This window comes from Xyrauchen texanus, chromosome 19 (genome assembly GCF_025860055.1).
Source record: "Xyrauchen texanus isolate HMW12.3.18 chromosome 19, RBS_HiC_50CHRs, whole genome shotgun sequence".
Classification (NCBI taxonomy): Eukaryota; Metazoa; Chordata; class Actinopteri; order Cypriniformes; family Catostomidae; genus Xyrauchen; species Xyrauchen texanus.
Genome location: NC_068294.1, coordinates 41,550,315 through 41,622,403, shown reverse-complemented (window position 1 = coordinate 41,622,403; position 72,089 = coordinate 41,550,315). Strand labels below are relative to the sequence as shown.

The window sequence follows — 72,089 nt, the reverse complement described above, 5'->3', positions numbered from 1 at the left end:
TATGTGTGTGTGTGTGTATGTGTGAGAGAGAGAGAGAGAGAGAGTATGTGTGTGTATATGTGTGTGTGTGTGTGTGTGTGTGAGAGAGAGAGAGAGAGAGTGTATGTGTGTTAGTTTGTGTGTATATGTGTGTATGTGTGTGTGTGTTGGTTTGTGTGTATGTGTGTGTGTGTGTGTGTGTGAGAGTGAGAGAGAGTGTGTGTGTGTGTGTGTGTGTGTGTGTGTGTGTGTGTGTGTGTGTAGAGAGAGAGAGAGGGTGTGTGTGTGTGAGTGAGAGAGAGAGGGAGTGTGAGTGAGAGAGAGAGTGTGTGTGTGAGAGAGAGAGAGTGTGTGTGTGTGTGTGGGTGTGTGTTGCTTTGTTTGTCTGTGTGTGTGTGTGTGTGTGAGAGAGAGAGAGAGAGAGAGAGAGTGTGTGTGTGAGAGAGAGAGAGAGAGTGTGTGTGTGTGTGTGAGTGAGAGAGAGTGTGTGTGTGTGTGTGTGAGAGAGAGAGAGAGTGCGTGTGTGTGTGTGTGTGTGTGTGTGTGTGTGAGAGAGAGAGAGAGAGAGAGAGAGAGAGAGAGAGAGAGAGAGATTGTAACTCAATAACAATCAGTTAAATTGAAGCTGAACTTTGTTCAGCACCATCTGTGTTTTAGGTTCCCCTGAATAAAAGAGAGGCTTTTCTTTTATTATATTTTGTTTTTGTTTTCTTTGTAAAGAGCGGACAAAGTTTAGCAGGTCTGTATTCAGACAACAGATGTGATCAAGTCATGCAACTATATTCAATGAACTCTACAGAGGTCATTAGTTCAAAATGTTGTTCCTGATTATTTTTTATTCACTGTTGAAATAAATAAATAAACAATGAAGAAAACTGCCACACTTCGTAATCCATAATTTTGTAAATGGGGGTCAAAATATTTTTTTTTTAACAAAATTACAGGTAAAACAAATGACCCCAGAAAGGTGTCAGCATCATTATTTTATTTTTACACAGAGATAGGAAGGTCTATTTCTAAAATCAGTTGACTTCAGCACCCCTTCTTGCATTATATGCCAATGGTGTCCAAACATGGGGAAAAAACATCTTTGTTGCAGAGTTGGAGTGCATTTAATTCCTTATGTATTAAAGATATATTATTAATCCTCTTAGATTGTAATTTGTAATTTACCCAACACTGTTCTCATTAATAGTGTATTTTGGAGTCTCGAAAATGGAGATTTTATAATGAATGTTTTTATGTGAATAAATAAAGGAACATTTCTAGTTCTCTTACGAGAGGTTCTCTCGTATTGCGTAAGCTAGCTTACGCTACGGGAAAGATTAATCTTTTCTGAGATATTGAAGCCATAAAATTATCCTTAATTTTGTATCCATTGTCAACGCAGTGCAGCAGCTGCATACCTTGAGCGGGCTAGCTAGCGAGCTCATTGGTTTCTCTGCGGCAACTGCTGCAGCCTATAGACGAACTTGAGTGAACTTGCGTCCAATGACGAGCCCGCGCGTCACTGTATCAAAGCCCGCCAGAATGGGCGTGGCTAGAGTGCATATAAGCATAAGTTCGTAGGCTGGAACCCTGATTTTCATCTATTCAGCGAAGCTCTTCGCATCTCTGAACTGCAGAAGCCGCATCGCCGTTCGAGGGGCATCTAGCAAGCTTGGACAGCGCTCGAAGAAGCCGGCCGTCTTCGCCACCTTCAGCCATCCTGCGAAGCTACGCCATCCGGCGACGTATCCTTTTAGAGCAAGCTAGTTCCTCAGCGAACTTCACAAAAAGAGCAACGAGCGTCTTTTTAAGATGCCTCGCACCACCTGCGCCTCATGCCGCGCCCCTCTCAGCGCCGGAGACCGCCACCTCATCTGCGCTCTCTGCCTGGGACTGGAACATGCAGAGCTCGCCCTCGCTGTCGGCGGATGCGACCTCTGCGAGGAGCTTCGATGTCGACCCTGCAGGCTCGACTCGAAGCACTCAAAACCGAAGCCGCCGCGCGCTTACGTTTCGCCACGCAGAAAGAAGCGCCGCTCCCAAAGGCTGCCGGAACCGGTGTTAGAAGCGACTACCTCACCGGAGCCTCTCCCTCGAGCCTCGCTTTCACCCTCCCGCCCCGGAGCGCGCAGTTGCCGCCGGCGGCCGCACTGTTGCCATCTCGGATGACGAGGCGGAGGATAAGGGCTGCTGTTCCATCATGGCTTCCGACAGCGAGGAGTGGTCAGGCTCCCAAGCCTCCTCCTCGGCCCAGGAATCCAGCAGGACCCGCGCCGGAGTCGAGGAAGAACTAACGCGCCTCCTCACACAGGCCGTCGACCGCCTCGGGCTCGAGTGGTCACCGCCCTCTGAGCAGGCTCCCAACAGACTCGACGGCTGCTTTCTTCAGAGCCGTTGCCGCGCGGCGCCCGTGGCCCGAGCTCTCTAAATCGTGGAATGCGCCTCTCTCGGCCAGGAACCGATCCCATGTCTCCACCTCTCTTGCTTCAGTGGACGGCGCCACCGAGAGGGGCTAGTCTTCCATCCCCCCGGTCGAGGATTCGGTAGCAGCACACCTTTGCCCGCCCTCCGCGAGATGGCGGTCTAAGCCAGTGCTCCCGTCTAAGGCCTGCAGAACTACATCCGCCTGTGTTGGCCGCGCCTATGCCACCTCCGGCCAAGCCGCATCTGCTCTGCATTCCATGGCCATTTTACAGATCCTCCAAGCAGACCTTCTTTGAGAGTGGGATGAGAAAGGCAGGCACCCAGAGGCTGTTTCAGATCTAAGGAGCGCGACGGATCTCGCCCTTCGCGCCACCAAAGCTGCAGCTCAAGCCCTAGGGAAGTGCATGGCCGTGCTGACTGTGACCGAGAGACACCTATGGCTAACGCTAGCCGACATGGGAGAAGCTGAACGCTCCACGTTCCTCAACACGCCGCTCTCTCCGTCCGGTCTCTTCGGTTCCGCGGTGAGTGGCATTGTTGACCGTTTCTCGGAAGTCCAGAAAGCCACCCAAGCCATGAATCTCTTCCTGCCTCGTCGCGCTAGCTCCTCTGCAGGCCGCCCACGTGACCAGCCTCCTGCACGAGCCTCTTCACAGCGCCCAGTTCAGCAAAGCCAGACTTCTCAGCGTCGACAGAACGGCCGCCCTAGAACGCGCTCAGACAGCCGCCGCAGACCGCCGCCCCCCCCACGGGCCTCGGCCTAAGATTGCGCTGAAACCTGAGCAACCGAAGTCCTTCTAGCTTTGTTAAGGAAACGACGGCTCAGTCCCGCCATGGCCGGACCACCGTCAAAGCTTCGCCCCCTGTCAGTCCCCTTCTCTCAGGCTACTGCAGTGGTGGATTCAGCAGCCAACAAGCCGGTGATACTGTCCGCTTGCCTGCACTCAAATGCCGTTTTCACAGCGACCCAAAGAAATCTTGTGAAAAGCAAACATGCCTTATGTGTAGAAAATGTGCCCACAATCCAGTGTTCACCCCTACACACAAGCATTACACTTCCCGTGTCCCTATCAGAGCCCACTCACATAAAGCGGGCACAGCCAGCTTGAGTGTTAGTGTCAATAAACGCGCCCACAAATCCGTGCGCGCACCCCTTCTCTGCCCGCTCTGTCACACGGCCAGCAAACACCTCTCTGTATGTAAGTCCCATGCCCGTGACTATGCTCGCGCATCACTTCACAGATGTGACTCTTTCCCCCTTCACCTCAATCGGGAAGTCACTCACAGAACATCCTGTCCCTGCTGTCTGCGAGCAGTCATGCATAAGCACAGTAAGCGCACTCACACATTCTGTTCAGCTCGCTGTGTGCGGCAATCAGGGCGACTTGGCCATTCACCCTCTAGCGTTACGCTTCAAAGCGTGGAAAGCTATCCCAGGGATATCCAAATGGGTGTTAAGCACAATAAAACAGGGCTATTTGCTACAGTTCGATCACCGCCCTCCCTGCTTCAGAGCGCGGCTCGAAACTACTGTGAACATGGAAGCAACCTGCATGCTTCGTTCAGAAATAGCAAACCTTCTGTGCAAAAGGGCCATAGAGAGAGTGCCACCTTCTCTGAGCGAGTCGGGTTTTACAGCCGTTATTTTCTTGTCCCCAAGAAAGACGGCGGCCTCAGACCAATATTAGATCTCAGGGTTTTGAACAAGGTGCTCGCAAAAAGACCGTTCAAAATGCTTACAATCAGGAAACTCCTCGCGCATGTGCGCCAGGAGGACTGGTTTATTTCTCTCGATCTGAAAGATGCCTACTTTCAGATTCAGATAAATCCCGTCACAGGCCATTCTTGAGATTCGCCTTCGACGGCCAGGTTTATCAATACACCGTCCTTTCGTTCGGCCTGTCTTTAGCACCCCGTACTTTCACGAAGTGCATGGATGCGGCGCTCACACCCCTGCGGAGTCAGGGCTTGCGAATTCTGAACTATTTGGATGATTGGCTGATTTTGGCACAGTCACATACGGAGATTCTGTCTCACAGGACAGTTCTCCTCAGTCATCTGAACAGTTTGGGTCTTGCAGTCAATTGGACCAAGAGCTCACTACAGCCCAGTCAGGCAATTTCCTTCCTTGGAATAGAACTAGACTCCATAGCGATGGCGGCTCGCTTATCTACACAGCGCGCGCGCCGTGTTCAGCGACTAGCCGCGTCCTTTCAGATGAAATTTCAGAGAATGCTAGGTTACATGGCCTCAGCCGCAGCAGTACTTCAGCTGGGTTTACTGTGCATGCGCCCGCTTCAGCATTGGCTAAACACCCGTGCGTCTCGCCGGGCTTGGGCCACGGGCCGCCAGCCGATCAGAGTGACTCAGACCTGTATCTCAGCTCTGCAGCCCTGGGCAGTGGCCGAATGGTATCAGCGGGGAGTGACGATGGGAGCTGTATCTCGCTGAAAAGTCATCTCGACAAACGCGTCCAACACGGGTTGGGGCGCGGTCTGTGAGGGCTCTCCGGTTTTTGGCCTATGGTCAGTTCAGGAAAAGCTCCTTCACATAAATTGTCTGGAAATGATAGCTGTCGAGCGCTCGTGCGCTTCCTCCCGGTCATTCAGGGTCACCACGTCCTGGTCCGTTCGGACAACAGATCTGTGGTATCCTATCTAAACCGTCAGGGCGTTGTCAGATCCAGGAACCTCTTCCATCTGACAAAACGCATACTGAGTTGGTCCCAGTGCCACCTGCGCTCGCTGAAGGTGACACACGTGCCAGGCCACCTGAACGACGGCCCGGACAGACTGTCCAGAGACAATATTTCCCCAGGGGAATGGTCCCTGCACGCTCAAACAGTCCAGAAGTTATGGAGCATATTCGGCAGAGCAGAGATAGACCTCTTTGCGTCAGAAGAGAACTCTCACTGCCCAGTATTTTTCTCGAAAAGCGAGGACGTGCTGGCCCAGGACTGGCCCAACCGCCCGCTTTACGCCTTCCCTCCCGTCTCGCTATTGCCACAGGTAATGCAGAGGATCAGGAAGCAGCGTCACTCGGTGCTCCTCATAGCCCGCGCTGGGAGAATCAGACATGGTTCCCGGAGCTTACGCAGCTGTCACTGACAGCCCCGTGGCCCATTCCAGTGAGAGCAGATCTCCTCTCTCAAGCTCGCGGCACGATCTGGCATCCCCACCCAGAGCGCTGGGCGCTGCACGCGTGGGTGATCAACGACTACCCGTCGCTTTGCCAGAAGGAGTAATAAACACTATCATACACGCAAGAGCCCCTTCCACGAGAAGACTCTATGCGTCCAAATGGTCTGTGTTTTCAAAATGGTAAACCGACAGAGACCTGGACCTACGGACATGTGGGGTGTCGTCACTGCTCGTGTTTTTACAAGAGCTGCTGGATAAGAGCAGATCCCCATCCACGCTCAAAGTGTACGTGGCGGCCGTCGCAGCGTTCGCTGAACCTCTGCACGGCCAGTCACTGGGAAAAAACGAGCTGGTCATCCGCTTCCTCAGGGGAGCTAGAAGGATGAACCCCCCTCGCCCCCCATCGGTTCCTATCTGGGATCTTTCCATAGTTCTCGAAGCTATGAAAGCCCCCCCTTTCGAACTGCTTCAATCCGTGGATTTGAAATACCTTTCACTCAAAACCGTTTTTCTAACTGCCCTGTCATCAGTTAAACGTGTGGGAGACCTTCACGCTACTTCAAAACTACTAGCGGTTTAATACGCTACAGCTCCCCTGGTGAGCTGCACTGATGGGACACATTCCACACAGACCGGCACCGCCGCTCTGTCGTTCCCTTCCCACTATGTGCTTATGTATTACACAATCAATGACCCGCATTCTTGCCGGCCAAATATTTTTTCCCCACACACAAGGGCTCCCCCGGGTCCCCCCCACCCCCCCCCGGGGCTCATGCAGTGGATGCTTGGCACGCACGGCGTTGACAATGGGTTCCCGTAGCGTAAGCTAGCTTACGCAATACGAGAGAACCTCTCGTAAGAGAACGAATCGGTTACCTAACGTAACCTCGGTTCTCTCTAGAAGAGGAACGAGTATTGCGTAGCCGGCCGTGCTTTCGCGCCACGAGCGATTTTCGCTTCATTCAATGAAAATCAGGGTTCCAGCCTACGAACTTACGCTTATATGCACTCTAGCCACGCCCATTCTGGCGGGCTTTGATACAGTGACGGCGCGGGCGCCTGTCATTGGACGCAAGTTCACTCAAGTTCGTCTATAGGCTGCAGCAGTTGCTGCAGAGCAACCAATGAGCTCGCTAGCTAGTCCGCTCAAGGTATGCAGCTGCTGCACTGCGTTGACAATGGATACAAAATTAAGGATAATGATTTGGCTTCAATATCTCAGAAAAGATGAATCTTTCCCGTAGCGTAAGCTAGCTTACGCAATACTCGTTCCCTCTTCTAGAGAGAACCGAGGTTACGTTAGGTAACCGATTCGTTTCAACATTATTTGTACTTCAGACCTTTGTGTTGATGGACAAGACTCGCTTCATACCATGTGATTTGGTTTTCGACCATTGAAAATAGGTAACATTTTACAAATTACAGATGGAGCCACAATGAGAGAGCCCTTTATCTCTGGGATATCTCCATAACAGACCTTTAAAATGAAAAAGAAAAGTTTGTTCAGAATCTAAAAGCATATCAAGATATCTTTATAGGCACTCTAAAATTTCCCCAACAGTTTTGTCATTGTTCCATGTTTGGACTCACACCATTGGCATATAATACCAAGCGTTGCATGTATGTCTGTGTTTGTTTATGTTTATGTTTATGTTGATTTAAGTTGACTGGCCAGCCGGTTCTCGCTTCCTTGCCCGTTCTTGAACTCTTACAGTGGTGCCGAAACCCGGGAGGGAGGAGGGATGCGCTGTCGCAGAGTCCTCGCCGCTGGCATCCACCAGGGGAGCAGCCACCGCTGTCTGCCTGGGGACGGATGGGTTGCTGCCAGCCGGCGAGAGCCTGAGGAACCGCGGTCATCTGCCGAGAATTGGAGGAGTGGTTCTGTCTGCTAGGGGCCGAAGGACTCGCTGCCGTCCGCCGGGGCAGGAGTGAGCTGGCATCCACCAGAGGGCAGAGGTGCGGTTGAGGACTGGGCGACAGCGCGTCCGGGAGCCAGAGTGCAAGTTCTCCTCACTCTCTCCTCTCTCTCTCTCTCTCTGTCTCCGCTTGCCCTTTCCCTCTCCACGCCTCCCTTGTCTCTCCCCCAGGTTTGCAGGAGGCGGAGTGGACCACCGGCTGACCGAACGGCCGGAACGTCAGCGTCTCCCCCCCCAAACATTAAAAAAATATTGAAAAAAATACACTTTTTCCCTTTTAGGAGAGCCAACACTTTGCTATGCCATCTGGTACCATAAATAGTCGCCAGTTTCTTAGCCTTTGTCTCCGTCATTACACTGATTATTTGGTTTTCAAGTTATGAAAGCATGAAATTAGTGACATCACCTTTTTCACAGTTTTGAAATGCCGCTGCTATTCCTGGATGAGATAAAAATAACATGGGATCAGCTGTGTTAAATGTGTAGTCTTGAACCCTTTCCAAACCTTCCTGAAGAAACGATTCAGGTCAGTTGCAGCGGTCAGTGTGAGAGTAGTATCGTTAGGGAGCGTTCGTTCTTGCACCGTCTCTAATGTGCTGTTAATTGCCACAATTACAAACCACACATTTACAAAGTGCAACATTTTGAGGATCAAGTATTGAAATTTGCCAGGTTCTGCTCTGTAATCTTCTCAACTGTGGTGTCGCAGATCTTATCTGAAAAAACAGTATTAAATGCAAATAGTAAAATGCACCCAACCATATAATCATGCAAAGTTACGGTAGGACAGCTTACCAAATCTTTTGTTGTTCCTGTCAAAGGTTGTATATTTAATCAAACTCTACAGTATCGTGACGCAAAATGATCTATGGCTTGGTGAACAAAGCTACACGAGGTAAAATAAAATGCGACAGATGCCATATTAGATACGGGCCCAATTGCAACGAGGATAAATGTGGTTTGTATTGACCATATGTGTTTTGTTGTCTGCCGGATTTCTCATGAAATAACCCCTTTCAAAAGTACTCCATTATGAGGACTAAGTATTGAGATTATAGATTACAATACGTCAGACTTTCCAGAGTTTTGATCATGCTGTGAGCTTTGTGCTGATCGTCAGAGGCTCGGGGAAGCTGCTGTTCCTGTTGTTTTTGCTTCTCTCTGTTTTTATTTTAGCATGGCGGATAAACAGGCGCCTCTTACAGTAGGTGGGTGTAAACTTCCCCTTGCAGTACATCCACACCTTTCCCTTCCCTCATCAGCCCACAGACAAAACGAGGCCATGAAAACTCCTGCAACACCTTCCAAACGAAACAATGCACAGGTTCCTGTATGACACCACATTACTTCCTGATATTGCACAATCACCACCACAGTCTGACAGATTGAATATAGTTTGTGTTTATATTTCTGCACTTTTGTTTTTATCTTTACTGTATTTTATTTCTTTCTTTCATCGTACATTTTGACCTTCTATAACATCGCAAATTTAGTTGAGGAGGTCGTCAAATGGGAAAACCTTCATAAAACTTAATGATTAAATATATAAAATACATATTAATAATAATACTACATATTTTTATATTATATTAAAATAAATATATTAAATTTATGAGTTGAATATATTATTTAATTAATTTTAAAAATGTAATTATATATGCAAAATAAAAATAACCTGTGAATATCTTGTAAATCTAGAACACAAAGTTGGTTTCTGCCTCCTGAATCAGCATGACAGAACAAACTGGCCATTCAAGGACCCAGCAGAGATGGGCATTTTTCTCCACCCAGCTCACGGCCAGAAGGAGCGGACTCTCATAGTACCACCTTGGGTATGATTTCCCAGGATGGAGGAGCTGGTCCGGGAACCCCACATGTGGTGCTATTACAAGACCTGTCTCGAACATCTGTTCCTGTCTGGGTGAGACTTTTTTTTTGGCCCTTTTCGAATCTGGTGGACCCTCAACACCTCTCAGCCCTTGCCCTGGTCTGTCCCAGAGCTGGCGTCTGAAGCCTCGTCCGTCCCAGTGCCACCATCTGAAGCCTCGTCCGTCCCAGTGCCACCATCTGAAGCCTCGTCTGTCCCAGTGCCACCATCTGAAGCCTCGTCTGTCCCAGTGCCACCATCTGAAGCCTCGTCTGTCCCAGTGCCACCATCTGAAGCCTCGTCTGTCCCAGAGCCGGTGTCTGAAGCCTCGTCCGTCCCAGAGCCGGTGTCTGAAGCCTCGTCCGTCCCAGAGCCGGTGTCTGAAGCCTCGTCCGTCCCAGAGCCGGTGTCTGAAGCCTCGTCCGTCCCAGAGCCACTAAATGTATTGTTCATTGTAAGTTAATAAATGGAACCTTATTGTAATTTGTTACCAAATTATGTTTTTAAAAATATATTGCACATTATTTTTCATATTGTAATATTTAAAAAGTTATAAAGTTTAAAAAGGATCAACTTAATGATTTTATTTTCCCTCAGCTATTGATTTAAATGAGAGTAATTACTGTAAATCATGCATGAGACCGGTTGCTCTTGTTATGTGTGAGATGATGTTAAATATTTGCACCTGTAATTAAACTGCCTTTGAGAGAGCTCCATTCTTAGATAGGTCTGTTTAGACAACTTTAGCCAAAAATATTTTCAGCACAGCTCTAAATTCCTTTCTGATCCAATCTGAATCCCCCCATTGCTCTCTCTCTCTCTCTCTCGCTCTCTCTCTCTCTCTCTCTCTCTCTCTCTCTCTCTCTCGCTCTCTCTCTCTCTCTCTCTCTCTCTCACTCACTCTGTGTGTGAGTGCGTGCATGGATGTGTGTGTGTGTGAGTGCGTGCATGCGTGTGTGTGTGTGTGTGTGTGTGTGTGTGTGTGTGTGTGTGTGTGTGTGTGTGTGTGTGTGTGTGTGTGTGTGTGTAAAACTAGGCTTGCTCATTCTTTCTGCCTTTTCAGGCCTCAGGTAGAAAAATGTAGCATGGCTTTGACAGCTTTCTCCAGTGGTTATTTTTGGATTCGAGGAGAAACTAGAACTAAATGTAGTAAGAGAGAGAGAGAGAGAGAGAGAGAGAGAGCGAGATCTACTGTGTTCATGTGATCTTGATGTTCATTATTGTCAGGTTTTCCATGAACTAACAACATGATTCAATTCGTGACAAATCAACATGTGTGTGTCAGTGTTGGATAAAGTACTACCGTACTTTAAATTATGTGTGGCATGTAGTCCTAAAAGCCACAGTTTTAAAGTACAGTGGCAAGAAAAAGTATGCAAACCCTTTGGAATTACCTGCATTTATGCATAAATTTAGTTTAAAATCTGCTTTGATCTTTAGTTAAGTTACAATATTGAAAAAACACTTACTAATAACTAACTCGTTTAATAGATTTGACTAATAACACACAAATGATTGAATTGTTTTTGTACATATTGAAGTCATCATTCAAACATTCACAATGTAGGTTGGACAAAGTATGTGAACCCTTAGGCTAATGACGTAACAAAAGCAAATTAGAGGCAGGAGTTGGTAAACCTGGCATCTAATTAATGAAACTAGATTGCAGGTGTGGGTTAGAGCTACTTTGACTTATAAAAAGCACTCAAACATTTTGAGTTTGCTATTCACAAGAAGCATCTGCTGACGTGGACCAAAGAGATCTCAGAAGACCTACGATCAAGAACTAGTACTGTGGCTACTCTCCCTAGAAGTGGCCGCCCAGCCAAGATGACTCAAAGAGCACACCGCAGAATGATCAAGAAGGTAAGAAAGAACCCTAGAGTGACAGATAAAGACTTGAAGGAATCATTTGAACAGTTTAACATATCTGTTCATGAGTCAGAAAATATTAAACAGGCATGGTGTCCATGTCAGGACAGTGCTACATGCCTGAAGTTTGCCAGAGACCACCTTGACACTCCACAACACTACTGGAAAAAACATTTGTGGACTGATGAATCGAAGATTGCATTTTTTGGTAAGAACACGCAGCGCTATGTATGGCATAAAAAGGGCACCGCATACCAACATGAAAACATCATCCCAACGGTGAAGTATGGTTGAGAGAACATGATTTGGGGCTGCTTCGGGGCCTGGGCGGCTTGCCATCATTGAGGGAAAAATTAATTTCCAAGTTTATCAAGATATCTTACAGGATAATGTCAGGATGACTGTGTGCCAGCTGAAGCTCAGTAGAAGTTGGGGAATGTAGACACACAATGACCCTAAACGTAGATGTAAGTCCTTTAAAGAATGGCTCCTTTAAAAAAGTCAGAGCCCAGACCTTATCCCAATAGAGATGGTGTGGAATGACCTCAAGAGAGCCGTTCACGCCAGACATCCCAAGAATATGTCTGAGCTGATATTATAATTGTTTGTGTGTTGTTAGTTTAAGCACATTGTGTTTGTCTATACTTGTGACTGTGATGACGATGAGATCACATTTTATGACCAGTTAATGAAGAAAACCAGCTAATTCCAATGGGTTCACATACTTTTTCTTGCCACTGCAGTTAAACTACAGTCAAACTACAGTACCACTTGAAAATAATCTAGAATGCAGTTTACTAAATATAAGTAGCTAACTACATTAATTTAGGAAACAATATCTTTCAGATAACGATAAGGTAAATATAAGCACATAACAATAATAATTATATTTTCATTATATTTTCAGTGTTTTTTTCATTATATTTTCAGTGTTTTTTTCATTATATTTTCAGTGTTTTTTCATTATTTTTTCAGTGTTTTTTTCATTATATTTTCAGTGTTTTTTCATTATATTTTCAGTGTTTTTTCATCATTTTTTCAGTGATTTTTCATCATTTTTGCAGTTTTTTTCATAATATTTTCAGTGGGGGTTTTTTTCCATTATTTTCGCAGTGTTTTTTCATTATTTTCAGTGTTTTTTAATAATTTTTGCAGTGTTTTTTCATAATTTTTGCAGTGTTTTTTCATAATTTTTGCAGTGTTTTTTCATAATTTTTGCAGTGTTTTTTCATAATTTTTGCAGTGTTTTTTCATAATTTTTGCAGTTTTTCATAATTTTTGCAGTGTTTTTTCATTATTTTCAGTGTTTTTTCATAATTTTTGCAGTGTTTTTCATAATTTTTGCAGTGTTTTTTCATATTTTTTGCAGTGTTTTTCATCATTTTTGCAGTGTTTTTTCATTATTTTCAGTGTTTTTTCATAATTTTTGCAGTTTTTTCATAATTTTTGCAGTGTTTTTCATCATTTTTGCAGTGTTTTTTCATTATTTTCAGTGTTTTTTCATTATTTTCAGTGTTTTTTCATATTTTTTGCAGTGTTTTTTCATCATTTTTGCAGTGTTTTTCATCATTTTTGCAGTGTTTTTTCATTATTTTCAGTGTTTTTTCATCATTTTTGCAGTGTTTTCATCATTTTTGCAGTGTTTTTCATCATTTTTGCAGTGTTTTTTCATCATTTTGTCATTGTTTTTCTCATTATATTTTCAGTGTTTGTTCATAAATTTTGCAGTGTTTTTTCCTGTAAAATTAACAAAATAGCAGCAACAGCCTTTTTCAGTTAGTGTAAAGTTTATTGTTGATTTTGAAGTGTTATGTATTCCAATAACACCAAAAGAATTAAAATAAACAAATAATTAGTGAAACTATGTCCCACTCCTTGGTGCAGTCATTTATTCAAAATATATACTTGAAATTAGTAGCATAGAAATGTATTTTTACAAATAAATAATAATGAGAAGTGCCCTTTTTTCCACTTGAGCCCCTGCAACCAAAAAATATCTGTGCACGTCCCTGGTAGGAAAATTATCTTATTGGAAAAGCTGCAAATTTTTTATTATTGCAAAGCTACAGTCACATGGTGAAAAAAATGTAAGTTAGTTTAATAGTGTCGCACTTTTAGTCAGTTACTCCCAAACACTAGTGTGTGCTTGTGTTTGTCTGTGTGGGAGGAATGGAGAAACATCATCAGTAATTCCTTTATATTTCTTTGTCTGCATGTGCACTCTCTGACAGCTCTATGTCATTGTGTTAAGCTAACTTCCTTTCTCACCATATTCATCTCGACTCTGGGGTTTTTCTCTATTCAACTGACTCACGGCTATCAATGTTAAATGATTTCATGGAAGAGCAGACTCTCTTATGGACAGGTGCGTACCTTAGGCTACAATTCCTCCAAAAACAAGCACTCATTGATAGTCATAGAATAAATCCATTACTCTGATGAAGGGTTTTATATGCATTTAATGTGTTTTATATTTTAATATATTTATGGCTGTGGACGCTTTTATTAAACACAAGACTTTTAAATAGGTTTTGGTCTTTAATTGATTTTATTTATCCTGACACAGAGCACAGATAACAGCATTAGCACATGAATTGGGGTTAAATGTCGTGCTCAGGGGCACAATGATAATAGATCCGGAAATAACATTTAAGTGGTTTAAACATTTCAAATGAATTAGTAAAATGTGTGCATTTGTGTCATTCTCTACTGAGTCATGCTGGTTTTCACTGATATATAAGCCTATATAAAACATACTGATTGATTCATTTAAGATTAACGACACAGCTGTTTACATTTGTATGTTTACATTTTAGCATTTGGCAGATGCTTTTATCCAAAGCGAATTACAGTGTTTTATATGAAGTGCCTGGGTCGGGTGCTTTTCAGATGCAACTCTTTACCATTTTTCATCTTTTTTTCCCCACAGAAATGCATTTTTACTGCAGTACATTGGTGTCACTGGCAGAGGTTCTCCGTGCCACACAGATATCCAAAAAAATGAAAGTAATTGACAATTGAAAAGCCCTTTGAAAGTTTAGGCGTGTATGTAGCCCTATAATGTTTTAAATGCTTAATGTTGCTCTGTGTGTTTGTGTGTTTGTGGCAGGGTGGAGGGCGGGGCCGGGTCGTGATTCTACACACCCGGTCCTTTATCAGGCTAATCAAGCCTCCGAGAGGGATAAAGGCCGACTGCGGAGGATTGTGCGGGAGAGAGAGATAGTTTACGGACATGTCCGTCATGTGTCCGTCACGTGTGTGTGTTTGTTTTTAAGTTAATCATTAAAATATTATTTATATCTTAAAGCCGGTTCTCGCCTCCTCCTTTCCATTGAACTTCTTTACAGTGTTCATTAAATGAAAACAAAATGTGATGCTATTTAAATATATTTAAGCAATATCACACGACTAAGAGTGCGATGTGGCCCTATATCAGCACTACTGTGAATCGGCCGTAGTGTGATATTGCTTATATAAAAAATTATGAAAAACTGAGTACGGACATAAAAACACATTTGTGCATGGAACTACTTTATTACGTAATGGATCAGAATCTGCAGTTGCTGGTTCAAAACAAATGATACGTCCAAACCTCTGTTAGTATTTCAAAAATGTCACTTCAGAAACAGTATCACAGACTTGTGCTGTTTCTAACAAGTTATTGGATAAACAAGGGGTGTGTGTGTGTGTGTGTGTGTGTGTGTGTCTGTGTCTGTGTCTGTGTGTGTGTGTGTGAGAGAGATGGAGCGTGTGTGATCACCTGTTGCCACACCCAAGCAGAGATGCTGTCAGCTTTCTGAAGATCAGCTTTCTCAGTGGAGAAGTCACCATCCATGCGGGGGTATTTCGCTCTATTTCGCGGTAGCCGTTGCGTAAGAGTCGATCACTATAGAAACCACAATGTCCTCCTCCATTTTAAACAGCACCCATTGAGTAGTTAATCTGTCTGTTGTGTCTCTCAGCTGTGATGAGCCATAATGCTGAAGTTGTTTGTTTAAAGCTGTTTAAAGCTATTTCCGAGTTTCAGTAGTGTAGTAAGTGATCACGAAGAGCTGTTGTATGTAAACGGCTGACACGGATTTACTTCACGTCACCTAACTGGCTCATATTACACACAAAATGATCTTTTGCCACCACCTGCTGTCTAACATATGTAATATCAAAAAAAGACATACAGTAGCTCTTAACACATCTGCACTGCTCTTACACTTTAGTTTAGAACAGCAGGAACACAAGCGGACTGATACACACACAGTGAAGCGTCCGAGTGCTGATGCTGTCACACCATCAGTGCTCAAGGAATGTCTCTCGTCCAATCAGATTCGAGGACCGGAACTAACTGTTATATATATATATATATATATATATATATATATATATATATATATATATATATATATATATTAGTCTTCTTGCATCTAGTTAATTTATCTTAAATACAGTAGTTAAGTTCATTCTATATGAACACCAAGTTAAGTTCACGTGAATTTTTGGATATGTTAAGGGAGCTCGGTTAAACTGAGGAAACGAGTTTACTCAATCGATTGAGTAAAGTCAACTTATTAGGGTCTTCAGTGTTGGAATAAGAGCAAAATGGCATCATTCTTCAAATATTGATATACAACCGGCCCCCCGCTCATGTTTTATGAATGTAGCCCAATGTGTCTGGATTGAACATGATGCTCAGTTGGTCAGATGCCCAGCAGAGAATCAGAGCACATTCTGTATGTGAAAGAGCTTGTGCTTCAGAAAGCATGTTTGTCTCTTTCTGGCACAGAGGGAAAAATCATATTGGACTATATTCTGATTATACCAGATATATTATTTTTTTCAACGTTCCTCAATATTGGTATATAGTATTCCTCAAGTAGAATACTAGATAGGTGTTCGCTAGCCAGAGTATTTTCCCTTTTAAGCATCCTCAAAATCCTTTTCAATTCTAGGGATTTTTTTGTTGTAATTTGTGGCCTTTTGCTTTCAAAGAGACCTTAAAACAGCACTTAAACCTTTATTATGAAGATACCGCCATTGTTTGTTATACCACATCTAATCAAACCCCAAGACATCTGTGTGGTTTCATAAATCTACCCGGTCTTGCCCGCAGCCGTAAATTCACTGTGACTTGTTTTATCATGAGGGTTAGAAATCCCACAGCTTGCGGCCAGTTGAGTTAGCAGGTCAGTGTGATGCCTGGTCAAGCTTCCTACACATTTGAACTCCAGACTGGTGTGAACTGACTAACGTATTCTTCGGCTCCAACACTTTCATCTCAACATTCATGCAGGCTGGGAAATTGGCTGGACTCCCTTTTCTCCCAGCATTTATTAATCCATCTAATTCTGTCTTTTGTTACCACTGAAAACATTAAACAATTACCCTTGTATGTATATTTAGCTGGGCGTTCATTCAAAGTCTTACTATTGGAGTGCATCTTCTGCCAGACAACATGACTTGATAGAAAATCACATGGCTGCTAGAATTTGTTTATTTGTGCTGTTTGCTTTTGTTCATTTCAGTCCCGCTCATTGTTTGTCGAAAGTTTAAAACAACATTTAAAAAGCAAAGTCATGTTCTTCCTCCTAAATAAATAAACCACAGTGTTAAGAATCATCAAGCAAACAAAAGCATATACAAAAGAAAATCTGTTTTACTTTGGAAATGTAATAAATATTTAAGAAAGAGGGTGCACCCTCAAATATAAAAACATTATATAATAGATTGTTTTGACAAAAAAACGAAACTTGTTAGACATAATCAAGTTCTAGGGTTGTATTTGTTAACATTAGTTAACTATAGCACATTAGTTAACATGAATTAACAATGAACCATACTTTTACAGCATTTAGTAATCTTTGTTTATGTTGATTTCGAAACAGCTCTAGACTCTGTATATAGCAAACAAAAATGTGTCCGAGGACCGCAGACAATGACGCTTTCTGCCTGTCAATCAATTTGCACATTCTCATCATAGTACTGTAGTTGCAGCGAATTATTGAGGCTTAATGTTATTTTTATGCCATGTTGCTCGTAATAGTTGCCAGTAGAGGGTGCTATTTTGCTGCTGTGGTTTTGAGAACGTTTCTGCTCATGTCGGTCTTATCAAAGCTCATTTGGTATCTCTGGAGTGCAGGGTTTTGGAAAAAGGCGGGCTGGCTAATCCAGCCGCTCAGTCTCGTGGAAGTAGAATGGCAACATTTTCTTACAGCACATTTAACATTAGTTATTGAACAATTGTATTTATATAAACTAACATTAAGATTAACATTAAGATTCTGTAAAGACTACTATATCTGGAGTCGTGAGTTCGAATCCAGGGCATGCTGAGTGACTCCAGTCAGGTTTCCTAGGCAACCAATTGGCTAGGGTGGGTAGAGTCATGTTGGATTAACCTCCTCATTGTCACTTTAATGTGGTTCTGAGGTTCAACTGAGAGATCCACTGAGATCCACTCCCACTGGGCCTAGTCTTCTGTTAGGAAGGCAACACACGCAGATGGATGGTGAACCCTGATGCGGGAACTTTATTGAAACACAGGTGAGTAGAATGATAAATGAACTTTGCTGGTCTCAGAGTAGTTTGGTTTGCTGTAGACAGTCACTGATGAATAAACAACGATAATGAAGAGCTCACGAAGATAGAAGACACTGCTGTGGAAGAGCTGTGAGGTCTGTGTGATCCTAAGGGAGACTAAATAATGACTGTGTGGCTCTGACGGATATTTTAGCTGTTCTTGATTACTAGTGAAGCTTTGTGCAGGTGCAGGTGATTAGAAGCACGGGGAGAATGATCGGGGCAAGGGAGAGCCCGGTTGAGGCGTTGATGAGAACTACTTCTTTAACCACATGATCTCGTTACATTTTGCCCATGATATTCCTCTTCTGAATAATGATTGCTGAGCCTGTTGAGCCGGAGAGAGAATGAGAGCTTCAGTGGTGGAGATCCGGCATGCTACCGTCTGAGTCCCATCCGTCCATCAGTAATGATTTCTCGCATGCTCGCCGGGACCAGACTAGGCACTCTACACTCACTGCAATTATGGGATGTATGGAGCATGACCTAGCAGCCTAATGGTGGAAATGGAGGGAGGGAATGAACAGATTATTGGAGTTAAAATTGTAGAATGCAAGAGGGAAGAAAGTGAGAGAGGGAAAATTGTGTTTTGGTGAGAGTATGTCAGTAAAGGTAAATTAAGTGTTTGTATACACCGCCTAAATACAGTATTTTAGTTTTGTTTACCGCTATACATTTCGAAACATCTTTAAAGCAATATAAATGTATCTGTAAAGCTACAAACATCACAGTGAGACCTTTCTCAGTTTGGACGATTCTGTCAAAGCTCGGCAGTCTTTGGATATTATGTCAAAGTAATGTAATCTCATATATTAAATTTTTAGGGTAATCTAATCCAATTACTATTGGATTACTTTCAACCTAATTCTATTTTATTATATGTCACATGCTTTTTGAGTTATTCTATTCTATTCTATTGTAATTTAAATTATAAAGTGTTTATGTGAACTACAACCCGAATTCCGGAAAAGTTGGGACGTTTTTTTAAATTTGAATAAAATGAAAACTAAAAGACTTTCATATCACATGAGCCAATATGTTATTCACAATAGGACAAATGTTTAAACTGAAAATTTTTACACTTTTATCCACTAAATGAGCTCATTTAAAATTTGATGCCTGCTACAGGTCTCAAAAAAGTTGGCATGGGGGCAACAAATGGCTGAAAAAGCAAGACATTTGGAAAAGATTCAGCTGGGAGAACATCTAGCAACTAATTAAGTTAATTGATATCAGGTCTGTAACATGATTAGCTATAAAAGGGATGTCTTAGAGAGGCAGAGTCTCTCCAATCTGTGAAAGAGTGCGTAAAAAGATTGTGGAATACTTTAAAAACAATGTTCCTCAACGTCAAATTGCAAAGGCTTTGCAAATCTCGTCATCTACAGTGCATAACATCATCAAAAGATTCAGAGAAACTGGAGAAATCACCATGCGTAAGGGACAATGCCGAAGACCTTTATTGGATGACCGCGGTCTTCGGGCCCTCGGACGATCATGCATCACTCATCGGCATGATTGTGTCAATGACATTACTAAATGGGCCCAGGAATACTTCCAGAAACCACTGTCGGTGAACACAATCCGCCGTGCCATCTGCAGATGCCAACTAAAGCTCTATCATGCAAAAAGGAAGCCATATGTGAACATGGTCCAGGAGCGCCATCATGTCTTGTGGGCCAAGGCTCATTTAAAATGGCCTATTTCAAAGTGGAAAAGTGTTCTATGGTCCGAGTCCAAATTTGACATTCTTGTTGGAAATCATGGACGCCGTATCCTCCGGGCAAAAGAGGAGGGAGACCTTCCATCGTGTTATCAGCGTTCCAAAGCAGCATCTCTGATGGTATGGGTGTGCACAAGTGCATAAGGTATGGGCAGCTTGCATGTTTTGGAAGGCACTATGAATGCTGAAAGGTATATAATGGTTTTAGAGCAACATATGCTCCCCTCCAGACGACGTCTATTTCAGGGAAGGCCTTGTGTATTTCAGCAGGACAATGCAAAACCACATACTGCAGTGATTACAACAGCATGGCTTCATTGTAGAAGAGTCCGGGTGCCTGCCTGCAGTCCAGATCTTTCACCTATAGAGAACATTTGGCGCATCATTAAACGAAAAATACGTCAGACGACCACAAACTCTTCAGCAGCTGGAAACCTATATGAGGCAAGAATGGGACCAAATTCCAACACCAAAACTCCAGACACTCATAACCTTGATGCCCAGACGTCTTCAAACTGTTTTGTAAAGAAGAGGAGATGTTACACCATGGTAAACATGCCCCCGTTCCAACTATTTTGAGACCTGTAGCAGGCATCAAATTTGAAATGAGCTCATTTTGTGCATAAAATTGTAACATTTTTCCGTTTAAACATTTGTTCTGATATCTATGTTTTATTGTGAATAACATATTGCTCATGTGATTTGAAAATCTTTTAGTTTTCATTTTATTCAAATTTAAAAAACGTCCCAACTTTTCCGGAATTCAGGTTGTATGTGATCTGTATCAAAAAGACATTTAAAGGGGTCATTTAATGAAACTATATTATTCCCACCCAGCACTTTGAGTCCAAAAGTCATATTTAGGCAGCATAAAAGTTATCCACATGACTTCAGTCGATCAGTTAATGTCTTCTGAAGCAAATCGATAGGTTAATGTAAGAAACAAGTCGATTATTAAAGCATTTTTAACTTTAAATCGGCACTTCCATCCAGTGCATCCTTGGCTTGGGATGTTGCTTTAGCACACCTGGCTGCTTCCTCTTGGTGGCGAGCTTCCTCCACCACCAGGTGCCGGCGTTCAGTGGGAGTAGCATTTTGCCAGGTAGGTTTGTAGCTCAATATGTGTTTGACAGCCAGTTACGTCTTGGGAAATATCAGTGTGAAATTAATGAATCCTGTTCTAGATTAGTTTGTATTTGTGCATTTAATTAATACTACTTCATGAGAAAAGTGTTTGCTGTTATTTTCTTCCAAACTTTATTTTCTCTCGAACGCAGAGATAAAGCAGCCCAGTATTTCTCTGCTTAATCACAAGAGTGGCAGGCGTGTTAATCGATAGGAAACAGTTTTGAAAAAGTGCCTGTGTCATCATTACCCTACTTGAATGTCACTGATAATTGGTTACTTTTTTCACAAGGGCAGTTAGTTCAAATGTGTTCTGAAATATGTATCATAGTGCATACTTGATATATTAGAGGAAGAACAAAGGGAAATATTCCTATTGAAGGAAGTGTACTATTGTAAGTATGTAAGAATGGTCTTGCAGATTGCAGTTGTCATGGCAGAGAGAGTGTATATCTATTCCAAACTATGCCATACATGAGAACACACACACACACACACACACAAACACAAGCGTGCGCGCGCGCACCCACGTCACAATCTTCAGTCGAATGGCTCCCTCTACAGGACAGTTTGAGAGTGTAAATGCAACCTCTTCTATAAATCAATTTCACATTTCCTTTTCTTTTAAAAACGATTTTTGACTTATTAAAAAAGAAAAATAATGATGTGAACTTCTAGAGTCCTTCATTTGATTGCAAAGGTAATTTGAGTTGTTATTTGATTTATTTAAAAACCAATTTCATACAGATAAATCAGGTTTCTGGAAAAGCGTTCTGATAGCAGAATTTGTCGGCATTTCTCAACATAATTTCAAATTTTTATGAAATTATTTTTATAATTTGTTTGTCTGATTGTTTATTTGTATCCCTAACCCATCTCAGAGCTGGTGTGTTTATTTCAATGCTGGAACTCTTTATTAAATCATTTGTTAAATATGGAGAATATTAATGGTAAATTATTTCAGAACTGTTAAAAAGTGGATAGCCTCTGTTGTGCTATATTAATATATAATTAATTTATTGTCTCTTATGACTGCACCTATCTCTAACTATTTTATTTTATTTATGTTTTTTATCCCACTAATTCCCACGTACTTAGTAGGTCCTCATGGTGGCGCGGTTACTCACCTCAATCCGGGTGGTGGAGGACAAGTCTGAGTTGCCTCCGCTTCTGAGACCGTCAATCCGCGCATCTGATCCCGTGACTCCTTGTGCATGACACCGCGGAAACTCACAGCATGTGGAGGCTCATGCTACTCTCCACGATTCACTCACAACTTACCACATGCCCCATTGAGAGCGAGAACCACTAATCATGACCATGAGGAGGTTACCCCATGTGACTCTACTCTCCCTAGCAACCGGGACAATTTGGTTGCTTAGGAGACCTGGCTAGGGTCACTCAGCACACCCTAGATTCAAACTCGTGACTCAAGAGGTGATAATCAGCGTCAATACTCGCTGAGATACCCAGACCCCCTTCTCTAACTATTTTTAAAATATCTGGCGAAAACCCCCAGCTTTCAGTCGTCATTTATATTGTCACTTGTCAGACTTGTATTGTTCATGGAACGATACAATAATTAGTAACGAATTACCCATATGACATGTTTCCAAATGATAGAAAATGACATTATTTACACTACCGGTCAAAGTTTTGAAACACTTGACTGAAATGTTTCTCATTATCTTAAAAATCTTTTGATCTGAAGGCGTATGCTTAAATGATTGAAATAAGTTTTGTAGACAAAAATGTAAAAAAAAAAATTTTTCATTGATGACCAAATAATGGGAACTCCTTCAACACTGTTTAAAAAACTGTTTCTAAAAGCGTGACTACTTTGAAGATGCTCAAATATAACACAGTTTTAATTTATTTTGGATTTTGTTTAGTCACAGCATAATTCCCATATTTCCATGTAAATGTAAATGATTAATAATTTACCATTAGAGGCCAAAAGTTTGGAATAATGGACAGATTTTGCTGTTTCGGAAGGAAATTGGTACTTTAATTCACCAAATTGGCATTCAACTGATCACAAAGTATAGTCAGTATATTCATAGAAAATCACTTGCCATTATATCAAACACAGCTGAAAGATATTTGATATGTTAAATTAAGCTCAACATTGTGTTTGTGTTTGTTTTTCAGTTGCCACAGTGTGCAATAGACTGGCATGTCCTAAGGTCAATATTAGGTCAAAAATGGCAAAAAATAAACTTCTATAGAAACTCATCAGTCAATCATTGTTTTGAGGAATGAAGGCGATACAATGCTTGAAATTGACAATAAACTGAAGATTTCACACAAATGTGAAACTACAGTCACAAAGCACAACTGACTCTAACAAGGACAGAAAGAGATGTGGAAGACCAGATGTGCAACTAAACAAGAGGATAAGTACATCAGAGACTCTAGTTTGAGAAATAGACACCTCACATGTCCTCCGCTGACAGCTTCATTGAATTCTACCTGCTCAACACCAGTTTCATGTACAACAGTAAAGAGAAGACTCAGGAGGCCTTATGGGGAGAATGGCAAAGAAAAAGCCACTTTTGAAACAGAAAAACAAAAAGAAAAGGTTTGTGTGGGCAAAGAAACACAGACATTGGACAACCGATAATTGGAAAAGAGTGTTATGGATCTTAACCCCATTGAGCTTTTGTGGGATCAGCTAGACCGTAAGGTGTGTGAGAAGTGCCTGACAAGACAGTCACATCTATGGCAGGTGCTACAGGAAGTGTGGGGTGAAAGGTCACCTGAGTATCTGGACAAACTGACCGCTAGAATAACAATTTTGTATAAAAATGTGTTTTCAGTATAATTTAAAAAAGCTTTTTTTTTTATTTAATTTTTTTATTGATAATCAATTTTAAAGACATCTTTTGGTTGTGGATATACAATTTGTCATGCAGTATATTTTATATACACTTTTATATAAATTAGAAACATAAAATATCTCTCAAAGTAAAATACCTTCTACTAATTTATATAAGTGATTACAGGTGAAACTCGAAAAATTAGAATATTGTGCAAAAGTTCATTAATTTCAGTAATTCAACTTAAAAGGTGAAACTAATATATTATATAGACTCATTACAAGCAAAGTAAGATATTTCAAGCCTTTATTTGATATAATTTTTATGATTATGGCTTACAGCTTATGAAAACCCCAAATTCAGAATCTCAGAAAATTAGAATATTGTGAAAAGGTTCAGTATTGTAGGCTCAAAGTGTCACACTCTAATCAGCTAATTAATCCAAAACACCTGCAAAGGGTTCCTGAGCCTTTAAATGGTCTCTCAGTCTGGTTCAGTTGAATTCACAATCATGGGGAAGACTGCTGACCTGACAGTTGTGCAGAAAACCATCATTGACACCCTCCACAAGGAGGGAAAGCCTCAAAAGGTAATTGCAAAAGAAGTTGGATGTTCTCAAAGTGCTGTATCAAAGCACATTAATAGAAAGTTAAGTGGAAGGGAAAAGTGTGGAAGAAAAAGGTGCACAAGCAGCAGGGATGACCGTAGCCTGGAGAGGATTGTCAGGAAAAGGCCATTCAAATGTGTGGGGGAGCTTCACAAGGAGTGGACTGAGGCTGGAGTTACTGCATCAAGAGCCACCACACACAGACGGGTCCTGGACATGGGCTTCAAATGTCAAACGTCTTACCTGGGCTAAAGAAAAAAGAACTGGTCTGTTGCTCAGTGGTCCAAAGTCCTCTTTTCTGATGAGAGCAAATTTTGCATCTCATTTGGAAACCAAGGTCCCAGAGTCTGGAGGAAGAATGGAGAGGCACACAATCCAAGATGCTTGAAGTCCAGTGTGAAGTTTCCACAGTCTGTGTTGGTTTGGGGAGCCATGTCATCGGCTGGTGTTGGTCCACTGTGCTTTATGAAGTCCAGAGTCAACGCAGCCATCTACCGGGACATTTTAGAGCACTTCATGCTTCCTTCAGCAGACAAGCTTTATGGAGATGCTGACTTCATTTTCCAGCAGGACTTGGCACCTGCCCACACTGCCAAAAGTACCAAAACCTGGTTCAACGACCATGGTATTACTGTGCTTGATTGGCCAGCAAACTCGCCTGACCTGAACCCCATAGAGAATCTATGGGGCATTGCCAAGAGAAAGATGAGAGACATGAGACCAAACAATGCAGAAGAGCTGAAGGCCGCTATTGAAGCATCTTGGTCTTCCATAACACCTCAGCAGTGCCACCGGCTGATAGCATCCATGCCACGCCGCACTGAGGCAGTAATTAATGCAAAAGGGGCCCAAACCAAGTACTGAGTACATATGCATGATTATACTTTTCAGAGGGCCGACATTTCTGTATTTAAAATCCTTTTTTTATTGATTTCATGTAATATTCTAATTTTCTGAGATTCTGAATTTGGGGTTTTCATAAGCTGTAAGCCATAATCATCAAAATTATATCAAATAAAGGCTTGAAATATCTTACTTTGCTTGTAATGAGTCTATATAATATATCAGTTTCACCTTTTAAGTTGAATTACTGAAATTAATGAACTTTTGCACGATATTCTAATTTTTCGAGTTTCACCTGTACATCACCTGTCCAATAATTGCTTTTCTCCTATTTATTGTAAACATTTAAAAATAAAATGTATAACATACTGTTACAGAGGAGGATTCTACATTTATAGTTAAAAAAAATAATACATTTTTATATATATATATATATATATATATATATATATATATATATATATATATATAAATGAACTTTAGGCAAAATGCACTTAATTCTTATTCTTTTCATTTTTATTTTAGTATTATCAAACGGTATTTTGTAATTTGCATGACACTCATTTGACAGTGCTGTATGATGTAATGACTACGAAACATTTTCGTTTGACCTTCACGATTGCATCACATTGACACAGTGACATCCACGCATATGCCTGTTGTGCAGATAATAACGTAACAATTTAATAATTATATTCCGACCTCGAGTAAAATTACATTCAAACTAAAAGAAACTCATAATAAACATCAAAATAAAACTACATTCAGAAACAGTACGATTTTTATTCAAAGTTGAACTGTAAATTCTGTTCAGGCGCCTTGTGATTACCTATGGGGGTCCTTCTGATCACCATGTGGTGTTGGATAATTCGAGAAAAGCGTCAGTGAGACTTCACCATCGTTGATATCTGTCAACATCACATCGCAGCTCGTTTATCTGACATTCAGCTGCTTTAGGAAAGCCGGACGTTCAACGGTTATTTAAAGAAGAATCATATAAATCAAAATATGTTGTCCGTAGCGAGAACAGCAGTCAGAAATGTGTCGTGCTCTCAGAAGAGCTCCAGCAGTGTGTCTGAACTCATCAAGAAGGTGAGTGACGCTTGATAACTACATACCACTATAAAAGTGTTACGAGATTTACTGCATACTAGATATGTGTTTGATGTTGATATTTCATCTTTACTTAATGCCAAGACGATTGTTGCCATATTAGTGCTTGTTTGGCATTACAGTAATGTGATTTGGTGTGTGTATGTCTGTGACATTTGGCTGCTGTGGGGTTTAATAGGTTATATTATAGTTTTATATTTGTAACGTAGCTCTTGGAACCAAATTTTCCAATTATGTTTTGTTTTCGTTAGTCACTCTGTTCTAGTTTTTCTAGTTGCTTCACTTTGTGAAGGCCTCTTTCCACTGTTCACGTGATTAACCGGCTTTCTACTTTGAGATGGTGTTTTGTAAGAGATTTGTTATGTTACATCTCTGACAGTTTTTCAACAGCAATGGAGGTCATATATTCGTGTGGTTCAGAGTGGGTTTGTATGACCTTCATGAAGTGTCCCTGATACATCCCCTCCCCCTAGTAGTATGATGACTTTACATTCATAGGTGTATTTTGCTTATAAATACGTTATTATTAAGTAATCTGCATTGCATGTTTTAAATGATGTTGCATGTAGGCAGCTCGCTGAAGTCCACGGGATTGCCACCTTCTGTAGTTCATTATGAAATGAAACCACATGGTCAGACCATATGAAATATCTTATCAGCTTGCCCATCTATGTAGCTGACTCCGTTTTATTTTTATATGGTGCTTTTTACAAGTATGGTTATTTTGTGTTATATTGTTTTGTTTAAGTCTTGGTTACAAAAATAGGACATTTTCACCATTGCTGCCTAAGAACAAAGGTAATGTTTAGCAGTAAACCAAAATATTGGTTTTACAGATTAATCGGCGCCGTTAGTTGCTCTTTGAAACTATCGGTTATCAGCAGAAATCAATTAATTGGTACGGTTAGTTGCTCTGTGGAACTATCATTTAGAAATCAGTTATTCAGTGCCGTTAGTTGCTCTTTGGAACTATCAGTTATCAGCAGAAATCAATTAATCGGTACGGTTAGTTGCTCTATGGAACTATCGGTTATCAGCAGAAATCAATTAATTGGTACGGTTAGTTGCTCTGTGGAACTATCATTTCGAAATCAATTATTCAGTGCCGTTAGTTGCTCTTTGGAACTATCAGTTATCAGCAGAAATCAATTAATCGGTACGGTTAGTTGCTTTTTGGAACTATCGGTTATCAGCAGAAATCAATTAATTGGTACGGTTAGTTGCTCTGTGGAACTATCATTTAGAAATCAATTATTCAGTGCCGTTAGTTGCTCTATGGAACTATCGGTTATCAGCAGAAATCAATTAATTGGTACGGTTAGTTGCTCTGTGGAACTATCGGTTATCAGCAGAAATTGGTTAATTGGTGCCGTTAGTGACTCTTTAGAACTATCGGTTATCGGCAAAAATCGGTTGATCGGCGCCGTTAGTTGCTCTTTAGAACTAACGGTTATCAGCAAAAATCAATTAATTGGTACGGTTAGTTGCTCTATGGAACTATCATTTAGAAATCAATTATTCAGTGCCGTTAGTTGCTCTTTGGAACTATCGGTTATCAACAAAAATCTATTAATTGGTACGGTTAGTTGCTCTGTGGAACTATCATTTAGAAATCAATTATTCAGTGCCGTTAGTTGCTCTTTGGAACTATCGGTTATCAGCAGAAATCAGTTAACTGGTACGGTTAGTTGCTCTGTGGAACTATCATTTAGAAATCAATTATTCAGTGCTGTTAGTTGCTCTTTGGAACTATCGGTTATCAGCAAAAATCAGTTGATCGGTGCCGTTGGTTGACTCTTTAGAACTATCGGTTATTAGCAGAACTCAATTAATCGGTGCCTTTAGTTGCTCTTTAGAACTATCGGTTATTAGCAGAACTCAATTAATCGGTGCCTTTAGTTGCTCTTTAGAACTATTGGTTATCAGCAGAACTCAATTAATCGGTGCCGTTAGTTGCTCTTTAGAACTATTGGTTATCAGCAGAACTCAATTAATCGGTGCCATTAGTTGCTCTTTAGAACTATCGGTTATCAGCAAAACTCTATTAATTGGTGCTACCAAGTAAATTGCTCATTATAGGATATGGTAATCATTCAGTACCACAGTGTTTGTCATGTGCCATGGTATTACCATGTGATCCATCACAATACCATTTCATCGATAAACAGCGATTTCTGTTTCCTCAGGCTTGTTGGAATGGATTGACACAAAAAACTCTCCAGACAGCAGCCAGACGTCATTATGCGTGAGTTACTTTCTACTACTGTAAGTTAATGATATAATCATGATTGTGATTTGATGAGTGTGTGAGATGCTCAATGTGTTTATTTCGCAGTTCGGAGGCGATCAAAGGAGCAGTCATTGGAATCGACCTGGGAACCACAAACTCTTGTGTGGCTGTCATGGAAGGCAAACAAGCAAAGGTAAGCTACCACTGGACTATTACATTATACTGTGATTAAAAGGAAATTATGGCCAGTTATTGTGTCCATAACAAAAATAGTTCCAAACGAAGCCCAAGAAAGATGAAGCTTTAAGTGTTGCAGGCCGACTCAAGTAGAGTGATAGAAACTGTGATATCCCCATAAATATCAGCACTCTTGGAAGGCCGCTTGGGCAGTTCAATTAGAGGATCGGAATTTTTACTACTGATAGTGTTGTTTGAGGCATGACATTAATTGCATTGATGTAATATCCAAATATTTACTATGTGACCTTGTAACAGGTCCTGGAAAACGCTGAGGGTATGCGGACGACCCCATCTGTGGTGGCCTTCACAGCTGACGGCGAGAGGCTTGTGGGAATGCCTGCCAAACGTCAAGCTGTGACGAACCCCAACAACACACTCTACGCTACTAAACGTCTGATTGGACGGCGCTACGATGACCAAGAAGTTCAGAAAGATTTGTAAGATACTTGATTGAATACTATGAAGTGAAAATACGTGTTAGACTTTTGATAATGGATGAAATGTTTGTTTAGTACTGACGAACTTTGTCATCTGTAAAATTTGTCATGAAGCGAAGTGTACATTTCTTAAAACCATTTGAAGCACAATAAGCACCTTTTTGATGAATCATGATTTTTACATCTAAACATTTGTAGGGCCGCAACAACTAATCGCTAAAATCGATAATTATCTATGATGGAAATCATCAGCAATGAATTTCATTATCGATTAGTTGGATATTTGTGGTAAGTGCGGAGAGCCTCGTCAGTGACATCACTTCACAGGCAAGTGACAAATGTGTTGCATCATGAAACTTGGAGACAAGTTGAAGCGGGAAAAACATGAACCAAGATGTCCAGCGTACAAGAGTACTTAATAAACCCTTCAAAGAAATCCTAATAAAGCATACAGTTTAATGTGGAGCGGTTGCTGCGTCAGGTGCTTGTGCTGTTTGATGCGTGAGAGTTGTTTCTCTCCAGCTCGTCACTTAAATTGTTACTGCCATTTTATATGTTTTATAATGTAAACATGTTATGAATTCAAATCAGCAGCGTATTTCACAAAAATGTTTGTTCTTACCACAAGTGAGTGTCCGTTAAACTCTTGAGCAAGCAAGCATGCGCATCCGCGTCAAACCGATCGCAATGGAAAAAGGGAGCGCAGTCATTTACATTCAATGTAATCAATTGTGCAGCTTTCATAGTCTCAGCAGTGAAGTGATGTAATACAGTGAGCATGGCCGTAACTACCATTGAGGACACCGAGGTCATGTCCTCTGTATTTTTTTCTTGAAGTGTCGTTTCATTGTGAAGTGAAAATAGCCGACGAGTCAATTATCCGTGCATCAACGGACCATCACGTGACGCATACTTGCAGATACCGCTGTCATGTCAAAACGAAAGTAGTCTGCTGTAGCGGAGTGTTTCCTAAACCAATTAAAGAACGCAACTCAGTGTCTCGCACAGCTCGCATAAACTTCTATACCCACAAATCCATTGTTCAAAATAAACTTGACGCCATGTTAATTTCTGCCTGTGATTTTCATTCAAATGACCAAAAATGAAAAGGCTGCAACAAACTAAATGATCGTTTGGAAAGCCAGCAGAGGAGGAGCAGACAAAGAGATGGAGGGAAGGTGAAAAAGTTAATGGTTATGCAGCAAATAGCCTACAATATGAGATGCAATAGGGCTACCAATGAGATTCAAACCTATATCCTAAACCTATTAGCTATAGCTAATCTGCATTGACAATTAAGCTAAATATTATATAGATAATTACTGTGTTGTGAAGTGATGGATATTATCCTTTTAATAAGCATGGCCCAAACATAGCCTATTGATGAATGATATTGTGGTCAGTTATTGCCAGTATTATAATTATAGGTGGTGGCGTAGTGGTCTAAAGCACATAACTGGTAAACTGGTAATCAGAAGGTCTCTGGTTTGATCCCCACAGCCACCACCATTGTGTCCTTGTGCAAGGCACTTAACTCCAGGTTGCTCTGGGGGGATTGTCCCTGTAATAAGTGCTCTGTAAGTCGCTTTGGATAAAAGCATCTGCCAAATGCATAAATGTAGGAGACAGGAGAGAGAGAAGTCAGGCAGTTGAGGAGGAGAAAGAGTTAGAAGGAGAAAAGAGGGAAATAATAGGTGAAGGGCCCTCCCAAGACAGTGTGTTTATAGATTATTGTACTATATTAAACTAGATGTAATGCTGAATATAATTTATAATGATTAGGGCATAATCGCATATATAAGTATTTTCTTAGCCCCTCAAATAACAATAATTCAGTAAATAATGATTAAATACTTCTAAATAGTTTAAGTCATTATAAATAAAATGTATATTATAAGAAATAATAATATAGGTCATTAAAATGCATTAAGTCGTTGTGGCACACGAGTAAAGCATTAAAGATAGTAACACTTTACAATAAGGTTCCATTTGTTAACAACCTTAGCTAACATGATCTAACAATGAACAATACTTTTACAGCTTTTATTAATCTTAATTTCAACATATACTAATACATTTCTCAAATCAAAAGTTACCAAAAAGACAATGCAAAAAGTGGCTTTAGAATGCAATATATTGGTTATTTCCATATTATTGAACAAGCCTATAATTGGCCTACAGTTCACATAAAGCATTTTGCGATTGAATTTGTCAAACAGTCCAAGATAGATTTATTATGAGGGTTCTTCTAGGGACGTCAATGCACACCTGTGTCAGATGCTTTTGGGGCATCTTGTTTGATTTGCATCATAAACATACCGTTTTTAGGTCGCTGTGTCAAGTTAAACCGCTTGATATCCCTGCGTTCGTATTTGTGCTCCTTCAAGCTGTGTTTGAACACAAGAACATCTTCTCATCTTGTGTTGTCGCTAGTGTTAAGTGAGAGTTTGGTTTGTTCTCTGGATAAGCTGCTCGTTGCCTATAAAGCTGTAGTTTCGCTTACTGCCCCCTGCTGAAAACAGATGGTACTTCAAGCTCTAATTGCTCAGATGGAAGGAATATTCCTTATCACGGTCCATTTTTTTGAAATTTTTTTAATGTTATTTTTAAATGTAATTAATCGCACTGAATTAGCGCGTTAAATCCACAGCCCTAAAAATAATGCTAAAGGTCATGATATTTGAAAGTCCTCCTGATAATGCCTCATGTAATATCTGATTCACTAGTAAATTTATACTATGCTGAAAATAATTTCACTGGATAAACATACATAATACACCCTTTGGATGATTTTATTCTTTAATGATGTATTATTTTTTTAGTTTTAGTTTACAAATAAAGCGACTGTTTTGCACGTCCTGAAATAATAATAATAAACTCAAACGTAACTTTTCATGATTCAGGCTTTGTTCAAAGTTTTGTGAGGGTATAGAATTGTGAATTCAGTAATGTAATCCACACCAAATCCTTACGTTCTTTTTGAATAATGTTAATAAAATACAGGAAATAACATTTCATTTTATCCAATTAATCGTGTAGGCTATATATAATCGAAGATTAATCGATTATCAAACTAATCGTTAGTTGCAGCCCTAAACATTTGCAATCCATTTTTACGTTCACATTTGTGTGTAAGCACATGTAGTTAATGATAACCCAGTTCAGAATTGAGTTAATTAATGAAGGTACGTGTGATTCAAGTGCACTTATGCCTGATTCTATCCAAGTAGGCAACTCACTAGATTTTTAAGTGGAGCCATTGTATGCTTGATGGTATTTAATAGTTAACATCTACAAATTGATGCTTTTTTTTTTTGGTGGGTTTCATGTGTTCATTTTGATTTGTAATAAAAGTGATGAGCTGTGCTGTAATTCACAGGAAGAATGTGCCCTATAAGATCGTGCGTGCCTCTAATGGTGACGCCTGGCTTGAAGCTCAGGGCAAACTGTACTCGCCGAGTCAGGCCGGTGCCTTTGTTCTGATGAAGATGAAGGAGACTGCAGGTGAATCTGACAACTATCTGTGTGAAGAAAAGCATCTTTAAAGCATTTTTAACTTATTCAAACCTCCTTTTCTCTATTTCAGAGAGCTACTTGGGTCATACGGTGAAGAATGCGGTTATTACAGTGCCTGCATACTTCAACGACTCCCAGAGACAGGTAAGCTCAATACAGTCCACTGCAATATTAACCTATCAGGGTTTCCGTTGTCCGGTAATTACCGGACATTGGCCGGTAAAAAAATTAAATGTCCGACAAAATTAAATCTCTCCGGTCAAATTGTCCGATTAAAATTGCCTAATAATCCCGTCCCCCTAACACAATCTGAATTTGAGAATAAGCCTAAAATGTATAAAGCAAAAATACACCGATCTCTTGCTATGTTATAAAGGAACAGGCTCTATCGTTTGAAAGTTATGAAACAACATCGCATGCTGCATTTCAAATAAAGCGCACGCCTAAAACGGCTGCAATATAGACCTAAACAACGAACGATTGAGTGAGACGGTTCAAATATGGCCAGGCCCAGGCAGACTAGCTTTAAAAGCTTTTTCAGAGGCCAGACGATGGTGAATCAGGAACATCTCATTATAGATAGATCAGTGCTTCTAATCCGCGCATTCGTGCAGTTTTTTCTCTATCATCAAAACTGAATAGCCTATGTTCATCAGTGCATGGTTACAGTCTATATCAAGCAGGGACACGTTTGTGTGCATTTTATTTTGTGATTTCACCGAATTAATAGTCTCCGCAACGGCGATAGATTGAAACGCAGCGTCCTAGTGAAGATTGCGCAACTTCGCGCAGTAGCGTCGTCCATGCAACTGATAGCAGCGGACACGAAGCTCAGCTTGATTTCAAAAACAACAGATTTTAGCGCTAGATCTCTTATTTAATAACGGACTAAATGAATGATCTGCTAGTTAACTGGAGATGTTTTATTTATTTGTATTAGGTACATCCGTGCCTCAATGTTTCAAAAAGTGAATGTGTGTGAAACCACAGTAAAAAACAATTGATGTTGATTGGCCATATCGGACGTTCATGTTTTTTTTTCATCTATTTGAAAGTTAAGCTAATAATAATATGTTGCATTCTATACGGCCTGATTATGTCATTTTTAAGTTACATAGACTGCCTCCAGTTTTCCTCAACTTGACTAATTAAGAGGCGATATATTTGACCGGCATATCATCAAAATGTCCGTAAAAACCATTTTTTTCTAGCGGAAACTCTGTAACATATATATATATATATATATATATATATATATATATATATATATATATGAATGAACAGGGTTCCCATGGTCATCGAAAACCTGAAAATATCAGGGATTGAAAAAGTGTGTTTTTCAGGCTTAGAAAAGTCATGCAAATTAATAAAATCTTTAAAAATCATGGAATTTTTTGTGAAATATGCAATATTAACATGTTTATTCACTTTTGTTGTTTTCCAAGTAGTCTGTATGTACATATACTGTGTTAAATGTGTTCTCTTTCAAGTTACTTTTGGTGCAAAAGACAAACTACTAAAGATTTTTTTCTTTTTCTTGCCTAAGACACATCATGGGGAAGTATTTAAAGAATCGTATAAATGCATTAAAAAGTTGGAATTTTTATTTATTTAATCTAATTGAATTTTAATGTGTATCAAATCATTCTGAAAGTGTTACTTTCAACCCAAAGATTCACACCCCTACACACGGTTTAATATCTGCTGTGTTTGTTACAGGCGACGAAGGACGCTGGACAGATTGCGGGTTTAAATGTGCTGCGTGTGATTAATGAACCGACTGCCGCTGCTTTAGCCTATGGACTTGATAAGACTCAGGACAAAATGTAAGTATTATACACTTGCATTAAATAAATTTATTAGATTTCATTTTTAAAGGGGAAGTTCACACAAAAATGAAGTTACGCTTATGTTGTTTCAAACCGGCATGATTTATTTTCTTCTGTGGAATACAAAAGGAGATGTTAGACAAAATGTCTCAGTCACCATTCACTTTAATTTTAAGTGGGGGGGCTTTGTAAATTAATGTTGCCTGATTCTAACATCTCATCTTGCGTTCCACAAAAGAAAGTCAACGTGTTTGGAACAACACGAGAGTCCGTAAATAATGAGGGACATTTGGTGTGATTAGGCAGTTTTTGTAGACCGTCGTGCTTCAAAATGCCATCACCAAATGTCATCTGTATGTTTTAGAAAATACACTCTCTTAGTGATGCATAGATATTCAGATTTTGGCTCAAAAAGAGGCGGAGGTGGTACCATACTGCTCAAAAAGGTTATGTTAAAAACACGTAACTGTTGGCTTTGCGTTAATACACTCATAATGGCCTGACAAATGAATAGTAGTGTTTATTTTGTCAGCTGTTTTTAATTTAGTCTTAGTCCTGTATCAAATGTCCTTTTAGTTTTTATCATAGTTAACCATAGTTTTTTTTTTAATCCTGTTTTATTTGACAGTCTGTGCATGTAATGTAGTTTTAGTCAATGAAAACTAAACATTTTTAGCCATAAGAGTATTATCGATAAGCATTTGGCAATCTAGTTCATCCAAAACCTATATATATATATATATATATATATTGGTCACGAGCTGCAGTCAGCGGGAGTGTGAGACGAGCGTCTCCGTGGGAACGCTCAGCCGGCGGAACCTTAAATCTCTCCCGGTCTCGACTCCCACTCAGATTGGGCCACTTCCACGACTGGTTGAATGACCGCTCAGAGAATGACAGTTTTGGAGTCACGCTCCCATATTATATGAACTTTAAGGATGAAAAAGATATATCGCCAAGCTGTGATCTGTGTTGCTATCAGACACTCGAGCTGCAGCGCTCCTCTCGTCACACGTGTCATCATTATAGTTTTATATGATCTCATGTTACGTTAAATGACATCAAGCTATTCGACAATGGAATTGTTTTATTATTATTGCTGAAATTTGCAGTTACAAATGACAATCCACCGAGTGCAACGCTTGTTAGTGTTTTCCATGAAGACACCCACGTATTTATTTTATTTGTAAATAGTTGTATTTCATGTTAGTAGGGCTACTGCTATTTTTGGGGGGATTTTTCCTGTATAAATATCTAAAACTCCTTTTTAAAACAAGATACATTTGCTTGAGGAGATATAATGCAGAAAATGTTAACATTTGTTTTCAGAGAATGTTTAGTATAATTTTGAAATGTATGTGAATTTTATACTTGAGTATAAACAAGTGAAAAAATACACTTATGTTCAAGATATATTCTCTGAAAGCAGGTCTAAATATGCTACATGTTGCTTCTCAAGCAAATGCATCTTGTTTTAAGGATTTTCAGATATTTTTAATAGGGGCAAAATGAAGAAAACACTTTGACAAGATGTATTTAGCAGTGAATTTTTTTTACTGTATTCAAACATAATAAAAGTATTTTTTTCCTGAAATTCAGTGAAGGTCATTTATAGGTATTTTTCAGTGTTTTTGTTTTGCAATTTTTAGTAAGCACATATTTAATTCAACCCCTTAACTCAAAATCTGAACATTCGGTTAAGAGCTAATGACTAATTGTTGCAGTAATCACCCGAATGGTCAAATAAACCTTTGATTAGTCGATTAGCAAAATAACCGTTCGTTGCAGTCATACATGTTTGCATACTTCAATATTAGATGATGTTTTGGTCCTTGACGCAATGCAGAAGAACAGATATGATCACGGTCTATTTCATGACAGAATTGCGGTGTATGATCTTGGTGGTGGGACGTTTGATATCTCTGTCCTGGAGATCCAGAAGGGGGTGTTTGAGGTAAAGTCCACCAATGGAGACACGTTTCTGGGTGGAGAAGATTTCGATCAGCACCTGCTCAGACATATCGTCAAGGAGTTCAAGAGAGAGGTAAGAGTCCCTTTAGTCTACCCAAATAATGACAATTCTTTAGTTTCTCAGCCTCATGTTGTTCCAAACCCATATGACTTTTTTCCGTGAAACACAAAAGAAAACATTTTTGTAAATTTTCCATGCGGCGGGGCCTGGGTAGCTCAGCGAGTATTGGCGCTGACTACCACCCCGGAGTCATGAGTTCAAATCCAGGGCGTGCTGAGTGACTCCAGCCAGGTCTCCTAAGCAACCAAATTGGCCCGGTTGCTAGGGAGGGTAGAGTTACATGGGGTAACCGCCTCGTGGTTGCTATAATGTGGTTCTCGCTCTCTGTGGGGCATGTGGTGAGTTGTGCATGGATGCCGTGGAGAATGGTGTGAAGCCTCCACACGTGCTACGTTTCCGCGGTAACGTGCTCAACAAGCCACGTGATAAGATGCGCGGATTGACTGTCTCGGACGCGGAGGCAACTGCGCTTTTGTTTTGTTTTTTTGGCGATTGAGGCGAGTCACTATGCCACCACGAGGACTTGAAGAGCATTGGGAATTGGGCTTATCAAATTGGGGAGAGAAAAAAAATTCTATATGGCTTGTTTTCCATGCAATGAAAGTGAAGAGTGACTGTGTGCTGTCTAAGGACTAAAAGACTCTATGAAACCACAGTAAAAGTAGCCATATGTTGTCTTATTCACTCTCAAATCAAACCATTGATGATCTGAGGATGTGGCACCCAAATCAAATATGTGGACTAATTAATCCTATTCTTGTAATCTCAAGTGATGTGTCTGTCATTGCAGTCTGGTGTAGATCTGACCAAAGACAACATGGCACTGCAGAGGGTGAGAGAGGCTGCAGAGAAAGCCAAATGCGAGCTGTCTTCCTCTCTACAGGTAAGAGTGTCTTTTAATCGTCTTCACAGCACTGTTCGATTCTCTGCGTTGTGTTGTGGCCGCATTACCACCTCAAGGTGTGCATATATTTTCAATAATTAAACAGCCCGTCATCCATAATTCCTAACGTGTATTATACACCCACAGACTGATATCAACCTTCCGTACCTGACGATGGATGCATCTGGCCCTAAACACTTGAACATGAAGCTCACTCGCTCTCAGTTCGAAGGCATCGTGGCTGATCTCATCCGCAGGACTGTCGCGCCGTGTCAGAAAGCCATGCAGGATGCTGAGGTCTCCAAGAGCGACATCGGTGAAGTTCTGCTGGTCGGGGGAATGAGTCGAATGCCCAAGGTAAGAGCCAGATGCGTACTGATGATACTAGAGAACAAAAAGTGAAGTTCTACTAGCCCAACGATCTAGAACTGAGACACTTTCTTAAGTAAGCAAGTGTCTTTGTATCTTCTTTTCCCACATTTAGGTCCAGCTGACCGTTCAGGATCTGTTCGGTCGAACTCCCAGCAAGTCTGTGAATCCGGATGAGGCCGTGGCAATCGGAGCGGCTATTCAGGGCGGGGTTCTCGCGGGAGATGTCACCGACGTGCTCTTGCTGGACGTTACGCCGCTGTCTCTCGGTATCGAGACTCTGGGAGGCGTCTTCACCAAACTCATCAACCGAAACACAACCATTCCTACCAAGAAAAGCCAGGTATGGTAATATGAGAGGTTATATAGAATAATTAACAACCAAAGCATTATTTGCTCTGCATCTGGCACAAACAAATGTTTGTTAGGACACTGACAATATCCAAGGAATAAACTTTCCCATGCACTAGTGCTGGGGTTGGGTGATGTATGAAATATTCATGATTTAAACAAACAAGTTTGTTTTTTGCTGGTGATTTTTAAGTCAGCTTGGTTGAAATGATGGTTCTTCTGATTGGAACAGTGATTATCTCAGAGGAAATCTCTAGCAGATGGCATTTTCTTTTATAGTTTGAAGTTTCTTTTATGTTAGTGATGTGGTGGTCTCCTCTCTATTTGTCAGGTGTTCTCCACCGCTGCTGATGGACAGACGCAAGTAGAGATCAAAGTGTGTCAGGGCGAGCGAGAGATGGCTGGAGACAACAAGATCCTGGGACAGTTCACACTGGTATGCGTTGAAATTGGAAAAGAGATTGCATTCTTATAAGAAATCCAAGAGTGTCATGTTTTAACCGCAAACACTATGTAGTGTGTGAGCTGCAGTCCACACTGTAACATCATGTGATTTTAAAGGCATCTGCATGATTACTGAACGCATTTGTGCTGAAATTGATCAGTTGACAATCAATAAGCTTATTCAATTAAATATTGATTTAATCGTGGATGTTCATTCCCTACTTTGTATTGAACAGGTGGGCGTCCCTCCGGCTCCTCGTGGAGTTCCTCAGATTGAAGTCACCTTTGACATTGACGCTAATGGAATTGTGCACGTCTCTGCTAAAGACAAGGGTACCGGACGTGAACAGCAGAGTAAGTGCAAAACTTATAGTGGCAAGTCTTAGTGAAGAACATCTGAGATGGTATAAATGGGAGATAATGGGCACAAACAATTATTTTCAAGGTTAATAAGTTATCCTAAATTTATGCACAATGATGTGGCTAGTTGCATTTAATTATTATCATTTAGCATTGTTATTCCCTGCTGTCTATTTGATCTCTGCCACTGGAGATTTAAAGCGGTGTTCTCCGTATAGATGCTTTAGAACAATATTTACTGTGGAAAGAACAAAATAACTCAATTTGATTAGAACTTAAAATGTATTGGAAAAGTGATGCGCTCTCAACTAAATGCAAAATAAATATTTTCCTTATTGTGTGCGTGCGTTTTGCTGTTTCAGAAGGAAATTGGTACTTTAATTTACCAAAGTGGCATTTAACTGATCACAATGTACAGTCGGGACATTAATAATGTGAAAATAAATGTACCAATTTCTTTTCATAAGAGCAAAATCTGTACATTATTCCAAACTTTTGGCCGTGTGTGTAGTGTATATATCATGCTTACTAGTTTTCTACTACATAATACGTCTGCAACTAACGATTATTTTGATAGTCGATTAATCTAATGATTATTCGACAATTAATCATTAGCTCTTAGATTATTATTCAGCTTGTGTCCTGACTTTTAAGGTTGTATTAAACGTGTTTACTCGCAATAAAGAGGACAAAATCATCTTTTAAAAATACCTCTAAATGACATTCATTGAATTAAAGGGAAAAATACTTCTGCAAGTGCAGTAAAGACAAAATATACTTATATTCAAGATCTTTTTTCTAAAGCAAGTCTAAATATCTCATGCTGCTTCTCAGCTGAATGCATTTTTTTTAAAGGATTTTTTTAATTATTTAAAATTTAGCATTTTTAATATTATATTCAACATTCACAGAATTTTTTTTTCTTCTTCTGCATCATAGCTGCTAAAATAAATGTTGTTTTAAAAGAGTTTTAGATGTTTATATTGGAAAATAAGCCAAAACAAATCCGAAATGTATGTTGTTGCAGTGTATGATGGGACGAAGGCTCTCTCACCTTTCTGTTCACTTCAATCCATCTTTAACTCCCTAGAAAACAAATTCTCTTATTAATAAAGCTGTGTATTGCCAATTTTCTTCGACAATAACAAATTCACAGTGACACTGACACTATAATGATTCAATAAGTCAAGAGTCATCATGTTATAATCTAGCTGCAGGAAGCAGTTGCTCGAAGAACGAGCGTCACCATGACCGAGTGTGCATCAGCCAGTGCGGTTTCAATCTCTTCCCCTTAGATCGGAACATTCACGCAACTCATAGAAGAGGCTCTGACCACACAGATAAATGCCAGTTTCAGAGTTTGTAGTTATTTACATGAAACTGTAAATAACTTTAACCCTCCAAGGTCTAAGGGGTCTTAAGTCCGCCTGGCATTATTTTGATATTTTGGCTTCTGGAATGGTCAATTTTCATAGCAGAGTGAAGAGAGTCATATTTCTGGATTCTATAGATTCTCATCTACAATGTGGATGCATTGTAAATACACTTCTTGAGAAATTTTACATGTTCTGATGTGATATATCACCAAAAAATACAAAAAGCGGATATTCAATTGTGTTGTTTTTATTATATAAAAAATATTAAACATAAATGAATAATGAATTTTACAACAAATATTTATTCCTCAAAGGCTTTAGAACAATTTCAAAAGAAATTGGGTGAAAAAATATAAAGAAACAAAACAACTATTTACATTTCTGTGACTATAGTCACCATAAGTTTTTTTTTTTTGGTTGAAAAACATAAGAAAATATAATAGGGAAAAAAACCGTTCATGTGAATGGAATAAGAGGCTGTATAAATGGAGTAATATCCAAAAACACCACAAGATGGAACTGTTGCACCACTGATTGACGTGCTTTTCATCAGTCATTCTCTGCCACACTTGGCTGAAAGGAATTTCACACCCCTCCCCCCTTTTACTCCAATGACATCTGACCATGTCATTCTTTGCTTTTGGTCTGTGATTGGTACACACACACACACACACACACAGCTCTGTGATTGGTTCACACACACACAGGTCTTTGATTGGTTTACACACACCAACAGCGTTTTATATCATTAGATAAAATAAAGTACAATGTCTTTGTTTTGCGGTAAAATCTATAATAATAATGCTATAGATTCAGCACTAAAATACGGAAGGCTTATCATTCGCGGAAGTCAACACAGTCTATGCAGACGAATGTCAGCTTTTTCATAAAAAACAACAAAAAAAAAGTAAGTTAATACCTTGATCCATTCCGAAGTTATTAATAGATATGTCAGAGGTGCGCACTTTGACGCTCTGGATCGTCAGTCGACTTAGAAGGGTTAATAAAACTATAACGCATTAATTATAACTGCATTAAAGATGTGAATGTGTTTCATTTAAAGCGCTCCGCCTCCACTTAATCCACAACGAGAGTGCTTCTGCATTTACTTATTTAGTATTTTTGTATAATTCCCTCCTATTTTGCGATCTACATCACCTGAAGCTGTTTGGAAAGTTTAGAGCGCATCTGTGATCGGTGTAATTCTTCCTATCATTAGTGTTTAATGTGATCTCATGTTAAGTTAAACGAGATCAAACGACTATTTGACAACAAAAAAATATTGTCGACAATTTGTTTTGTTTTCGATAATGTCGACTAATCGTTTCAGCCCTACTACATACATATACGTATATTAATCATACTTTTTTTATTTTTATTTTTTATTTTTTTTTCTCTCCAGTTGTCATCCAGTCGTCTGGTGGCCTCAGCAAAGACGACATTGAGAACATGATTAAGAACGCTGAGAAGTACGCAGAGGAGGACAGGAGACGGAAGGTAGAGTCTCGTTTCGTGATGTTAAATGACCATTATTGTTTGCATCATGATATGACGCTCTGTTCCAAAATCTAGTGAGCTGACTCTGAAGACACTTCCAAGCATCATCGAGTTGCTATTTGTATGATGATCAAAAATTGCTCCCTGTGTAGTGCATTTGTTATGATGCTGCCTTAAAAGTTAGCGGCCTACATGGGAACAGAGCACACGCTTATTGCAGCACCGTAACCGGTTCATTTTGATTTGTAGGACCGCGTGGAAGCCGTCAACATGGCAGAGGGCATCGTTCACGACACCGAGTCGAAGATGGAGGAGTTTAAGGATCAGCTGCCAGCCGATGAGGTATGAAGTCATGCCAATAATGCTTAAGAGCTGATGCTCTCTGCTGTCTCGGCAAAAGATACTAACGATTTGTTAATGGTTCCTGTAGTGTAATAAACTGAAAGAGGAGATGGAGAAAGTACGAGAGCTGCTTTCACGGAAAGACACAGAAACGGGAGAGAACATCAAACAAGCGGCTACAAACCTACAGCAGGCCTCGCTCAAACTTTTCGAGATGGCCTATAAGAAGGTAAATGTCATGTTTTTGCATGTGCTTGATGAGACTCATATTGGGCGCCATTTTTAGACTCCGTGGACACGGGCCTAAACTGTCCAATTTTCCTTACCTCCGTTTTATCTATCATCCCTTTTTTTAATTTCATATCTATTTTTTTAGATATATATTTTCTCCTTCTCAACTTTAATTTTCTTCTATTTTATCTTTCTTATTTGTTCTCTTTTTCTTTCCTTTTTACCTATTCCTTTTTTCTTTCATCTCCATCAATTATTTTTCATCTATCTATTCTGTTTGATCATTCTCATCTCTTTATCTTTCCTCTTATCTCTCTATTCTCTTTTCCTTTTTTCTTTCATCTATTATTTTTCTTTCTTTTTTCTGATCTATTTCTTCTGTCTTTAATAAATAAGAAATAATAAATCTTTCTCCTTTTTCATCTTTCTATTCTGTCTTATCTCTTTGTCTTTCCTTCCTCTTATCTCTATTTTCTTGCCTCTGTTTTATCTATTCTCTTTTCCTTTTTTCTTTCATCTATTATTTTTCTTTTTTTCTGATCTATCTCTTCTGTCTTTAATAAATAAGAAATCTTTCTTATTTCTCCTTTTTCATCTTTCTATTAATTTTCTTTTATCTCCATTTTTTTTCTTACCTCTATTTTATATTTTTTCCTTTCATCTATCTTTTTATATTATTTCCTATTTATTTATCTGTCTATTCTTTTCTTACCTCTTTTGTCTTTCATCTCTACCTATTATTTTTCTTCTTTTTCATCTATCTATTCTGTTTTATCTGTCTTATCTCTTTATCTTTCCTTACTCTTATCTCTCTATTTTCTTGCCTCTGTTTTATCTATTCCTTTTTTCTTTCATCTATTATTTTTCTTTTTTCTGATCTATTTCTTATTATCTCTTTAATAAATAATATATCTCTCTTGTTTTTCTTTTATCTCTTTTCTTACCTCTGTTTTATATTTTTTTGTTTTCCTTTTTCATCATCTTTGTATTAATTTCCTATTTTTTATCTGTCTATTCTTCTCTTTATATTTCCTTCCTTTTCTTACCTGTTTCATCTATTCTTTTTTCCTTTTTTTCTATTTTATCTGTCTATTCTTATCTCTTTATCTTTCTTACCTTTTTTTTCATCTGTCTATTATTTTTATTTATTTATCTTTTTCTTTCCTTACCTCTATTTTATTTATCCCTTTTTCATCTCTTAACTATCTATGATTTTTCTCTTATTGTATTTTTTCTTTCCTCTATTTAATCTATTTATTTTCCTTCTTTCTTTCCTTCCCCTCTTTCTTTTTCTAACCACTATTTTATCTATTCTCTTTCTTTCCTTTTATCTTTTTTCTTTCTCATCTCCATTTCTTTCATCTGTTACCTATTATTCTTTCTATTCTTTTTCTCTTTCCTCTGTTATATCTACCTATTATTCTTTCTTTAGTTCCACTATTTTCCTTCCTTTCCTTTCCTCATCTAGTTTTTTATTTCTTCTATTGCTTGTAATTTAACTGTTATGCAAATTAGTTTGTATTTTATAGTGTAGAAATTGGTTTTCGAGAATCGTAAATCGGCAAAATGGACCTAATAACTGAACTATTCCCAAATTAATCTGACCTTTAAATTATCTGGAAATCTGTATCTCATAAACAACAAAGAAACATACAAATGAATGCATAGCATGTGACATGCAGGGCTGTGAAACGGTCTACATCTAGTGCTCGTCTCATGAGATGTTGTTTCCACAGATGGCGTCTGAGAGAGAAGGCAGCGGCGGCTCGAGCTCAGGAGGAGAAGCGGGAGAGAAAAAGGAAGGACAGCATTAAAGTCCGTCATGTCCGAGTATGTTGTAGGACTGAATGGCTTGAGAACATAAACGTTGTGTTGCCCTGAGCAGCGTACTCAAGTTATTCTTACATATACTGTGTTTTCGGCAGTAACATCTACATTACGTCTATTATAATGTCTCATCCACCTTCCTCTGACTAGTAGTTCATATTCATTTACTGGGTTGTGAATCTCAAAGCAGCAAAATGTGCCATCTAAGTGTTTTGATTTTCCATCTCTGGTTTAAAGGCCTGACGATGTACATACTCATCGTAGACGTAATGACCCTTTAGTCATTTAGGCGTACATTCCAGCATGTTGACCAAGTGTTTTATTCTGTAAACTATTTTTGTTAATATTGGAAGTAAATGGGACTGTATGTATGGCTAAATGGCTTTAGGATATCTATTTATCTACAATGAGTATGCATAATATCAGGAGTCACATAGAAAAGACACTGTTTTATATGTAAATGACATAATATGCGATCTGCCTACATGGTCTGTTATGCTTGGAAATTGATCATAGGTCAAAAGTGTTTGAGCGTGTAAAGCTGTATGAGTCACACAACGGATGATGTGCAATTGGTAGTTTAGTGTATTGTTTATATTTTGTTTGATTTTGCTGATCATACTGGCATCTTATATTAAGCAGGTTTAGAACGATCAAATCTGCATCACAGTCTTCTGCTTGCTCAACAAAGTAAAATGCTGAATTGGTTTAAATTTCCCTCCAGAACATACCAAGATGTTCAGTGTGAACTCCAGGCACGATTGAATAAAGGTTGCATATTGAAAGAGTGAACGGACTGATTTGTGCTGACGTGCATATTGTGAAATCGTCAAATATACAGTAAAAGATGTATAGGGTGGATTTGTTCATTTAGCTGATAATGCTAATTTTTGCTGTTATGGAGGACTGGTTTATCATCATCTTGACTCTGTCTTACCTAAAGAAAGAATTGCGTAAGACAGCACAGAAGTTACACACAAAAGCCAACTTGTATGTTCTGGTTTATAGAAGGAAAATAACCACAGGTGCTCTGTACAAAGGCTGATGTCTTTTGAAAATGTTTAATGGGAAACGTGGACATCAATGACTTAATGGGTTTGAAGAAAGTGATATTTCAATGCAGTCTTTTATAATAAAATAATCAAAGTGTTTGAACTGCCGTTTCTGTATTTTTCCACATTTGTTTTAGTGCACAGTATTGGGTGCCACCCCCAGTAGACCACATAAACACACTGGATGGAGCGTTAGTAGTATGCATATTTTGTAAAGCATCTTGAAACTGTTTTGCTTAATTATGAAAATGTTTTTCAGTTCCCTTGAATGAAATGGTGTACTCTGTTTTCCATCTCCACCTTGGGAAATGAATCCTCGTTTGTAGACATTGTTATGCGGTGCGTAACTTGACAACTACCTTATTTTTATTATTCTCAGGTTAGGTAATACAAGTCGAATCTGGCCTAAAATATAAGCATATATTATACTTGCAACCTGGACAGAAGACTGTCCAAAATGGAGCCGCATCTCCGACGCCTAGATGCCAAGCTGATATTACCTTTGACTGGCAAACTTTCTTTATGTTGTATTTATCTAGAATGCATTTATTTGACTGCTAGAAAAATAAATTCTAACCAATAAATTGAATTATATCGATTACAAGTCATTTGCCTATTTAAGGTTTTGATTTTTGATGTTTTAAGTTCGAGAGCCAGAACAAACTACGACGGAGTCTTCTCTCCAGGTTATAAGAATAATTTAGGCCAGATTTGTCTGTCTTGACCTAACCTGAGAATAATAAAAATAAAGTAGGTGTCAAGTTGCGCACCGCATAACAACATGCATTTAAGCAATTTTCAAGTTTTAATACAAGTTGGGCTTAATCGACTGCTTTTGCTGCGCAATTATGATCACCACAAAAATTTATCTTGACTTGTTTGTCTTTTTAAAAAAAAAAAATGGAGTGAGGCACTTACAGTGGAAGTCAATTGGGCCAATTTTTGGAGGGTTTAAAGGCAGAAATGTGAAGCTTATAATTGCATTAATTCTTCTGTTATTAATTGTGTATTATTTTGCCTGTAAAGTTGTTTAAATCATCATCATCATTTTAGGGTTTTTGACATTAAGTCGTCATGGAAACGAACTTGTAAAATTGGCTATAACTTTACTCAGAAAAGGTTGGCAAGCGATTTTATCACACTGAAATCATGTTAACACACATGGTTTATTTCTGGCATTATTGGTTGGTTTTTTTGTTTGTTTTTTTTTTTTAATCGTATGGTATCTGTGATTAATTATATACCAAATTACATAAACACTTTATTAGAACAATAAGTGATTCGTTGGCATTTAAAGAAATTAATTGTAGTTTTAAAACATGAATATAAAATCTTGACCACACACATGGGATGAAGACACCAGTCATGTCAGTAACCTTATAAAAGCTGTTTTATTCTGCATGGAGAGGGTCCCCCTCATGGGGGCGGCCATGTTAGAATCACATGACCAGCCTAATTACCACCTTGATGTTGGGCACTTACTTATGGATTCAGTTAATCATGGCTGACTGTAGTTGGTACATTTTTACTGTGGCATCAGTAACTGTAAACTGTACCCAAGCCCACCGATGTCAGTGTAAGTCCAAGATTGCATATTCAGTATGGAGTGAAACTTTAATAAATGTTTGTTTTTGCTTTTTTGTTCTCTGTTTTAGATTTGAATACTGTGACCGTAAGTGTGCATTCTCGAAAGTAGTTTCTATAATTTCAGAATTTAATATGGTTACCGTCCTTCGTTTCCCAATGACAATTTCATAATAAATGCATTGTATCTTTTTACAATGACATTTTGTCATGTTGGTTTTGATGTATTTTAAAATGTAGCATTTGTATTGGCTTTTTCTTGTTATTAACTATTTGTATTGATTCCATTCATAAGATCCCCAATCTTATGACTATCCCCAATATTAATGACCGCCCCATCAGAGTCTGGGGCGAAATGATAAGTTCTTGGATCTTAACACATCCCCAAAAAACTTGGGATGTGCCCCGTCTTCTGGTTGGCATCGCCAGCAGGTGGGTGTTTTTTAAGACCAAGCCTATATAACCAAGAGGGGGTCCAATAGACTCTTAAAATCTTAAATTGCATCAGACGCACCCTTGCATTTATAGATGTTTTGTTGCCTTTTTCATTGCATTACAGGAATATGTATGCTGATGATAGATACTGTATACATATATAAATGTCCCTTCTTCAGAACACTGTATTTTAAAGATAATGTTGTAAAAATCCAAATAACTTTACAGATCTATATTGTAAAGGGTTTAAACAATGTTTTCATGCTTGTTCAATGAACCATAAACAATGAATGAACATGCACCTGTGGAACGGTCGTTAAGACACTAACAGCTCAGAGACGGTAGACAATTAAGGTCATAGTTATAAACACTTAGGACACCAAAAGGGTCCCTGCTCATCTGCGTGAACGTGCCTTAGACATGCAGCATGAAGGCATGAGCACTGCAGATGTGGCCAGGGCAATAAATTGCACTACAGGGAGACAGGAAGCACAGCTGATCATCTTTGCAGTGGCAGAGCACGTGTACAGTAACAACACCTGCACAGGATCGGTACATCCGAAAATCACACCTGCGGGACAGGTACAGGATGGCAACAATAACAGCCTGAGTTACACCAGGAACGCACAATCCCTCCATCACTGCTCAGACTGTCCGCAATAGGCTGAGAGAGGCTGGACTGAGGGCTTGTGGGCCTGTTGTAAGGCAGGTCCTTACCAGACATCACCGGCAATAATGTCGCCTATGGGCACAAACCCACCTTCGCTGGACCAGACAGGACTGGCAGAAAGTGCTCTTCACTGACAAGTCACGGTTTTGTCACACCAAGGGTGATAGTCGGACTCATGTTTATCATCGAAGGAATGAGCGTTACATCAAGGCCTGTACTCTGGAGCCAGATCGATTTGGAGATGGAGGGTACGTCATGGTCTGGGATGGTGTGTCACAGCATCATCGGACTGAGCTTGTTGTCATTGCACACAATCTCAATGCTGCACGTTACAGGGAAGACATGAGTACCCTTCCCTTCCTGCAACTCATCCTGACATGACCCTCCAGCATGACAATGCCACCAGCCATACTGCTCGTTCTGTGCATGATTTCCTGCAAGACAGGAATGTCAGTGTTCTACCATGGCCAGCGAAGAGCCCGGATCTCAATCCCATTGAGCACATCTGGGACCTGTTGGATCGGAGGGTGAGGGCTAGAGCCATTCCCCCCAGAAATGTCCGGGATCTTGCAAGTGCCTTGGTGGAAGAGTGGGGTAACATCTCACCGCAAGAACTGGCAAATCTGGTGCAGTCCATGAGGAGGAGATGCACTGCAGTAATTAATGCAGCTGGTGGCCACACCAGATACTGACTGTTACTTTTGAGTTTGACCCCCCTTTGTTCAGGGACAACTTATCCCATTTCTGTTAGTCACATATCTGGGAAACTTGTTCAGTTTATGTCTTAATTGTTGAATCTTTTTATTATCATACAATTGAAATTGAGAGGACGTTTCTTTTTTGCTGAGTTTATATATATATATATATATATATATATATATATATATATATATATTTAAACCTCACATAACTAAAGATATAAAGGTGATCTAAATCGCTAGGCCTATTGCCGAGTGACCATTTAAAAAAATAGCGAGAATTAGAAATTTGTTCATGCATTCATCACCAACAGGTTGGACTACTGCAATGGACTCCTCATTGGCATTCCCCAAAAGACGATTAGACACCTCCAGCTCATTCAGAACGCCGCTGCCAGGATTCTCCCCAGAACAAAAAAGACTGAGCATGTTATTCCAGTCCTCTGGTCTTTACCATTGCGTCCAGTCACATTTAGAATTGATTTTAAAGTGCTATTACTCATTTATAAATAACTCAATGAAACAGGACCTGAATGCATTGCAGATATGCTTGTTGAATATACAGTAAATTTAACAGACCTCTCAGATCATTAGGATCAAGTCAGTTAGACATACACAGGGTTGGGAGGGTTACTTTTGTATTTCACTACAGATTACAGAATACATGTTGTAAAATGTCATTTGTAATGGATTCCGTTAGATTACTCAAGGTCAGGAACGTAATCTAAATACATTGGATTACTTCTTCAGCACTGGTAGATTTTTTCACTTGTTTTGACTATAAAACTCTGCCAGTACTGTAAGACAAAATACACATGTTAAAAATACATTCTTTGAAAAACCGAAATATCTTATGCAGTGTTGTTTCTAAAACAAGATTAGTTAAATTGATCTTGTTTTAAGGATTTTTAGATATTTTTACTGGAAAACGACACAAAAAGTAATAATAATAAATATATATATATATATATATATATATATATATATATATATATATATATATATATATATATATATATATATGATAGGATAGGAAAGTATATTAAATATTAATGCCCTTTGGAAAATAGAGGCATTACATCATAATGATCATGTTACTAGTTAATAAATCATTTATAAATAATTAAATATTGTTAAATAATACAACGCATATTTAAGTGAATAATTTAGACAATAATAGTTCATATTTAATATTTAATTAATATCAAATAATTTAAATATTAATATTTAAGTTGTTAAATTGTATTTAAGTTGTTATTAAAACTATTATTAAGCTAAAATAATTATGTTAACGCAAAAATAAATATTGAACCAGTAGTCGATTACACAACTCTTATTTTGAAATTGTATTTGACACGCCCTCTGTGTTTGATCACACTATCTGTTTTCACACGAACGCTGGTCGGAGAGGCGCAAGAGGATTTCAGAGGCGGTGAGAGTTTCTTGAAACTATTTTCCGAAACATGACTGTCGTTTTAGGGCTCAAATAGAGAGTCATAGTTGACTTGCTGTTCAGTTACTAAATAAAGCTTTTGATATGGATGTAAAACTTTACAGGAAATAGCGCGCGCAAGAACTGACGCGCTACACTGAACGAGACGCGACTGAAGTAGAACTCCGTTACAGCGGCGTTTATCATTTTTTTTAAATGCTTAATTATAAAGTGCTATAAATTGGCATGATTATTTAACATAAAATATTTAATTATATAAAAAATATATAAATGTTGGTATTATACTGACATACCATGAAATTAGCAATACATTAATATAGCAAATTATTTTAATGATATTATAAATATATAACGGAAGGGTTTGTGTCGGGTTCAGTGTAGACTGGGCGTGCACTGTCGGCCATCTTTGGTACGCTCCAGGGAGGCTTTTTTCATTCATGACAGTGCACCTCCTATCTACTTGAATGGGGAAAGCCTGAATTCTCAAAAACGGTTTGTCAAGATTACGATCCATGAACATATCTCATCAGCAATCGAATTTGATAATATTGTAATGATAAATTATGCTTCCTAACCTAATTAAATTGCTAAGACACACAATTTTCTCGCCTTGTATAGTTAATGCGCATGCGCTTTCTCGAGCTGATGTCTGTATCTCAAAGGCGATTGGCTCTTTTACCTGTAAGGCGGGACTTTGTTTATACATCCGTTGACCGTTCCCATTTCTCCCATTCATTTGAATGGAAGAGACCCATGTCTCATTCATAAATAGTCTCTGGCGTGAGTCAGTCACCGCTAACAGCAGTTAATCAATGTCACTGTTAAAGCTGTTTGTAAAAATTAGGAAGTACTAACTTCCCCAACATGAACTGATCACTGATATTATGTGCTGATCTAAACACTTAAATATGAATGAAGTGCGTTTTATGAACTTTGTCTGCCGGTTTGCTTCATCTAGTGGCTAGCATTAGCAGCTTCCGCAATAACAGTCTTGTCTACTTTACAGAGACCTGCTGAAACTGCTTTACTTATTTGAGTTTTGATTAGTTAAGTAAATCCAGTTGTCGACAGATTTTAAGGCAGTTTATTGGCCCAGTTTTCATCTGATCCAGATTAGGATTGGTCTGATTTTATTCATGTCAAGGACCTCAAATACCGTATTTAATTAGCGTAGATTATTTGTTTTGATCCCATTAGAATCCTATAGGTACACACAATTTCATTTATTATTATTAATATTTTTTTTTTACCAGCATATGCAACACAAGCTTTATTATATGCCAATTTGAAAATAAAAATTTCAGCTCATCTCTATTTTAAAAAATATATATATTTAATTAAAAATGTGAAATATGAAGCTTACAATTTTATAAATCTAATTAAATTATTTCTTATGTTAAAACTTGTGTATTATTTGAGCTGTAAAGTTGTTTAAATCGTAATTGTTGCGGTCATTTTCAGGTTTACTACATTACGTCATCATGGCAACGGAGTTATAAAATTGTCTATAACTTAAACAGAAATGGTTGGTAAGTGATTTTATCATACTAAAATCATGTTAGCACACATTGTTTATGTCTTGTAGCTATCATTTTGAAACGGTGAGTATTTTAACATTTGCAGATTGGCCCCTTTCACTTCCTTTGTGCCACAAATGCTGTCAATTAAGCTTAATTGAATACTCCGGGTTCAGTTCAAGTTAAGCTCTATTGACAGCATAATAATGATTCCCCCAAAAATGTGGAGTCATCCATCCTTTAAAAAAAAGTTAAAGGCAAAAATCTGGGTTACAGTGAGGCACTTATAATGGAAGTGAATGGGGCCAATCAGTAAATGCAGAAACACTCACTGTTTTAAAAGTATAGCCACAAGACATAAACAATATGAGTGTTTATATGATTTTAATGAGATAAAATTGCTTAATAACCTTTTCTGTGTAAAGTTATAGCCAATTTTATAACTCAATGGTAATGCTATGCGATTTTAATGTCAACAAACACACAAATTATGACTTAAACAACTTTACAGCTCAAATAATACATGAGTTTTAACAATAGAATTCGGTTGATATGAACTTCTATTGAACCTCTAAATTAAAAAAAAAAATTAGTACTGAAATTTTGTCCCAGACACCGTTATTTTTAGCGATGACTCTTGACTTAAAACAGCATTCTACTTTGTTGTAGGTGCCGCTCCCCGTGTGGACGAAGAATGCAGACGATAAAGTGTGTAGTGGTGGGTGACGGGGCGGTTGGCAAAACATGCCTTCTCATTTCCTACACAACAAACGCCTTTCCCGAGGAGTACATACCCACTGTGTTTGACAACTACAGCGCTCAGATGAGCGTTGACGGCCGTACGGTAAGCCTTAACCTTTGGGACACGGCAGGGCAGGAGGAATACGACCGTCTGCGCACACTCTCCTACCCGCAAACGAACGTCTTCATCATTTGCTTCTCCATCGGAAGCCCCTCCTCCTACGCTAACATTCGCCACAAGTGGCACCCAGAGGTGTCACACCACTGCCCGAGCGTACCTATCCTTCTGGTGGGCACCAAGAGGGATCTACGCTCTGACGCAGAAACGGTTAAGAAGCTGAAGGAGCAAGGGGTCGCGCCAACGACCCAGCAGCAGGGCAGCGCGCTAGCCAAGCAGATCGGCGCCTTCAAGTACATGGAATGTTCCGCGCTTCTCCAAGAGGGCGTACGGGAGGTGTTTGTGGAGGCCGTACGTGCGATGCTCTATCCTGTGACCAAAAAGCATACCAAGAAGTGCGTGCTCTTGTAGTCTGTGCATTGGGGACTGCCAGTGGATATGAACTTGACCGAGTCGAAAACCAGCCGCGCAGAGAGTGATCCATGTGTCCGTATCCATCCCTTTTTATTTATGCCACTTTAATTGCTCTTTCAGGTCACTGTGGCTTTGTTGACGCCTCGTTTCTTCATATTATTTTAAATTAGTCTGCCAAAGTTCCTCACCTGTTTCTGATTATTAATAACAATGTATTACCAGCACCACTCAGTGAAAGAAACACTTGCATCAAATTAACGATTTTCCAGTGTTGCCTTGTATTCCAATGCCTTTGCATTCAGATAAATGTGCAATATAATGAAGACTGTTGTGCGACCAAGGCTTATATATGCAACGAGTTAGTCTTCAGGCCTCTGATGAAAACGCATCAGTCTTTGTTTAAAGTTGCTATGCGGGATGTTTCCCCATCAAATCTGATGTGCCTTTGAAATGGATTTTAAATTATATATAAATATATATTTTAAGTACATATTGTATTTTAACCAGATATGTTCAGTATCACCAAAGCAATATTTGAACGAGTTGTAAAAATAATGGATTGTTTGGGTTGCATTGGTTTAAGGCTGACTCTTATTATGAAATGTCTAGATTTTATTTCAACCCAAAAACAAAATAAATGTTATTTTTCCACAAATGCATATTTTAGGTCAATTAACATTTTGAATTGTGACAATAATTTAATGGCTATTAAGCATGTTTTAATCCAGGCAATTATTAACGCATAGAATTAAGTAATGGAAATAATCCTGTGAAAATACAAAGATAATTATATATATATTTTTATAATTTGGTAAAGCTTCACAAAAATATTGTATTTGTGAACATGAGTAAATGCATTAGGTATCATGAACTAACAATTAAGATATTTATGAACAGCATTTACTAAAAGAATATTTCAGATTCAATACGAGTAAAGCTCAACCGATGGCATTTGTGGCATAATGTTGATTACCGCAAAAAATATTTCGACTCGTTTAAAAATGAAAAGGAAAAACTGTCAGCGTTAAAATACCGATTCAAAAGTATAGCCACAAGACAACGTGTGTTAACATGATTATAATGTGATAAATTACACTTACTAACCTTTTCTGTGTCATGTCCAATTGTACAACTTTGTTGCCATGACGATGTAACGTCCAACACTCTAAACAACCATAGAAACGACAACTTTACAGCTCAAATAATGCACAAGTTTTAACAGAAAAATGAATGTTAGTGCTTTTATAAAATTATAATCTTCACATTTCTGCCTTTTTTAAACACTCAAAATTGACACGATGCACTTCCGCTCGATTTTCGTTCTTTTTCTTTTTAGAGGAAAAGAGGGACGAGACTATTTTTACATTTAATGTTATTTTATTCAAATGCGGTTGATTTGAGATGAATTTGTACTGATCCTGGAATATTCGTTTAATCTACGTCAATGTTAATTAAAAACAAACACAACTCTTCAATGTTAGTTCATAATGCACAACTAATGTTAACATATACAACGTTTAACTTAATGTTAGTTGAAATCAGCATTGACCAAGATTAATAAATGCTTTATTCGTTGTTAGTTCATTAATGTGGTTAACGAAAACCTTTATTGTAAAATGTTTATATGTAAATATAAAACTGCATAAATTATGATGGACACTCAAATTTGTATTTTAAAATTTCAAAATCAAATTTTTTCGTATTATGGAAATTACAATGGGAATATGCTTTGTCATATAATAATGCCACAATGCAAAATAATTCAAATGTCTTTGTAAGGCTTTTTCTTTTGGGGTGAAATACGACTTGGACATCGTGGAATCCATCTTTAATCTTGTGACATCAATGAGGGAGTCATTCTGAGAATTGTGCCTAATGGAAACACCTCAACGAAAGGCTCTTAATGGCTTCATCCCACTGTGACGCTAAACAAGTATTTTAGTCATTTACGTATTATCAGCATATCACATTTGGGTATTTCCGTGTTAGAGTTGCTCTAGAAAGAGATCAGGTTGACCTGCGTGCCTTACTGAAGTTCACAACAAAGCCTTTGCCCTACAGTTTGCCTTATATTATGCTGTTATGTCACTATGATTTTGGCTTCCCTTGGTTTTTTATTCACCAGTCGATTGTAGTAAAGCCTCTTTCCTCGCTGCATTGCATCGGTGTGACACAATTTTGAGTTTGTCTTCTAGACCAAACACTGAGTAGCAGGCATGCATGACTGCCTTTGCGCTAATCCACTGCATGCATAGTACAAACCCAACACCAAGACAAGTTTGGTTTTGCATCTCAAGAGGCCAAAGTATGTCTGCCACATGATTGCTATCAACAACATTGGCTGATGTTGAATTCATCTTGATCTAAACATGGAAAAACCAAGTTAACCCACATTAAATGTACGTCAATATTGCCTCGCTCGCACATTCTCGTCAAGATATAAGATGGTTTCCAATATTATTTTCCGATATAATTTCCACTTTCCACTAATCTTGACAATTAAACATATCATTGTGCACAGTTTGAGCTGCTTGTTATGATGCGTGTGTTTTACTCGGGTGTGAAAGGCCTTTACCTGTTATTGTGTTTCTTTGCATTCTCAGTCTGAAGTTGTGGTTAAACATTTTTGCAAAACTGACATTGCTGAATGGCGCTGTGGTTTGACGCTGTTGAAACCTGAGACAAAATGTCATAACCAGCAGATGTTTTATAACTGATACAAAGTTTGAAAATGCCTTTTGTGCTTTTAATATTATGCTTTTCTTGTTTGCCTGCCAAATGTGGCCAAAGAGTGCCTTTTGGATACAAAGATTTATTGTGGAATAACTGGACTTGCCAACAATGAGTCAAACATGATATGAAACGCAACAATGTTTGTATCGATCGATGAGATCGTTCCCTGTTTTGATTTGAGTTCGAGTTTATTCGATATCGCCGAACTGATTTAAAGCATTGTATTGTTGTTTAGAGGAAATGATGTAAGGGAAATGCTCTCCGAAATGAAATCTGTGCAAACGTTGATTATATTACTAGGTGTGACGCTGTGCAAGGGGGAATGAGTGACTGTGACCGTGTATTTGTGAATTGATTTCTGTTTCATCACTTTGTCATAAGCGGACCATTAGGCCTCACGCTGCATACTGTCTGCGTTTATGGTATGTGGTACTACATTTATACACTGGGAACTTGATTATGTTGATATTACCTTTTTTTATAACCAAAAATAAATTGTATAAATGAACTAACCATGAAATTATTTTAAATTATGCTGAATAAAGTTTTACTTAGTTTTAAGTGTCTTGTCTTCAGTGACTTTATTAATGTCATTCTGTAAAATTGGGAGGCTTATTAAGATTTTAAATATTCTATCGGACAAGTAATGTGCATAGTTTTGCACCCCTTCGAAATAGTATGCTTTCCATCGCAATAAGTTTCATTCTGACACAATGGTTTGCTTTCCCGCTAAATAGTTTGCGCTCCGTTGCAGTAGATTTTGTATTCTCTCGCAATAATTTGCGTTCGTTCGCAATAGTTTGCATTCTCACACAATACGATTTACATTCTCCACAATCCTTTGCATTCCCTCGCAATATATAGTATACTATAAATAAGTGTTGCGTCCCGTCGCAATAATGGGCTCCCTCGCAATCATTTGCGCCCAATTGAAAAAGTTTGTTCCCTCGCAATAGGTCTTGCATTCTCACTAAATACTTTGTGTAACCCTCACTATGTTTTGCGCTCTCTCGCAATAAGGGTTGCGCTCCCTCGCACAAGTTTGCGCTCTCTCGCAATAAGCGTTGCGCTCCCTCGCACAAGTTTGCGCTCTCTTGCAATAAGCGTTGCGCTCCCTCGCACAAGTTTGCGCTCTCTCGCAATAAGCGTTGCGCTCCCTCGCACAAGTTTGCGCTCTCTCGCAATAAGCGTTGCGCTCCCTCGCACAAGTTTGCGCTCTCTCGCAATAAGCGTTGCGCTCCCTCGCACAAGTTTGCGCTCTCTCGCAATAAGCGTTGCGCTCCCTCGCACAAGTTTGCGCTCTCTCGCAATAAGCGTTGCGCTCCCTCGCAATAAGCGTTGCGCTCTCTTGCAATTAATCTTGGGTCCCCTCGCAGTAGTTTTCATTGTCAAGCAATATTTGTGTTGGAAGTTGCAATAACTTGCAATAAGTTGTGTTTCACAATCATTTTTGAGTTTAATAAAACTCTTAATCATTCTGCAAAAAACAGGGTAAGTTTTATTACAGTAACACCATGCTTAATTTGTGGTACGTGAATAAAGTGTTTTTTAAAACCACTGTTCATACCACAAAAAATGGTTACCTGGTGTAGGTGAACTATTGTGAAACCATGGTTAATTTTCATAAGGGCATGTGTTTTGGTGGAAATCATGGTTTTTAAAGCCATACTTGTACAACAATTTAACCATGCAACTGTAGTAACTTTTTTTTTTTTTTTTTTTTTTAAATGGCCGAATTAATTTAAATTATTATTTGTATACAGTCATTTTGGTTTTCCTGTCTTATTACTATGGTTTTACTATCATGGTTAAAATATGATGGTATATATACTGTAGTAAAATCACATTAAATGTTGTAGTTTCTATGGTTTTACAAATACCATAATTTAACTGGTTATTGTAGTAAAACTGGTTCATTTTCGAAAGGGATGGATTCCGAGGGAACGCATAACTTACTGCGAGGGAAAGCAAGCTATTGTGAGATTTAATGCTGATATTTATACAAATATCCAGGTTTCAATCATCTATTGTTTACTATACAAAATAATGGTGGCCATGACAATTCTGAGAACAGTAAGATTGACACATAGTGACAAACCAAACAAAATATAAGTTCATTCAATAGAATTTTCTAAAATGTAATTATGGAGTTGTTATTAGGTTAACATAAAATATATCCACTGAATGCTTAAAACATATATTTAGAGAATAAATACAAGCTTTTATTGTCATGTATATTTTTTTATTTAAATTAAAATGTGCATATGTTTGTACAGCATGTTTAGAGTATTAATGTTACAAAACCACACACTTGCATACTTTGGACATAATACACCAGCGTATGCTAAAACAGAAAGTAGAGACACGTCAGTAAGCAGGGTGGTATTGTTGCTGACATGTAAAAGTGCAGCACATGTCCTTAAGTCTGTTTCCGCTGCTGCTGTGCACAAACCACAACAAAGGGCTGATAAATATCAAGACACGCTGCAAGCAACTCAGAAATGCAAAGCAAAAGAGAACATGGATTTGCAGGTTTGAATAGGCCTTATTGTTTGTAGCTGCAACCTAAATGATGCCCCATTGTAATGAAATATCTGTTTATTTCTCACTCAAACAGCAGAGAGTATTTTTATTTGTACAGGGATCACACATGACTGTTTATTTGGAGAAAATGGTTCAGGTTATTTTAAATGCAAAACAAATCACATTTAATGTATTGACTTGTGCATTAGTTTAATAATGCTATTTAAATGTTGCTTTTAATTGCTGTATTTTGTATAGTTTTAATCATTTTAAAGTCATGCAACTTTGTTTTTCACTAGATGGCACTAAAGCCTTATATGCCATCTGGGTGGTCTGTCCACACATTGTGTGTACTACCCTACTATATTTCTGTAGTATATAGTATACGGTGTACAGTATGCATATTTCTGTATATGCATAAAATACCCAGATAACCTGTTACATTTGCTAAATTGGGCACTGAACTGGAATTGGAAGTGTTTTCAGACACCTTTTTTGAGTTAAGTATGTTAAGAGATGTTATAAATCATTAACTTCACAAACCTTTCTTTGGTTTATACCATCTGACAACCTGAACTAACCTAATTTGTCAAAAAATGTCAAATTACCAGATATTTTTAAGACTTAGTAAGTAAAGTTGACATAGTCATGAGAACCTATTTGCTGTTCATATGTTATGAAATTATGTTTTTAAATAAATAATAATGCCAAACAAGCTTTTTTAAAAAAGTTTCAGGCTTTTATACTTTCAATCAAAATTTTATGCCCACAAAAATTTCAGAAATGTAAAAATTTTCATCATAGAACATGTCTATTGAAATGTCATTATGCATGAATTATAGACTGTTTTAATAAATAAAATAGGTCTGGATGAGAATTACATAATTGATCATTTAACCTCCATCCATTGATATGTATGAATAATCAGAAAGCTGTCTACAATGCAAGTTTGCAATGTGTCAAAACAAACTAGAACATTCCTGTTCTAATCGCATAGTTTCTTTGACACTGCAAGTGCACAACGTGACAAAATAATATGTTCCCATTATAATCAACAAAGCTGTCCACACTGCAAATGTGTAACGCATCGCAACGAACTAGAACAAAATATTATTTCATTCATTCGAATTTTTAAAAATGTAATTATGTAATTGATATTATGTTAACAGGGTTGACGTTTAACCTGGGGACACTTTTTTTTTTTTTTTTTTTTTGTGGAAAATATATCCACTGAATTCTTAAAACGTATATTTAGAGAATAAATACAAGCTTTTATTGTCATGTATATTTTTTTATTTAAATTAAAATGTGCATATGTTTGTACAGCATGTTTAGAGTATTAATGTTACAAAACCACACACTTGCATACAAATGCGCTACGTGTCGCAACAAACTTGAACGTTCCCGTTATAATCACAAAGCTGTCCTCACTGCAAATGTGTAACGTGTCGCAACAAACTAGAACGTTCCCGTTATAATCACAAAGCTGTCCTCACTGCAAGTGCGCTACGTATCGCAACGAGCTAGAACATTCCCGTTATAATCACAAAGCTGTCCTCACTGCAAATGCGTAACGTATCGCAACAAACTAGAACGTTCCCGTTATAATCACAAAGCTGTCCTCACTGCAAATGTGCTACGTATCGCAACGAGCTAGAACATTCCCGTTATAATCACAAAGCTGTCCTCACTGCAAATGCGTAACGTATCGCAACGAACTAGAACGTTCCCGTTATAATCACAAAGCTGTCCTCACTGCAAATGCGCTACGTATCGCAACGAGCTAGAACATTTCCGTTATAATCACAAAGCTGTCCTCACTGCAAATGCGTAACGTATCGCAACGAACTAGAACATTCCCGTTATGATCACAAAGCTGTCCTCACTGCAAATGCGTAACGTATCGCAACGAACTAGAACGTTCCCGTTATGATCACAAAGCTGTCCTCACTGCAAATGCGCTACGTATCGCAACGAACTAGAACATTCCCGTTATGATCACAAAGCTGTCCTCACTGCAAATGCGCTACGTATCGCAACGAGCTAGAACATTCCCATTATAATCACAAAGCTGTCCACACTGCAAATGTGTAACGTGTCGCAACAAACTAGAACGTTCCCGTTATAATCACAAAGCTGTCCTCACTGCAAGTGCGCTACGTATCGCAACGAGCTAGAACATTCCCGTTATAATCACAAAGCTGTCCTCACTGCAAATGCGTAACGTATCGCAACAAACTAGAACGTTCCCGTTATAATCACAAAGCTGTCCTCACTGCAAATGCGTAACGTATCGCAACGAACTAGAACATTCCCGTTATGATCACAAAGCTGTCCTCACTGCAAATGCGCTACGTATCGCAACGAGCTAGAACATTCCCATTATAATCACAAAGCTGTCCACACTGCAAATGTGTAACGTGTCGCAACAAACTAGAACGTTCCCGTTATAATCACAAAGCTGTCCTCACTGCAAGTGCGCTACGTATCGCAACGAGCTAGAACATTCCCGTTATAATCACAAAGCTGTCCTCACTGCAAATGCGTAACGTATCGCAACAAACTAGAACGTTCCCGTTATAATCACAAAGCTGTCCTCACTGCAAATGTGCTACGTATCGCAACGAGCTAGAACATTCCCGTTATAATCACAAAGCTGTCCTCACTGCAAATGCGTAACGTATCGCAACGAACTAGAACGTTCCCGTTATAATCACAAAGCTGTCCTCACTGCAAATGCGCTACGTATCGCAACGAGCTAGAACATTTCCGTTATAATCACAAAGCTGTCCTCACTGCAAATGCGTAACGTATCGCAACGAACTAGAACATTCCCGTTATGATCACAAAGCTGTCCTCACTGCAAATGCGTAACGTATCGCAACAAACTAGAACGTTCCCGTTATGATCACAAAGCTGTCCTCACTGCAAATGCGCTACGTATCGCAACGAACTAGAACATTCCCGTTATGATCACAAAGCTGTCCACACTGCAAATGTGTAACGTGTCGCAACAAACTAGAACGTTCCCGTTATAATCACAAAGCTGTCCTCACTGCAAATGTGCTACGTATCGCAACGAGCTAGAACATTCCCGTTATAATCACAAAGCTGTCCTCACTGCAAATGCGTAACGTATCGCAACGAACTAGAACATTCCCGTTATAATCACAAAGCTGTCCTCACTGCAAGTGCGCTACGTGTCGCAACAAACTAGAACGTTCCCGTTATAATCACAAAGCTGTCCTCACTGCAAATGTGCTATGTATCGCAACGAGCTAGAACATTCCCGTTATAATCACAAAGCTGTCCTCACTGCAAATGCGCTACGTATCGCAACGAGCTAGAACATTCCCGTTATAATCACAAAGCTGTCCTCACTGCAAATGTGCTACGTATCGCAACGAGCTAGAACGTTCCCGTTATAATCACAAAGCTGTCCTCACTGCAAATGTGCTACGTATCGCAACGAGCTAGAACGTTCCCGTTATAATCACAAAGCTGTCCTCACTGCAAATGTTCTACGTATCGCAACGAGCTAGAACGTTCCCGTTATAATCACAAAGCTGTCCTCACTGCAAATGTTCTACGTATCGCAACGAGCTAGAACGTTCCCGTTATAATCACAAAGCTGTCCTCACTGCAAATGTGCTACGTGTCGCAACGAGCTAGAACGTTCCCGTTATAATCACAAAGCTGTCCTCACTGCAAATGTGCTACGTGTCGCAACGAGCTAGAACGTTCCCGTTATAATCACAAAGCTGTCCTCACTGCAAATGTGCTACGTGTCGCAACGAGCTAGAACGTTCCCGTTATAATCACAAAGCTGTCCACACTGCAAGTGCGCTACGTGTCGCAACGAGCTAGAACGTTCCCGTTATAATCACAAAGCTGTCCTCACTGCAAATGCGCTACGTGTCGCAACGAGCTAGAACGTTCCCGTTATAATCACAAAGCTGTCCTCACTGCAAATGCGCTCACGTGATCGCGAACGAGCTAGAACGTTCCCGTTATAATCACAAAGCTGTCCTCACTGCAAATGCGCTAACGTGTCGCAACGAACTAGAACGTTCCCGTTATAATCACAAAGCTGTCCTCACTGCAAATGTGCTAACGTATCGCAACGAAGCTAGAACGTTCCCGTTATAATCACAAAGCTGTCCTCACTGCAAATGCGCTACGTATCGCAACGAGTTAGAACGTTCCCGTTATAATCACAAAGCTGTCCTCACTGCAAATGCGCTACGTATCGCAACGAGCTAGAACGTTCCCGTTATAATCACAAAGCTGTCCTCACTGCAAATGTGCTACGTATCGCAACGAGCTAGAACGTTCCCGTTATAATCACAAAGCTGTCCTCACTGCAAATGCGCTACGTATCGCAACGAGCTAGAACGTTCCCGTTATGATCACAAAGCTGTCCTCACTGCAAATGCGCTACGTATCGCAACGAGCTAGAACGTTCCCATTATGATCACAAAGCTGTCCTCACTGCAAATGCGCTTCATAAATGTGAATCGCTGATTCATTTACATGACCCGTCCGACCGTACCGATTCACTAAAATGTATTTGATTTCCCAACTCTTCGTGTTTACATGAGCCGTCCGATTCACTAAAAGTTATTTGATTTCCTAAAGCTTCATACGAGTGAATCGCTGAGTCATTTATTTGAACTGATTCATTTACATGATCCGTTAAGCCGTACCGATACACTGAGTTCACGATGATACTTTTTGGTAAAATGGTGAATTAACGTTTTTTAAATTTTTTTTAACTGGTTCATTTGCATGAACCGTCCGATCACAGCAATTCACTACAATTAATTTGACTTCCCAACACTGGAGTGAACTGGTGAATTGTTTATACAACCTGTTTGACCACACACTGATTCACTAAAGAGGTCAGCATTACCTCAACCCTCTCAAGAATGCACATAAGACAGCTGGCTGGAAGCGAAGAGTCTTTTTCTCACACATACCTAGCGAAACGCTAGGTGTATCGGTAGCTAAAGAAGACATTAATCAATCCACTGGAGTCCTTTTATGATGGCTTTATTTGCCTTTTGGAGCTTCAAGATTTTGGTACCCGCTCACTGTATTGACCTGCAGAGTTGAGATAATCTTCTAAATATCTTTAAAGTTTGTGTACTGCAGAAGAAAGTCATACACATCTGGGATGGCATGAGGGTGAGTAAACCATGAGAGGATTTTTATTTTTGGGTGATCTATCCCTTTAAGTGAGCCAGTTTGATTACTGTCACAGGACTAAAAAATATAGTCGCTAGTTACAACCTGCAGCTGATGGCACATTATCCAGTATGTCCTCTAGGCATTTGTAGTAGGGAAAATAGATATGCAGTAATGCATCTAAGAGGCTTTTAAAGGCAAATACAAGGAAGAATTTAAAGTGACGAGGATTACAGTGAGGCTTTCACTCTAGCGCTCGCGTGTCGATGATTGCCCGCCTCTCTCATGTCTCTGTAGACGAGCAGCTGTTTGTCATTATGGTGATAAGCAGTGCTGTTTTGATCTGGACTCAGCCGAGCACGGTTGGGAGGGAGCAATTAGTCCCGCTTGTGTGATGATGGGAGATGAGCGTCATGAACTCTGCTAAAGAGGAGTTTGACAAGCCTTTAAATCATTTGCAGGATTAATTATTGATATAAAAAAAAAATCTAATTTTTAAATTCCTGAAATGCAAATTGTTGATATTTTAGGAATAGAATTATTGCTAGTGAAAGTGCATATTTTTTATACCAGTAATTACATTTGCACTAGTAAAAAACGTTAATTGTTTATATAAAAATGACGTCATCACTCGTAGAAATACATTATTTCTACAAACATTTGCTGAATTTTGACGAGTAGAATTTCACTATGATCAGATGCATCATCCATTCAAAATGCAATTATGGACATCTAAATTGAATTAACTACTTAAAATACCAATTTCACATATTAGCAATGCACTTAGTGCCAGTAAAAATGAAACATATTTAATATCAGTAATTACATTGCTACAAGCGCAAATGTACGTTACAATTATATATATATATATATATATATATATATATATATATATATATATATATATATATATATATGCTCAGATTTTATATCAATACTTTCACTATTGACAATGTTAATTTCTGATATATGTAATGTGATTGTGACTAGTAAAAAAGTATTTTACACTCCAATTTATTAATATCTGAAATACCAAATCTAACATGTTTAAATACATTTACAGAGATCGAAAACAAAACTGTTCACTAGTTATTAAATTTTTGATGTCAAGAATGGACATTTGAACTAGTAACTATGTCATTATTTATATAACAAATATAGGAGTGGATGACCGATCATCTTGAAATAGTGAAAATACAGTTACAGGTGTCAAGAATGACATTGTGAATGAAATTAATAACATTTTTGATATAAAGAATGTGTATTTCTGCACATTATGACATCATTTTCTATATCAAGTAGGGGATGCACCGATACTACTTTCTCTTCCGATTCCGATATCGGAAATCTCAGTATCTGCCGATCCCGATCCGATACCAGTTTTGTTTTTGTTTTGCATAATCAGTTTAGAATATCTTTACATTATTGTGTGGAACTAATTGGGAATTCTCTTTAATATGTAAAGTAACACAAACCTCTAACTACACATTATTTCAATATAAATGTATAGCTTATTAAGAAACAATTTATTATTAACTATACTGGATAATGTAGCAGCAAAATTAACAATAATTCCAGTATAAGTCATCAGTTGAAAAGAAGCCATTTTTTATTTTATTTTTGCTAAATTATTTCAACTTGTATCTGGAATTTAATTGTAAGATTTCAGCTCACTTTTTATTCACACAGTTATTTTTTATGTACTTATTCAACTTAAATATTATCATTTGTAAACAAATAATATAACAAATATATTTTAATAGTATATCTCAATCGTGCACCTTTAACTTTTAAACCCTCACGCTTTTAGTTTAATTTGCTTCTTATTCAAATTCTGGTCAAATGCACCTCCATTGCCGTTCTAAATTCATATTAATGAACCGAACTATCAAGCATCTACATCTGAGATGTTGTTCGTGAGTAGTGCTCAAATATTGCACACCGAATGAAGGCTAAAAATAGCCACGAGTGTGTGTCAACAGAGTAGCACCATTCACTGACGTGCTGGAGCTGCATGTGCATTTTATATATTAACTTATTAAACACAGACGTTTGTGATTTCACAGAGCTATCACACGTCTTCAAGTGGCTTTGAATAAAATGCACGAGTCATATGAACGGCTTTAATGGGGATTTTATGATTCTTTTATTTCATTTTTGGATCTTGACAGTAACGAACATGACTAACACACAGTATCAGATTTGGACCGGGCTTGTGGGACTGATACCGATCCGTCTATAAGCTTCAGTATCGGAGCCGATACCGATCCGTCTATAAGCTTCAGTATCGGAGCTGATACCGATCCGTATATAAGCTTCAGTATCGGAGCCGATACCGATCCGTCTATAAGCTTCAGTATCGGAGCCGATACGATCCGTCTATAAGCTTCAGTATCGGAGCCGATACGATCCGTATATAAGCTTCAGTATCGGAGCCGATACCGATCCGTCTATAAGCTTCAGTATCGGAGCCGATACCGATCCGTCTATAAGCTTCAGTATCGGAGCCGATACGATCCGTATATAAGCTTCAGTATCGGAGCCGATACGATCCGTCTATAAGCTTCAGTATCGGAGCCGATACCGATCCGTCTATAAGCTTCAGTATCGGAGCCGATACCGATCCCTCTAAAAGCTTCCGTATCGGAGCCGATCCCGATCCGTCTAAAAGCTTCCGTATCGGAGCCGATACGGATCCGTCTAAAACAGTGGATTTCAAACCCTGGGTCGCGACCCTCGGGTGGGTCGCGAGAATTAAAAAATGGGTCACCAGTGATTTAAAATAAAAAAATAAAAAAATAAATTATTTCGTTTTTTAATAATATTAATATTAATAATAATAGCTTTGATTAGAAGTACACAAAAAAAAACATTCAAATTCATGCAAAATAAATAATCCACATGTCATCTGACCGGCTGACCGACCTACTCGTAGCCCTAGGCAACACAAAACAAAACAAAAAAACCTTGTGCGCAGTGTTGTTGATATGCAGCCATTTTATTTTATTTTCCCATGAGATGATGAAAATATTCGGTACCGTGAAATTAGTAGCCCGTAATGAATTTATTTTATGCTGAACATGAGCAAACCAAAGTCAAAAACCATTTATGATTTTTTTCACAAGAAAAAGAGGGTCAGAGACCGAGACCCCTTTAAATGAAGCAGCAGAAAACGCGGTCAACCATCAAACCCTGCCGCGAACAGCGGAGATCAGCAGGGAAGATAATGAAGGCGATGCATGTCAACAGAGTAGCAGTACTTTCCCAGCAAAGAAAAAGCAGAAACCCGGAGTAAGGCCATATAAAGATGATTTTTTGAAGTTTGGGTTTGTCAACTGTTCGGACGCAGTCCATGCAGCAATACCAATGTGCGTAATATGCGGTGAAAAGTTGGCAAAATATGATAATAAAATAGTCAACTAATATAAAAATCACACTGCTCTGTTAAAATAGTCAGTAGTAGGCCTACAATTCGTAGCCTACTATTCAGCGTAAGCACGTACCGCTCCACGTGATGTTTCCAAGCACATTTTTGCGCATGTGAAAAGGATGATTTTTTTTCCTGTTGATATTGCAACGTGATTCTAATGAGAGAGTTACGTGAGCATAATTCCCCTTACTTTTACTTTCGCTTTAAATTATTTCGTTTTGGCTTGTTTAAAGTTATTATTATTTTTTAATTCTTGTTCTGTTCTGTATATAATGAATATTACATTTAAAGAGTTTGTTGTGGAATATGTTTTGTGTATTTTTTAAGCATGCAGCAAACGATAGGCTATTAATTGGTTAACATTCCTGTATGTAGGCCTATAGCTTGATCAAATTATTTCAGAATCGACTTAGCGTTCCAATCGCGTCAAGGATCAGCAAGTGCACGTGCATCATCAAAAGTGGTTAAAAAAAGTGCTTTTTGTTCTGCGCACAAGCCTATGGGTCGCGTCAAAAAATTTTTTTAAAAAAAGGGTCCCTCTTGAAAAAGTTTGAAAACCACTGGTCTAAAAGCTTCCGTATCGGAGCAGATACCGATCCGTCTATAAGCTTCAGTATCGGAGCCGATACCGATCCGTCTAAAAGCTTCCGTATCGGAGCCGATCCCGATCCGTCTAAAAGCTTCCGTATCGGAGCCGATACCGATCCGTCTAAAAGCTTCCGTATCGGAGCAGATACCGATCCGTCTATAAGCTTCAGTATCGGAGCCGATACCGATCCGTCTAAAAGCTTCCGTATCGGAGCAGATACCGATCCGTCTATAAGCTTCAGTATCGGAGCTGATACCGATCCGTCTAAAAGCTTCCGTATCGGAGCCGATACCGATCCGTCTAAAAGCTTCCGTATCGGAGCAGATACCGATCCGTCTATAAGCTTCAGTATCGGAGCAGATACCGATCCGTCTATAAGCTTCATTATCGGAGCTGATACCGATCCGTCTAAAAGCTTCCGTATCGGAGCCGATACCGATCCGTCTAAAAGCTTCCGTATCGGAGCAGATACCGATCCGTCTATAAGCTTCAGTATCGGAGCAGATACCGATCCGTCTATAAGCTTCAGTATCGGAGCCGATCCCGATCCGTCTAAAAGCTTCAGTATCGGAGCCGATCCCGATCCGTCTAAAAGCTTCAGTATCGGAGCCGATACCGACCTGTGAATGATTAAATTATGGCTTGCCGTATCGCTATCCTTTTGACATTTAATCATGAGCAGGATGTGAATTACTGAGATCAGTAAATTCAATTTTCACTAGTTAAAATGCTTATTCTTGATATCAGAAATTACATTACTACTAGTGAATTTCTTTATGTCAGTAATTGCATTTGCATTAGTAAAAACATGAATTCTTGATTTTAAAACGATGTAACAGAAATAAAAATTCAAAAGGAAAAATAATGTCAAATAGTAAAAAACAATTCTTTATCTGTAATTGCATTTGCACTAGTAAATTTCACAATGATCTGTCATCCACATTATTACAGTTATTACTTATTAGTAATTATCTTAATAGTTGAAATAAGCTGAATTTCACATACGTATAATTTTTATATAAATAACTAACTATATTGTTAATAGTACAAATTTCCTTTCCTGAAACCAACAATTAAATTACAACTAATGAAAATGTATTTGTTTTCAGATATCCCAGGTAAGCTGGGGTCAGTGTGCAGGGCCAGCCATGATACGGTGCCCCTGGAGCAGATAGGGGCAAGGGCCCAACAGTGGCATCTTGGCGGTGCTGGGGCTCGAACCCCTGGTCAGTAACCCAGAGCCTCGACCGCTGGCCCACCACTGCCCCTAAATGACTGAATGGGTTGTAGAAATGTCTTGATCAAAAGAGTGGGTGCCAGATGGAAACTAGATTATATTTGGTGTATACTCATTTACATTTATGCATTTGGCAGAAGCATTTATCCAAAGCGACTTACAGTGCACTTATTACAGGGACAATCCCCCCCGGAGCAACCTGGAGTTAAGTGCCTTGCTCAAGGACACAATGGTGGTGGCGGCAGTGGGGATCGAACCAGGGACCTTCTGATTACCAGTTTGCCAGTTATGTGGTTTAGACCACTACACCACCACCACTCTGTATATGTATGTACGTTAGAGGAATCCAGAGGGCTCTGAGTCCGATTCCTCAATGTTTCTACCTAAACATCTTTGAGTTTCTTTCCTTTCCAAAGGGCATCAAAGAAACCTTTTGTTCAAAAGAGTTAGCATCGACGTCACAAATTAGCTTACACTTCATTTGTGACCTAGAAATAGTGGATTTGAAAAAATGGTAATCAAATAAATGCTATTACGAAGAAATACTTCAGATTCTGCCCTCACAAAGTTCAGCTTCAGGACCTTGATCTTTTTCTTATTGCAAATACAACCACACCGTACAGGCAATACAGTTCTCGATGTACGCAAACCCAGCAAGACGCCTCAGTTCTCTGGCATGTCTGCGTAAGTATGTTTTACTTTAATTCACTCCAACCATTGAACTGAATAATAATCCAAATGGCATAACAGATTACCTCCTTCAGAGCTGAAAGTTAATTCCTCTATTAAGCCGCTTTTTCACATAATTGGTTTTCGTATGTTTTTAGACTTAATGGAAATATTTTACCATTATAAATGTTTTTCACATCTGAATAAATATTGTTTACATCCTCAAACTGCTTACCTCACAAGAATGTCAATATCTCATTTTTAGTTTGAGGACGAAAAACAGTCACTATAAACTTTCCTTCAAATTCGGGCACTTTTATGTCCCAGGGGTGGATTTGTATTAAAGCGGATTTTAACAAAGTTAATTTGGCTATATGAAGGTCACATTAAAACTGACTTGGACACTTTTTTGCCAGGCTTTCGTTATTACGTTTTTGGTACTATTCAAATGCCTTTTATGTGTGGATTTGACTGTTTTAGCCTTGTCCCAGAGCCAGATCTTCAATAGCCATTATTGTTCTGTTCTGGAGATTATTAATAATAAATTGGTGTATTTGATCAATTTGCTGGTGCCAGTTTTTCTAAAAGCAATGTCCATATTGAAGTTACAATGATTTCATCATAATTAAATGAATAGTTCAGCAAAATATGTAAAATAAGTCATTATTTACTCCGACTTATTTGTGCCGTTAAAAAGCAAAACTGAAAAAGCAATTCAATGTTTGTCTGTTCTCACCCAAAACAGATTGTGTCACTTCAGATGACATGGATTAAACCACTAGACTCATATGGATGACCTTTATGCTGCCTTGATGTCATTATTTATAAAAACAAATTTGGAGCTTGAAAGTTTTACCCCATTTTGGAGGTTTCGTTGGATAGATGGAAAAACATCATGCATGTATAAAAATATCTTTGTTTGTGTTCCACAGAAGAAAGAAAATCATATGAGATGGCATGAGGAAATTATGTTTTTGAGTGGGAACTATAGGGCTGGGAATCACAAGATAACTGGTGATACAGTATAATATCGATATTTAGGTTACGATACGATATTATTGCCATTATTTGTGGGGTATTGCGATTCAAAACTTTGACATATTGTGATATTTCACTCAAAGTTTCTCATTCGTCTTCATCGGGCTTTGTTTTTGTTTTGATTTGTTTTTTTAACCCCTTTTCTCCCAAACTGGAATGCCCAATTCCCACTACTTAGTAGGTCCTCGTGGTGGCACAGTCAATTCGGGTGGCGAAGGACAAGTCTGAGACCGCCAATCCGCGCATCTTATCACGTGACTCGCTGTGCATGACACCGCGGAGACTCGCAGCATGTGGAGGCTCATGCTACTCTCCACAATCCACGCACAACTCACCACACGCCCCATTGAGAGCAAGAACCACTAATCATGACCACGAGGAGGTTACCCCATGTGACTCTACCCTCCCTATCAACCGGGCCAATTTGGTTGCTATGGAGACCTGGCTGGAGTCACTCAGCACGCCCTGGATTCGAACTCACGACTCCAGCGGTGGTAGTCAGCGTCAATACTCACTGAGCTACCCAGGCCCCCACAAAACACATAGTTAAATTAATATAAATGCGCCAGTTTAAAAACAACTGTATCTATGTACAATGCAAAGCCAGAAGCATATAAGACCATAATGTCCAATAACTAGTCTTTCTATATATAAATTGCAGTATTTATACTATAGTAGCCTAAACACTTTAAAACTTATAACAAAGTTTAAATACCCAAAAGTATAAAAGTTTTTTTTTATATGACACTAGCAGGAAACCGATGGAGTGCGTACTCCAGTTAGGGAAGGAGGTATTGCCCCAAGTGAAGGAGCTCAAGTACCTCGGGGTCTTGTTCACGAGTGAGGTGACAATGGAGCGGGAGGTTGAATCGGGGCAGCGAATCGGGGCAGCGGGGGCGGTATTGCACTCGCTCTATCGCACCGTTGTCACAAAAAGAGAGCTGAGCCGGAAGGCAAAGCTCTCGATCTACCGGTCAATTTTTGTTCCTACCCTCACCTATGGTCATGAAGGCTGGGTCATGACTGAAAGAACTAGGTCACGAGTACAAGCGGCCGAAATGGGCTTCCTCAGAAGGGTGGCGGGCTTCTCCCTTAGAGCAAGAGTGAGGAGCTCAGTCATCCATGAGGAGCTCGGAGTAGAGCCGCTGCTCCTTTGCGTTGAAAGGAGTCAGTTGAGGTGGTTTGGGCATCTGGTAAGGATGCCCCCTGGCCGCCTCCCTAGGGAGGTGTTTCAGGCACGTCCAACTGGGAGGAGGCCTCGGGGAAGACCCAGGTTTAGTTGGAGAGATTACATCTCCACACTGGCCTGGGAACGCCTCGGGGTCCCCCAGTCAGAGCTGATTAATGTGGCTCGGGATAGGGAAGTTTGGGGCCCCCTGCTGGAGTCAAGTCAAGTGGTTTTTATTGTCATTTCAACCATATACAGTTAGTACAGTACACAGCAAAACGAGACAACGTTCCTCCAGGACCATGGTGCTACATAAAAACAACATAGGACCACATGAGACTACACAACGAAATAAAATACCTATATAAACTACCTATATATACCTATATAAAGTGCACGTGCAAACATGTGCAAAAAGTACAGGACAGTACAACAAATTACTGACAATGAACAGGACAATAGACAGTGCAGCGCCGACCAGTACTCAGTAGTGCAAAAAGATGACAGTTTCTAAAAATGTAAACATAACATACTATGAGATAGTGTTCTATGCACATAGCAGTTATTGAGGTAGCAGACAGTTATAAAGTGACAGTAATTAAAGTGCAACTCAGGACACGTGTGTGTCAAACCAGTCTCTGAGTATTGAGGAGTCTGATGGCTTGGGGAAGAAGCTGTTACACAGTCTGGCCGTGAGGGCCCGAATGCTTCGGTACCTCTTGCCAGACGGGAGGAGGGTAAAGAGTTTGTGTGAGGGGTGTGTGGGGTCATCCACAATGCTGGTTGCTTTGTGGATACAGTGTTTTTTGTAAATGTCTTTGATGGAGGGAAGAGAGACCCCAATGATCTTCTCAGCTGTCCTCACTATCCTCTGCAGGGCTTT

At 39.2% G+C, this 72,089-nt stretch overlaps 2 protein-coding genes across 2 annotated transcripts; both read left to right on the top strand.

The window, feature by feature from the left end:
• Positions 1–25,722: 25,722 nt before the first annotated feature.
• On the top strand, positions 25,723–45,129 carry LOC127659727 (stress-70 protein, mitochondrial-like). Its single transcript, XM_052149675.1, has 17 exons — positions 25,723–25,965; positions 28,173–28,231; positions 28,322–28,409; positions 28,712–28,893; positions 32,273–32,397; positions 32,480–32,553; positions 34,129–34,235; positions 36,120–36,282; positions 37,061–37,153; positions 37,301–37,510; positions 37,638–37,865; positions 38,205–38,309; positions 38,554–38,671; positions 41,456–41,550; positions 41,800–41,892; positions 41,981–42,121; positions 43,860–45,129. Exons 1-17 carry the CDS (start codon positions 25,882–25,884, stop codon positions 43,935–43,937), a joined length of 2,043 nt encoding a protein of 680 aa, XP_052005635.1. The 5' UTR covers positions 25,723–25,881; the 3' UTR covers positions 43,938–45,129.
• Positions 45,130–49,774: 4,645 nt separating this feature from the next.
• LOC127659753 (rho-related GTP-binding protein RhoG-like) lies at positions 49,775–55,900 on the top strand. Its single transcript, XM_052149708.1, has 2 exons — positions 49,775–49,821; positions 52,029–55,900. Exon 2 carries the CDS (start codon positions 52,054–52,056, stop codon positions 52,627–52,629), a length of 576 nt encoding a protein of 191 aa, XP_052005668.1. The 5' UTR covers positions 49,775–49,821; positions 52,029–52,053; the 3' UTR covers positions 52,630–55,900.
• The last annotated feature ends 16,189 nt before the right edge of the window (positions 55,901–72,089 follow it).

Coding starts and splice junctions, on each gene's coding strand:
- LOC127659727 (XM_052149675.1), top strand. CDS start 25,882: ATGTTGTCCGTAGCGAGAACAGCAGTCAGAAATGTGTCGTGCTCTCAG. Junction 36,283..37,060: donor TCAAGGAGTTCAAGAGAGAG/GTAAGAGTCCCT, acceptor CTGTCATTGCAG/TCTGGTGTAGATCTGACCAA. Junction 38,672..41,455: donor TACCGGACGTGAACAGCAGA/GTAAGTGCAAAA, acceptor TTTTCTCTCCAG/TTGTCATCCAGTCGTCTGGT.
- LOC127659753 (XM_052149708.1), top strand. CDS start 52,054: ATGCAGACGATAAAGTGTGTAGTGGTGGGTGACGGGGCGGTTGGCAAA.